The 72,089-nt window shown below is 44.1% G+C and overlaps 1 long non-coding RNA gene across 1 annotated transcript; it reads right to left on the reverse strand.

The window, feature by feature from the left end:
* Window positions 1-9,255: 9,255 nt before the first annotated feature.
* Window positions 9,256-45,751, reverse strand: LOC140190200 (uncharacterized). The gene is made up of 3 exons (XR_011883549.1): window positions 45,725-45,751; window positions 43,827-43,935; window positions 9,256-9,279 (listed from the first exon to the last, which is right to left on the reverse strand). It is a non-coding gene; the product is annotated as an uncharacterized lncRNA (long non-coding RNA).
* Window positions 45,752-72,089: the final 26,338 nt, after the last annotated feature.

Below are 72,089 nucleotides of genomic sequence, written 5' to 3' on the forward strand. Positions count from 1 at the left end.
TGGGACTTTCGAGAGACTTTGAGACTTTTACCTTGCCATGGCCTGTTCTTATCAAATTACAGTATTGCTTTGCACTGTTGTAACTATATGCTATAATTATGTGGTTCTTGTTAGTTTTTAAGTCGGTTTGTCATGTGTTTCCGTGATATCATTCTGGAAAATCATTGTATCATTTCTTAATGCATGCATTACTAAATGACAGTAAAAGACGACTGCGTGTCCTCATAATCTAAAATCCAAAATCTAAGGATCTATCCTGGACCCAACATATCGATGCAGCTACATAGAAGGCATGATGGCGGCTATATTCATTTAGGAAATTTAGCGTGTCACCAAAGACAGTCACAAATTTCTACAGATGTGCCATGGAGTGCATTCTAACTGGCTGCATCACCGTCTGGTCTGGAGTGGGAGGTGGGGGGGGGGAGGGCTACTGTACAGGATCAAAGGAAGCTTCAGAGAGCTGTAAGATTTGTCAACTCCATTGCGGGTACCAGCCTCCGTAGTATCCAAGACATCTTCAAAAAATGATATCTCAAAAGGGATCAAGGGAGGGGTGATGGGGGAAGGATTTCACCAGAGTGGACTTCTGTTCTAGTTGTATTCTTTCTCGTAAAAATTATGGATAATTTATGTTTAACTTACAGTACTGTGCAAAACTCCTAGACACTGTAGGGTGAATAATCAAGGGAGGGGTGTGGGACAGGTGGAATTGAAAGAGTGTCAGGGCTTGGCGGGGGGTGGGGGATGGTGCGGGTTTAGTCATACCCAGCCCTGAGATACCAGGCAAGGTCATTTGATTCCGAACAACTGGTTTATAGACCATTACAGAATGTCTCTTGGACTTTCCGCTCCCTCCACTCTCCCTTCCCCTTTTCCCAACCATGATTCCCCTCTCCCTGCCCCCTTCCCACTCTCAGTCCACAATAGAACCTCATGTCAGAATCAGGTTTATCATCACTCACATAGGTCATGAAATTTGTTCTTTATTTTGACATCAGTACAATACAATACATAAAATTAATACAGTACTGTGCAAAAGTCTTGGGCACCCTAAATATACGTATGTACCTAAGAGCTGTGCACAGTACTGTACCTGCAGTGTCACTTTTAAGGAATAATTGATCTGAATTCTCAAATCCCTCTATTCTCCTGCACTCGTCAGTGCCCTATCATTGGTCCATATCCCTCCAAATATTTCCTAACCATGTAGTTTTCTCTGGAGCAGTGGAGGCTGAGGGGAGATTTGATAGAGGTTTATAAGATTATGAGAGCCATAGATAGAGTAGACAGGGAGTATCTTTTTCCCAGGGAGCAGATGTCTAATACCAGAGGACATACATTGAAGGTGAGAGGGGTAGGTTCAAAGGGGTAAGTTTTTTACTCTTACCTGGTATGATGGTATGGCAAACATGTCTGAGGCTTTTAAGAGATGTTTGGATAAGCACATAGATGTGAAGAAGGTGGAGGGATATGGACATGGTGTAGGTAGAAGGCATTAGTGCTCTGGGTGTTTTTGATTTGCTTTTCAGCTGGTTCAGCACAACATTGTGGGCCGAATGGCCTGTTCCTGTGCTGTACTGTTCTATGTTCTGTGCTCCTCCAGCAACTCGGCCCATATTCAAACCACCCTCTGCATGAAATTGTCCCTCAAGTCCCTTTTAAGCCTACTGTCTCTCATCTTCAACCTTTGCCATACAATCAACAGTAGGGAGAGAAGCAGGTCAGAGTACACAGGCTAACATGTGACTAGACTACATAAATACTGTATATTATCCTATTGACTGAACCCTTCACACATTCTCCTGTTGAGATCAGAGCCCTTCAGAACTCGTGAAATTATTCAAAAACAAAAAAGCTGTAAATATCAAGTTTTTGGGGGCTCATCAGCTCTGAGGATCTATCTTGAGCAACATATTGATACAACTATGAATAAGGCATGTCAGTGTCTATGTTTCATTGGGAGCTTGAGGAGGTTTGGTATGTCACCTCTCTGGAAAATTTCTACAAATGTACCTTTCTGACTGGTTCCATCACAGTCTGGCATGGAAGGGCCAATGCACTGGATCAGGGGGAAAAATGCAGAGCATTGTAAACTCATCCTGGACATTACATTTCCAACCATCGAGGACATCTTCAAAAGGTGATGTCCCAAGGAGATAGCATCCATCATTGAAGTCCCTCACTATCCAGGACACACCCTCTTCTCATTACCACCATCAGGGAGGAGGTACAGGAGCCTGAAGACCCACTCTCAGTATTTTAAGAACAGCTTCTTTCCCTCTGCCATCAGGTTTCAGAATAGCCCATGGATACTAACTCCTTATTTTGCACTATTGATTCATTTTTTAAATATTCTTACTGTAATTTATGGGGTGTATGGAGTATTCAGGGAGGGTTATCACCTCTGGTGAAGGGGCTTGTCATGCCCGTTCTGGGGCAGATTACTCGTCTTTGGTCCCCACTGGACACTGAGCTCTCACCTGTGGCTACAAGTAGCTCTCTGCATGCGACACCCCGGTAAACCGCTTCGACAGGCAGGCTAAACCAGGCGAGGGTAGCCAGCTAGCTTCATATCCCAGTGAGATTAGATTAGATTATGAGGACACGCAGTCCTCTTTTATTGTCATTTCGTAATGCATGCAATAAGAAATGATACAATGTTCCTCCAGTATGATATCACAGAAACACAAGACAAACCAAGACTAAAAAAACTGACAAAAACCACATAATTATAACATATAGTTACAACAGTGCAAAGCAATACTGTAATTTGATAAGAGCAGACCATGGGCATGGTAAAAAAAAAGTCTCAAAGTCTCTCGAGAGTCCCATCACCTCACGCAGACGGTAGAAGGGAGAAACTCTCCCTGCCATGAGCTTCCAGCCCCGCAAATTTGCCGATGCAGCATCCTGGAAGCATCCGACCACAGCCGACTCTTGAGTCCGTCCAAAAACTTCGACCCTCCGACCAGCCCTCCAACACCGAGCACCGAGCACCATCTCTGGCGAGCGCTTCGACCCCGGCCTCGGCAACAGGCAATAGACAAAGCCAAGGATTCGGGGCTTTCCCCTCCGGAGATCCTCGATCGCACAGTAGCAGCGGCAGCGAAGCGGGCATTTCAGAAGTTTCTCCAGATGTTCTCCGTGCTTCTCACGTCCGTCTCCATCAAATCAGGATTGTGCACGGCCCCATTTAACAAATACGATATCATTTCGGAGCGGCCGCGCGCACTGCATCGCGCCGCCATCTTCTCCTCCCTCTGATCGGGACATGCCTGTCCTAGCATGTGAAGTCAGCTCTGGATGACTGGGCAGATGAGATCTACAGTGAGATCCAACAGCCAGGAAGGTGGTTCTGCAACACTCCATGGAAAGCAAAGGACACGACAGGGCACAGAAGACATTCTGGTTATCCATGGCAACCAAGGAAGACCCCAGTTTGTGATGTTTGTTCATACCACTGGACCCACACTTCTAAGGACAGAGGCTGGAACTGCCGCAGTACAACGGCTTTTCCTCTTTAAAAACTTTCCTGAATATATCTCCTGTCATTGTCGGACATGATAGACAACCACCACCACTGTAATTTATAGTAATTTTTATCCATTTCATGGTACTACTGTCACAAAGCAACAACTTTCACAACAAATGTCAGTGACATTAAACCTGATTTGGGTTCTGATTTCGATTCTGACAAGCATGTTTCATAGAAGTTGGTTTTAGGACCATAAGACCATAAGATCAGGAGCAGAATTGGGCCATTTGGCCCATTGAGTCTGCTCTGTCATTTCGTCATGGCTGATCCACTTTCCTTCTCATCCCCAGTCTCCTGCCTTCTCTTTGCACCCTTCAAGCCCTGACTAATCAAGAATCAATCAACCTCTGTCTAAAATACACCCAATGACTTGGCCTCCGCAGCTGCCTGTGGTAACAAATTCCACAGACTCACCACTCTCTGGCTAAAGAAATTCCTCCTCATCTCCATTCTAAAAGGCCACCCCTCTATTCTGAAGCTGTGTCCTCTGGTCCAAGACTCTCCCACCACAGGAAACATCCTCTCCACATCAGCTCTATTGAGAGATTTCAATATTCAATAGGTTTCAATTAGGTCACCCCTCATTCTTCTGAATTTCAGTGAGTAAGAGATCCAGAGCAATCAAACGCTCCTCGTAGGACACACCTTTCAATCCTGAAATCATTTTCATGAACCTCCTTTGAACCCTTTCCAATGTCAGCACACCCTTTCTTAGATAAGGGGCCCGAAACTGCTCACAATACTCTAAATGAGGCCTCACCAGTGCTTTATAAAGCCTCAACATTACATCCTTGCTTTTATATTCTAGTCCTTTCAAAATGAATGCTAACTTTGAATTTGCCTTTCTCACCAAGCTAATCTTTAGGGCATCCTGCAAGAGAACTCCCTTGTTTTGACCGAACCAGCCTCAGTGAGTTTTGGGATTTCTTTCTAAGTCAGCAGAGGATGAGGAAAAAGATTGATGCAGAAGCCAATCACATTTCAGCCAATGGCAGAAATATATATATCTTCCTATTTTCTACGTTCCTTGTTCTGATTGGTTGCCCTCCATTCCCCATTAATTCCCACCAACTTTCCCACCAAGGCTTGGAATCAACGACATCCAGGGGTCCGGAATTATATACTCACTCGATCCAAACCCACCTGGCTTCAGTGATTAAAGTTACCATGGTGATTCTATAGCAACAGTGTCTGCATCTCAAACATGGCAAAGTATGGGCAACTCTCTGGGGTTCCCAGCAAGAAGGCAAAGTATAAAATTAATGCCTTTGTCACTTTGTAAAAAGCACTCCCACAACTACAACTCCAGAAGGACACACGATTATTTATTTACCTGCAGCTAGTGTGGAGAAATTTAATTTTTGTTAATCTTTTTCTTTAAAATCAGTGAGCTACACCACTGGGGACACATTATTGAATCCTAATTTAAAAAGCAGAATTCCTAAAGTTACTGCCACAACAGAGCTCATGGCTGGAAGATTGGAGAAGTAAGCAATACCGCTTTTAATGAAAAGAAAATCTTTGTTCGGGCCACATTACACCATATGTCTCCACTAAGGCAAATATGCAATGTTGTTATGAGATTCTGGTTTGCAAGCCAACAATTCCCTGGACAGAAGCCCAGGTTGGAAGCCAATCCAACGTCTTGATGAATATCATAGATTTCAGCAATTTTGTTTTATAGAACTTTCACATGCAGGCCACATACCAATAAAAAAAATCATTCTAATATTTTGCCATCTTGGAATCATATCAAAGTCCAAAATAAAGAGCCTACCTGACTTGAAAGGTAAGGTTCAGTTTGTACCGGGCTACAATATTTGCACGGGATTCCAAATCCAACCATGTCCCCTCCCAACCGTATAATGTTCCTACTGATCAAATTGTAGCAGTCGTTATGCAAAGAATGTTTTTCCCAATGCCCTATGTGCCCTGAAAACATGCTGGAGAAATTCACTCATTTCTGTGCTGCATAAATACATCGGCAGCAGCATGTGGTGTTTGCTTCAAGTTGTCTAGTAAATCTTTAAATAAACTCCGCACTGCGTTTATAGAGTCGTAGGAAAGTACAACACAGAGACAGGCTCTTCAGGCCATCCAGTCTGTGCTGGACCATTTGAACTCCCCACCCCACATTGACCTGCACCGGAACCGCAGCCCTCCATACCCCTACTGTCCATGCACCTACCCAAATCCGGAACTTTGAAATCGAGTCCGCATGCTCCACTTGCACTGGCAGCTTGTTCAAACACTCTCACAACCCTCTGAGTGAAGAAGCTTCCCCTCATGTTCCCCTTAAACTTCTCACCTTTCACCCTTAACCCATGACCTCTGGTGTAGTCCCACCTAACCTCAGTGGAAAAAGCCTGCTTGCATTTACTCTATCTATATCCCTCATAATTTTGTACACCTCTATCCATTCTCCTCTCAGTCTTCTATGTTCCAAGGAATAAAGTCCTAACCTATTCTATCTTTCCTTATAATTCATGTCTTCCACCTGGCAACATCCTTGTAAATTTCCTCTGTACTCTCTCAACCTTATTTCTATATATATTTTGAGTTCATGGAATTTCTCGGGCAATACCCTTATTACATTAAGCAACGATAACTCTCATAAAAGACCAGAGTAACATTGTGGCCCAGTGGAAAGTGCAATTAGATCAAAGACAGTGGCTTAAGGGTTCAAATCCCACAAGACTCTCTGAAAACATTTGAAAGCTGTGTCTGCTGCTCCTCATTGCTTGTGAAGTTAAACAAAGGCTCTCTTTGCCCTATTAAGTAGATAGGAACTTGTGTGTTTGCTCCAGCTAGCAGTTATCTATCATCTACATTACTAAAAGCAGATTAATTGGCCGTTATTACACTTTTGACCCCAGTTAAAGTGAATTCCTTGCTTCCTGACCTTCAGTAGTGACCACTGTTTGAGAGTGATTGTATTGGGATGATTTGCTTCTCTGAATATAGGAAGATCATTAATGTGCCCACTAGATTACTGAATAATTACTGGGGTGGCACGGCAGCATAGTGGTTCGCATAACCAATGACCTGGGTTCAATTCCCGCCACTGCTTGTAAGGAGTTGGTACATTCTCCCCGTGACCACCTGGGTTTCCTCCGGGTGCTCCGGTTTCCTCACACATGGTCCCATCAGTTAATATCTAGGTTAACAATTAATAGTTGATATCTAGGGAGGAGAGAGAAGCAGTGCGCCGTGCGTGTGCAGCCCTCCACTGAAAAATGATATCGTATCTGTTAAATAGGGGCCGTGGACAATTCTGATTTGATGGAGATGAACGTGAGAGCACAGAAGAACATCTGGAAAAATTTCTGAAACGCTTGTTCACTGCTGTCGTTACTGCGCAGTCGGGAATCTTTCAGAGGGAAGGCCTCAAAATCCCCGGCTTTGCCTGCTGTTGGCAACTGAGATGGAGGTCGAATCATTCGGATAGAGATGGCGCTCAGTACTTGGTGTTGGAGAGCTGATTGGAGGCTCGAAGTTTTCGGATGACTCAGAGTCGGACCGTGGTCGGGTATGGCAGGGAGAGTTTTTCTTCCTTCTCCCATCTGCGTGAGATGTGGGACATTTGAGAGACTTTGAATTTTTACTGTGCTCATGGACTTCTTCATCAAGTTATGGTATTGTTGCACTGTTGTAACTATATGTTATAATTATGTGGTTTTGTCAGTTTTTTTCAGTCTTGGTCTGTCCTGTGTTTTGTGATATCACACCGGAGAAAATATTGTATCATTTCTTAATGCATGCATTACTAAATGACAATAAAAAGAGGACTGTGTGTCTTCATAATCTAATAGATTCATTGGTCACCTCTGATTAATACAACGCAGGTCGAAGAGCCGGAAAGGCAAATTCTGCACTGTATCTCAATAAATAAATAAAACAATAAATGCAAATTAAATCATTCACATAAACTGGGAACCAGAGGGTGACAAAATGTCCTGGTTAATGAGCGAAAGGAATAAACACAAAGGATTCTGCAGAAGCTGGAAATCCCGAGCAGCACACATACAATGCTGGACGGACTCAGTAGGTCAGGCAGCATCTGTGGAGGGAGAATAAACAGTCAGTGTTTCTGGAATGCTGCTACCTTAGACAGAAGTTTCAGATCCAAGGGGGATGCTATCCAAAACAGCACAGCTGTCCGGCACAGTTGCAGTGGAATAAACAGAACAATTTTGCTTTTTGCCTTTTCTACGAGCAACACGAACAATATTCTGGAGGAACTCAACAGGTCAGGCGGCACCTGTGGAGGGAAAGGAATAGCCAACATCAGGACTGGAACAAGAAGCCAGAATGGTGAAAGAACTTTATTTTTTCTTATCTACACTTCTTAATGGGAATTTTACAAATTTCCAAAGATAACTAAATTCTGAAAGTACGAGACACTACAGTTGTGAAAGTTCACTTTCCTGATATGAATGAAGTGCAGGGTTTGGGGACAGGTAAATTATAAATTACTAAATTCTATCTTAAAACCACTAATTCCATTTATTTTCTGTATTAAGAAGCGGCCTTACAGTTGGGTCAAGTGTCAGAAGTCATGATATCAGTAATATGCAACTGCAACTTACAAACTGCAGAGAGCTGTGGACACAGCTCAAAACTTCACAGAAACCAGCCTCCTCTCCATGGACTCTGTCTACACTTCTCACTGCCTCATTAATGCAGCCAGCTTTACCAAAGACCTCGGGAATTCCGTCTTCTCCCCTCTCCCAGCAGGCAGAAGATGCAAGAGCCTAAATACACATACCACCAGGCTCAGAACAGTTTTATCCTTCGTTTTTTCATAGAATAGTACAACAAAGTACAGGCCCTTCGGACCACAATGCTGTGCCGACCCTCAAACCCTGCCTCCCATATAAACCCCCACCTTACATTCCTCCATATACCTGTCTAGTAGTCTCTTAAACTTCACTAGTGTATCTGCCTCCACCACAGACTCAGGCAGTGCATTCCACACACCAACAACTCTCTGAGTAAAAAACCTTTCTCTAATATCCCCCTTGAACTTCCCACCCCTTACCTTAAAGCCATGTCCTCTTGTATTGAGCAGTGGTGCCCTGGGGAAGAGGTGCTGGCTATCCACTCTATCTATTCCTCTTATTATCTTGTACACCTCTATCATGTCTCCTCTCATCCTCCTTCTCTCCAAAGAGTAAAGCCCTCGCTCCCTTAATCTCTGGTCATAATGCATACTCTCTAAACCAGGCAGCATCCTGGTAAATCTCCTTGTAAATCTTCACATTGGTTGTTTGTCAATCTTTGTTTGGGTGTAGATTTTCACTGACTCTATTGTATTTCTCTGTTTTAATGTGAATGCCTGCAAGAGAATGAATTGCAGGGTAGGATATTGTTGTGTATTTCATATTTCAGTAATATTTGAGCAATATTGTAAATATACTCTTTGATTAAGCATTACTCATTGTTTACATAATTCATTACACGTTATATGTAATAGTATGTAAATGGCACATGTTATTATGTCACCATATGCATGCGCCCTGTTTAAAGTAAAATCAATAAGGATACAGAGGCCAGTTCTCCTGGGCTCTCATCTTTTTTCTGGCAATTAGTTTTATGTTTTGGTGTTACAAAACATAACAGTGATGACGAGGAAGTTTTAAACGAATCTGAGATGATTACCTACCTGTTGAAACACAGCGAGACATGGAGTTTTAAAAAAACAGTACAGTGTGTGCTTCTTCACAAGGAGACAGAGACAACTAAGTTTAAAAAAAAACAGAAAACAGAAGAATTCATGGGTTCATAAACAAATAAGTACCGAGTATCAATAATAAAAAAAGAAGAGAAATGGCTGACTACATTGGAAAAATAGACATGTTCGATTGCACAAAATATAACTGGAATATGTATACAGAGCAAATTGAACAGTATTTTGAAGCAAATTAAATAGTCAATGAGAAGCGAAAGCCAATTTTTCTGAATGGTGGGTCTGAAGGAGGTGCAACGGCTAACGGACTGGTGCAGAACCAACAACCTATCTCTGAATGTAAACAAAATAAAAGAGATGGTTGTTGACTTCAGAAGGACGCGAAGCGACCACTCTCCGCTGAACATCAATGAGTCCTCCGTAGAGATCGTAAAGAGCACCAAATTTCTTGGTGTTCACCTGGCGGAGAATCTCACCTGGTCCCTCATTCCCAGCTCCATAGTAAAGAAAGCCCAGGGATATGGAGGAATTTTCTGCAAAGGTTGAGAAAAGTCTATCTCCCCCCCTCCATCTTCACCACATTCTACAGAGGTTGTATTGAGAGCATCCTGAGCAGCTGTATCACTGCCTGGTTTGGAAATTGCACCATCTCGGATCGCAAGACACTGCAGCAGATAGTGAGGTCAGCTGAGAAGATCATCGGGGTCTTCCTTCCCGCCATTACAGACACTTACACCACACGCTGCATCCGCAAAGCAAACAGCATTATGAAGGACCTCACGCACCCCTCATACAAACTCTTCTCCCTCCTGCCATCTGGAAAAAGGCACCGAAGCATTCGGGCTCTCACGACCAGACTATGTAACAGTTTCTTCCCCGAAGCCATCAGACTCCTCAATACCCAGAGCCTGGACTGACACCAACCTACTGCCCTCTACTGTGCCTATTGTCTTGTTTATTATTTATTATTATTTATTGTAATGCCTGCACTGTTTTGTGCACTTTATGCAGTCCTGGATAGGTCTGTAGTCTAGTGTAGTTTTTGTGTTTTTTCTTACGTAGTTCAGTGTAGTTTTTGTATTGTTTCATGTAGCACCATGGTCCTGGAAAACACTGTCTCATTTTTACTATGTTCTGTACCAGCAGTTATGGTTGAAATGACAATAAAAAGTGACCTGACTTGACTTAATGGAAGTATAAACATCTATATCTATAGCTATATCAATAAAAACAGCAGACAGAGATGCAATCAGGAATGAAAGTGAGCACGAACAAAATTTGCGACATCTGAACAGAAACCTGCCTGGCCAAACAAATTATGTTACTGTTGTGGCAGGGGCTCGAATACACCAGACCAATGCAGGTTTAAATATGAAACTTGCAGAAAATGCATCAAAGTAGATCACATACAAAGAGCATGTCAGGCAGACAATAATAAGTGGACTCCACAAGCAAGTGAAAAAAAAGCCAAGTTTGCAGTTTCAAAAACAGACAATTTGCATGCTATTGACGAAAAATCTGATAATCTGCAGATATCCAACTAATAATTTATATGGAGCAACAAACAGTACTGTGGGAATAACATTTGTAATAGTGAAGTACAACAACCAATCAGCCACATTGGGCTTCTATCTGGTAAAAACTGGAGGGCCGGCGTTGTGGGGGAGGTGATTGGCTGAGACAACTACAGCTTAGTTGGAGATCCATCCACCATTTGCATGCTACATCCCCTACAATAGAGTCAACTGTAAGTGAATTAAGAAAGGTACTGGATAAGGCCACAGCAGTGTTCAAGGATGGCATTGGAAAACTCAAAACATATCAATGGTAAAATAGTGTTAAGTGAAAATGCCACACACAAGTTTGGCATTTGTCCAGTTCAGTCCAGTCCAAGCCCATCCAGTTCCATAAAAAAGTAGCCAGTGAACTAGACTGCATGGAGGCTGAAGAATTCTATCCAAGGTTGAGTGGAGCCCATGGGCAATGCCAGTGGTCCCAGTACCCAAGAAAAATGGGTCTGTCAGGATCTGTGGTGATTTTAAGGTCACCATCAACCCAGTACAGAAAGTAGATCAATACATTTTACCCAGGATAGAGGATATCTTTGCAAACATTTCTCAAGAAAAGCTCTTCAGCAAAGTGGATTTAGCTGAGGCCTAACTACTGATGGAGATGGAAGAAGACTCCAAAGTGTTTCTCATCATAAACACTCACACAGGGCTTTATTGCTATAATAGGCTTATTTTTGTACTAGCATCTTCATCTGCATTTAAGATTCATTTATAGTACAATGAGATAAACTCCTGTCTTCACAAACTACTTGCATCTCATCATCTGCCTACACTGCGATTTCTCTGTATCTGCTGAACTTTACTCTTTAGTGTCTTGACGAAGGGTCTCAGCCCGAAACGTTGACTGTACCTCTTCCTATAGATTCTGCCTGGCCTGTTGAGTTCACCAGCATTTATTATGTACGTTACTCTTCATTGTGTTATTGTTTTCCCTTGTACTACTTCAGTACAATGTGTAATGAAATGATGTCTGTGGATGTAAAACAAAGCAAAGTTTTTCACTGTACTTCAGTACATGTAGCAATAATACAATAATTTACTAGTTTATCAAGTATAAGTCACTCTGGTGTGGCAGCTGCTGGCACTGTTGTTAGCATAGCCAAACCTCCTCTGTAAAAGTTACTGGCAGAACGTAGAACATAGAAGATCAGAACAGTACAGTACAGGAACAGGCACTTTGGCCCACAATGTTGTGCTGAACCAAATAAATTAGTATCTGAATTGGATAACTAAACTAATCTCTTCTGCCTACACAATGTAAAGACGGTAAAGAAAGCTTTTGGCACATTGACCTTTGTAAATCAAAGTATTGTGTGCAGGAGATAGGAACTCATGTTGAAGTTGAAAAAGACATTGGTGGGGCCTAATTTGGAGTATCGTGTGCAGTTTTGGTCACCTACTTACAGGAAAGATGTACTTAAGGTTGAAAGAGTGCAGAGATAATTTACAAAGATGTTGCTGGGACTGGAGGACCTGAGTTATAAAGAAAGACTGAATAGGGTAGGACTTTATTCCTTGGAATATAGAAGATTGAAGTGAGATTTGATAGAGGTACATAAAATTATGAGGGGTATCAATAGGGTATATACGAGCAGGGATTTTCCATTGAGGTCAGGTGAGACTACAACTAGAGATTATGGGTTAAAGGTGAAAGGTGAAAAGTTTAAGGGGAACATAAGGGAAAACTTTTTCACTTAGAGGGTGGTGAGAGTGTGGAATGAGCTTCCAGTGAAAATGGTGTATGCAAGCTTGATTTCAACACTTGAGGGGAGTTTGGATAGGTACAGTACATGGTTGGTAGGGGTATGGATGGTTATGGTCCCAGTGCAGGTCAATGGGGACTAGGCAGTTTAAATGGTTTGGCATGAACTAGATGGGCTGAATGGACAGTTACTGAGCTGTACTTTTCTAAGACTATGATTCTAATGTCCGTGTCCTTCAACGTTGCTCACATTTGTGTGCCTCTAAATGTCAATTAAAAATCTCGAATAAACCTTCTCCAACACCATCTCAGGCTGCAAGTTCCAGGCACCCACCACACTCTGGAAAAAACTTGGCACTCACACCTCTTTTGAAATTACCCCCCTCTCACCTTAAATGAGTGTTAATATGATTCATGTCTACACCATGTGCCAGAGCAAAACTTTGGTTACTGCTTTGCATTTCCCCTAAATATACTGGCCTCAGTGTGGTAGACCACAGACTCGTACATCTGCCATCTTACTCTTACATGACCTTCAATGTTAATTATTGTCTCATTGACTGTACTCCATTTATTGCAGACAGCTGGAGGCACTTGGTGGGTCAGGCAACAACCAGAACATAGGACATTACAGCACAGAATCAGATTTAATATCACTGGCATTTTCCGTAAAATTCCTTAACTTTACAGCTGCAATAAAATTAAATGCATGATAAGTAAATATAGAGAAAAAACTGAACTTTATGCATATATATTTCTATTAAATAGTTATGTTAAAATAAAGTGCAAAAAACCCCAGAAATAATAAAGTAGAGAGGTAATGTTCATGGGTTCAATGTCCACTTAAAAATTGGTTTGCGGAGGGGAAGAAGCTGTTCCTGAATCGTTGAGTGTGTGCCTTCAGGCTTTTCCTGACAGTAACAACGAGAAGGTGATGGGGGTCCTTAACGATGGACACACCCTTCCTAAGGCGCCGCTCCTTGAAGGTGTCTGGGATACTGCGGAGGCTAGTACCCATGATGGAGCTGACTAATTTTACAAGTTTCTGCAACTTACTTTGATCTTGTGCAGTAGCACCGACCCTCCCAGCCTCCCATACCAGACCGTAATGTAGCTGGTACAGTACAAGCCCATGATGTTGTGCCAACCTTTTAACCTGATACAAAGATCCATCTAACACCATCCCTGGCAGAGTGTTCCATGCACCCGCTGTTCTCCGTGTAAAAACCTTGATTCTGACATTCACCCTTTATACTTTCCACCACCACCATCATTATGTGCCGAGTCGTATGACGTGATCACGGCCTTTGGCCACGATTGTTCTTAACATATTTTTCTACAGAAGTGTCTTGCCATTGCCTTCTTCTGGGCAGTGTCTTTACAAGATGGGTGACCCCACAGCCATTATCAATGCTCTTCAGAGATTGTCTACCTGGCATCAGTGGTGGCATAACCAGGACTTGTGATGTGCACCAGCTGCTCATACGCCCATCCACCACCTGCTCCCATGACTTCACGTGAGCCCGCTTGGGGGGCTAAGCAGGCGCAACACCTTGCCCATGGGTGACCTGCAAGCTAGCAGAGGGAAGGAGCACCTTACACTTCCTTCCAGTTACATAAGGCGCAGTTCAGAAACACTTAGATGGGTACATGGATGATAGAAAAATGGAAGGCAATGTAGAAGGGATGGATGGCAGGGTGAAGATATATCTCTACCAATGGAAGTGTAATGATGTATCTCTACCTTGTCATCCATCCCTTCCATGATGCCTTCTATTTTTCTATCATCCTTGTGCCCGTCTAAGAGTTTCTTACATGTCCCTAATGTATCTGCCTCTACCACCACCCTCGGCAGGGCTTTCCACCTACCCACCAATCTTTGTGTAAATATCTTACCTCTGATATACCCCCCTATACTTTCCTCTTGTCACCTTAAATTGATGCCTCCTCATGTTAGCCATGTCCACCCTAGGAACAAATCCCTGGCAGTCCTCTCTACCAATGTCTTTTATTATCTTGTATGTCAATTCTCATCGTCCTTCGTTCCAAAGAGAAAGCCCTTAGCTCTCCCAACGTTCTCTGCTTTTGTGGTTGCAATTCTGATTAATCAGCATTGACGCTGAGCTGCTGTGCAAGGAGGTCAAGGCTGATTTGGAGAAGTGACTTTTCTATGAGGACAAACTGACTCATCTGGAAATACAGAGAGTCATAGAAATTAGTCTGAGTTATTGGATCACAGAATGCGCTAAGAGTGGAATAAATGAAGGACCACTCTCCTGTTAATGAGAAGAACTGACTCATTAATGGATCCCTTATGATTACATAAGCACAGTCCAATGACTCTCTGAGAATAGATTTTAAGATAAACACATTGATGCAATTATAAAGAAGGCACGCCAACGGCTAAATTTCATTAGGAGTTTGAGGAGATTTGGTATATCACCAAAGACCCTGGCAAATTTCTACAGACGTCCCATGAAGAGTATTTTGACTGGTTGTAACGTCAACTGGTCTAGAGGTTCCAATGCACAGGATTGCGAACAGCTTCAATACAAGAGGAACTGCAGATGCTAGAAAGCTAGAGCAATACACACAATGTGCTGGAGGAGCTCAGCAGGTCAGGCAGCATCTATGGATGGGAAAAAACAGTCAATGTTTCAGGACGAGACTCTTCATCAGAAGGCTGTCGACTCATACAACCCCATCTTGGCCACTAGCCGCTCCAACATTAAAGACATCTTCAAAAGGTGTTGCCTCAAGAAGGCAGCATCCATCTTGAAGGACGCCACCCAGGACACGTCCTCCTCTCTTCGCTACCACCAGGGAATTGTTGAAGCTTGAAGACACACACTCAACTTCCTCCCCACCATCAGATTTCTGAATGGACCATTAACTCGTAATCACAGCCATAATATTTTATTCTCTTTTTGTACTATTTACTTATCTTTTAAAATTTTTATCCTTATTGTAACTTGTAGGCATTTTTATGTGTTGCATTGAATTGCTGCTGCAAAACAACAAATTTCATGACAAATGTCAGTGAGCAGAGACGTCCTTGTGTTTGTAATAAACCTGATACTAATTTTAATTCTGATTCTGAAGTACAGATACAATGAAAATCAGATTATAAATGGAGCAGAATAAATCGTTGATGTTTCAGGCCAAGATCCCTTATTGGTCACGACAGCATAGCAGTTAGCATGACACTATTACATCTCAGGGTGTTCTGGAGCTCACAGTTCAATTCCGCCATCATTCCGTAAGGAATCTTTGTATGTCCAACCCATGGAATACATGGGTTTTTCCCTGGTGCTCGAGCTTCCTCACACAGTCCATAAAAGTAGTGGGTGGATAGATGGATAGATGGACAGATGGATAGGTGGATAGATGAATGGATGGATGGATGGATGGATGGATGGAAAGATGGATAGATAGTTGGATCGATGGATAAATAGACAGATGGATGGATGGAGAGATGGATAGATGGATGGATGGATGGATGGATGTATGGATGGATGGATGGATAGTTGGATGGACAGTTCGATAGATGGATGGATAGATGGATGATTGGGTGGAGAGATGGATGGATGGATGGATAGATGGATAATTGGATGGATATATAGATGGATAGATAGATAGATATTTAGACAGATAGATAGATAGATAGGTAGATAAGCAATAAGTTACAAAAACTTGAATTGCAGAAGACCACTTAAAAGTAAGTCCAGAGAAAGAAGAATCAGTTCAATGTTGGGGGTGAGTGAGTTATCCATTCTGGTTCAAGAGCCTGATGGTTGAGGGGTAATAACTGTTTCATCAGCTTGAGGGGTGATACCCATGCTGCATGCCTCTTTGTATGGCTCATGTGCATCCTTGTTGAGTGTCTCAGAACGACAGAGACTATAAACACGCTGCTCTTCAGGATAACACACACCAAATGCCAGAGGAGCTCAGGCAGCATCTATGGAGGAGAGGTAAACATTCAACGTTTCAGGCAGAAATGCTTCATCAAGAGTGGAAAGGAAGGGGGCAGAAGCCAGAATAAGAAGTGTCTCGGCCCGAAACATCGACTGTACTCTTTTCCAGAGATGCTGCCTAGTCTGCTGAGTTCCTCCAGCATTTTGTGTGCGTTGATAAGGAAGTGAGAGGAAGGCGAGGAGTGCAAGCTGGCAGGTGGTAGGTGAGACCAGCTGAGATTGTAGGGGGTGGGTGAGGGAGGGCGTAGGAAGTAAGATGTTGGAACAGGGTAGATGATAGAGGGAAAAGGCTGAAGAAGAAGGAATCTGAAAGGAAAGGACAGTGGACCGTGGGAGAAAAGGAAGGAGGAGGAGAATTAGAGGGATGAGATGGACAGGTGAGGAGAAGAGAAGGGATGAGAGGAGAATCAGAATGAGAAAAGGAAGATGGGGGAGAAATTACCAGCTGTTAGAGATTGGAAACTACCCAAATGGATTACGAAGTGTTGCTCCTAAGACCTGAGAGAGGCTTCATTGTGGCAGCATGTGGTACTTCTGAAGACCAAGTTCTTCACACGCGTTCTTCATCTTGCTCCTAAACCGGAGAGGGTATAATATCTTAACGGGACGGTTTGCTGGTACTGCATGGGGGAGGTTTAAACTAGAGATGGAGGAGGATGGGAAGCAATGGAGAGGTTGTGGAGGCAGGTATCATTAAGACCTCAGACAGAGTCAGGAACCAAAAGGCAGAGCATGGTGCATCTAATGCCCTGAGTTGCGTATATTTCAGTGCAAGAAGTATTGTAGGAAAGGCAGATGAGATCAGGGCATGGGTCAATTCCTGGAATTATGATATTAGTGAGACTTGTTTACAGGAGAGACAAGACAGGCAGCTCAATATTCCAGGATTCCATTGTTTTAGATGTGACAGAGCTGCAGAGATTAAAGGGAGCAGGGAGGCATTACCAGTTGAGGAAAGTGTCTCGTCAGGACAAATTGGAGAGTTTGAGTGGTGAAGTGTTATGGGTGGAATTGAGAAATAAGAAAGGAATACCTATGTTAATGGGGCTATATTAAAGACCATCCAATAGTCTGTGGGATTCCATGACTTCCAGCAATACTAGTCCTGTGGCCAAAATGAACAAGTATCTCATCAGCCTGAAGGGCACTCTGAATTAGTTGTATCACACTCTAAAGGGTGCTTCATCAGTCTGTGATGACTTATCATGCTGCCTGTCATTGGACCAAATGTCCGTCATATGTGTCTTTAAATGGACATAAATAGAATAAACTAATACACAGCGAATGATTCAGAACAGTCATATGTCGCATCATTTCACTGTGTCAGGAAACAATGAGGTGTTGTGCAAATGGTGATGTCATTCCACGTGTAAAGGACTTAAGGTCAAGATGCATAACTGTGCATCATGACAGAAATTCCTGTCAGTGCCTGTAAGGAGTTTGTACGTTCTCCCATGACCGTGTGGGTTTCCTCCGGGTGCTCCGGTTTCCCTCCTATGGTCCAAAGACGTACTGGTTGGTAGGTTAATTGGTCGTTGTAAATTGTCCCATGATTAGGCAGCAATTAAATCGGTGGTTGCTAGGCGACACAGCTTGAAGGGCCAGAAGGGCCTACTCCATGCTGTATCTCAATAAAATAAATAAATATGTAAATGGTTAGCTGAATTTCATATAGGGAAGTGTATGGTCACGCACTTTAGTAGAAGGAATAGAGATGTAGATTTTTTTCTGAAGAGGAAGAGAAAATTCAGAAGTCAGAGGTGCAAAGGAACTTGGGAGTCCTTTCACAGGATTCTCTAAAGCAGGGGTTCCCACCTTAAGCTCTGTGGACCCCTCATTTAACGGACCCCTGCCCTAAAGATTACTTTACAGGGTGAGTTGGTGGTAAGGAAGGCAAATGCAATGTTATCATTCATTTCCAGAGAATTAGAATATAAAAGATGTAATGTTGAGGCTTTATAAGGTGTTGGTCAGACTGTACTCGGAGGCTTTATAAGGTGTTGGTCAGACTGTACTCGGAATATTATACTTTATACTTTATTGTCGCCAAACAATTGATACTAGAACGTACAATCATCACAGCGATATTTGATTCTGCGCTTCCCGCTCCCTGGAGTACAAATCGATAGTAAATATTAAAAATTTAAATTATAAATCATAAATAGAAAATAGAAAATGGAAAGTAAGGTAGTGCAAAAAAACCGAGAGGCAGGTCCGGATATTTGGAGGGTACGGCCCAGATCCGGGTCAGGATCCGTTCAGCAGTCTTATCACAGTTGGAAAGAAGCTGTTCCCAAATCTGGCCATACGAGTCTTCAAGCTATTGTGAGCAGTTTTGGGCCCCTTATCTAAGAAAGGATGTGCTGGCATTGGAGAGGGTCCAGAGGAGATTTCACGAGAATGATTCCCGGAATTAAAGGGTTAACATATGAGAAGTGTTTGATGGTCCTGTATTCACAGGAGTTTAGAAGAATCAGGGAGGTTCTCATTGAAAACTACTGACTATTGAAACGCCTAGATAGAGTGGACATGGAGAGGATGTTTCCAGTAGTGTGTGAGCCTAGGACCAGAGGGCACAGCCTCAGAATACAGGGATGTCCCTTTAGAACAGAGATGAGGAGGAATTTCTTTAGCCACAGGGTGGTGAATCTGTGGAATTCATTGCCACGGATGGCTGTGGAGACCGAATCATTGAATATATTTAAAGCAGAGGTTGATAGGGTCTTGGTTAGTCAGGGCGTCAAAGGTTACAGAGAGAAAGCAGGAGAATGGGGTTGAGAGGGACAATAAGTCTGCCATGACGGAATTACGGAGCAAACTTGATGGGCCGAAATCTGCTCTTGTGTCTTATGGTCTTAATAGGGACATCTCATGGTACATAGAACAGTACAGCACAGTACAGGCCTTTTGGCCTATGATGTTGTGCTGATCTTTTAACCTACTTGAAGATCAGTCTAACACTTCCTTCCCACACAGCCCTCCAATTTCTCATTCATCTTTGTACCGATCTAGGAGTCTCTTAAATTTATTTATTTATTGAGATACAGCGCGCAGCCGCGACACTCAGGAATCGCTCCGATTTAACCCTAGTTACGGGGCAATTTACAATAACCAATTAACCTACCAACTGGCACGTCTTTGGACTGTGGGAGGAAACTGGAGCACACGGAGGAAACCTACGCGGTCATGGGGAGAACGTACAAACTCCTTACAGGCGGCGGCGAGAATTGAACCCGGGTCTCCTGTACCATAAAGCGTTGTGCTAACCACTATGCTACTGCGCTGCCCAATGTATCAGCCTCTACCACCAACCCTGTCAATGGTCACCCACCACTTTCTGTGTCTAAAGCATACCCTTGACATCTCCCCTATATGTTCTTCCAATCACTTCAAAATTATCCCCCCGCGTATTCATCATCATAATTATGTGCTATGTCGTATGGCGTGGGCAATCATGGTCCTTCCAAAACCATAATTGTTCTTGGCAAAATTTTTCTACAGAAGTGGTTTGCCATTGCCTTCTTCTGGGCTGTATCTTCACAAGACGGGTGACCCCAGCCGGTATCAATACTCTTCTGAGATTGTCTGCCTGGCGTCAGTGGCCGCATAGCCAGGTTTGTGATATCCAGCAGCTGCTCATAACCATATAACCACGGAAACAGGCCACCTCAGCCCTTCTAGTCCATGCCGAACTCTTACCCTATCCTAGTCCCACCGACCTGCACTCAGCCCATAACCCTCCATTCCTTTCCTGTCCATATATCTATCCAATTTAACTTTAAACAACAACATCGAACCTGCCTCAACCACTTCTGCTGGAAGCTCGTTCCACACAGCTACCACTCTCTGAGTAAAGAAGTTCCCCCTCATGTTACCCCTAAACTTTTGTCCTCTAATTCTCAACCCATGTCCTCTTGTTTGAATCTTCCCCACTCTCAATGGAAAAAGTCTAACCACGCCAACTCTATCAATCCCCCTCATAATTTTAAACACCTTTATCAAGTCCCCCCTCAACCTTCTACGCTCCAAAGAATAAAGACCTAACTTGTTCAACCTTTCTCTGTAACTTAGGAGATGAAACCCAGGCAACATTTTAGTAAACCTCCTCTGTACTCTCTCAATTTTATTGACATCTTTCCTATGATTCAGTGACCAGAACTGTACATAATACTCCAGATTTGGCCTCACCAATGCCTTATACAAATTCAACATTACATCCTGACTCCTATACCCAATGCTCTGATTAATAAAGGCCAGCAAACCAAAAGCTTTCTTCACCACCCTATCCACATGAGATTCCATCTTCAGGGAACTATGCACCATTATTCCTACATCCCTCTGTCCTAAAGCATTCTTTAATGCCCTACCATTTACCATGTATGTCCTATTTTGCCCTATTTTCATAGGTCCTCATATGACCATCCATCACCTGCTCCAATGGCTTCACTTGACCCTGATCAGGGGGCGAAGCAGGAGCCACACCTTGCCCAAGGGTGACCTGCAGGCCAGCAGAGGGAAGGAGCATCTGGAGTTTTGCATCCCATTCTGGTCACCCATTATAGGAAGGATTGCGAGGCTTTGGAGAGCATGCAGAAGAGGCTTACTAGGCTTACTGGGATTCTGCCTGGATTAGAGAGCATGTACTACACCAGAGGTTGGATAAATCTGGATTGTTTTCTCTGGAGCACTTTACATCTCCTTTGGTAGAAATGTATCTCCATCCCGCCCTCTCCTATAAGCCTTCCTTTTACCTTTGCCCAGATGTCACAAAGCCCTTTACAGATAGTGTTCAGCACAGAATAAATGGGCCAAAGGGCCTGTTTCTCTGCTGTAGTCTTCTATAATTATAACTCCATCTTCTATAATAAATAGCCATTTCCTCGAGAAATGGGTCATAAAGTTTGCAGTTGCCGAATTGAGCTATAGCATGATAAATATTCTAATTTAGCTGTTCTTTGCCTCATTATGGAAGATAATTAGCCTGACTGATTCTTTTCCGACTCACCAGGGATATCCTTCACTCAAACAAAATGGGTTGATGAGTTTCTTCAAAGAATAACTCTCTGCAAAAACATTCTGAAAGACCCATCAAACTTAGATTGGCACAAATCTTTCTAAATACTTGCAGCTTCGCTGAACAACTTGGCCATCTGTCCCCAATATGAGCTATAAGCTAAGCGGTGGAACTCAATAAGATTTCTGCCTAGGTTAAGCCAAATTATAGCTGCGATGACTGTGCTGTTGTGTGAATAAAGTCACCAGAGAGAAGTACTGGTAGATAGGAAACAGTCTCTTTATTCGACAAAGTGAGATCAATTGGAGACCCTTTCGGAGGAAGAAGGTCTGCCTGACCCAACACTTCACGACATTTTAAATGCTAAAAATCAAAGGACAATTCCATATCTACAATGCTTCCTTTGAACTGCACACAACCTTCACACCTCCTTCTTCACACCCACACCACAGACACACAAATGACACCCAAATAAAGAATTTAAATCGGCATTGTCAGGTCTTCCAACTAACTTGGTTCATGGCTCTTAGGAACCCATTGTTCAGAGTTGCAGTTTAGATTTAATCCAGAGTTCATAGTCGAATCTGGAGACCAGCGACTGAAGTAAGTTGCTGAAGTTATTTATATATTTGCTAACCCCCAAAAATGCTGGAATAGACTGAACAAAATACCCTTTACCCTATGTTTGATGTTGCTGCGTTCGGCGAGCTTGGCAATTAGCCTGCAGACATTTCATCGCCAGTCGAGGTGACATCTTCAGTTCGCAGTTGATGGTGTTTCTCTCTGGGAAGACGTGTGTTTATATAGCTCCCCTCATTCTCGCAAGCCAATAGAATTCAAAGGTCAACTGAAGGAGTAGCCAATTGGAACCAAGGCAAGTGAATAGGGGGGCGCTATATAAATGCGAGCACTCCCAGAGAGAAACACCAATAACTGCACGCTGAGGATGCCACTTCGACCGGTGATAAAATGTCTCCAAGCTAATTGCCAAGCTCAGCAAACACCTCAACCCAAGCTACCAATATTCACCACCATCCTAAATCCTGTACCCTCCTTTTAACATGGTTAATGAAAATTAACGCCAGCCGGCCGGGACTGGAGAGCGATTCCACTTGCTCTTCTGCGACGCTTACTCCTACTCCGCGGCGCTGAGGCTGTGAGAGTGCTCCAGCTTTATGTCTGCGAGCTTTGCGGTGATTTGCCCCGCTGTGTGATGAACTGAGACAGAGAAGCAATGGGCTTACTCATTCTGCCCAAGGCTTCAGTTTTATAGACTTGATTTGGTTCTGAATGCTGTTGCTTGCTTTTACTGTTTGCACGATTTGTGTTTTTCTTTTTCTCCCTGTGCATTGGGGGTTGGTCTTTTTTTCAATTGGGTCCTTTTGAGTTTCATGCTTCGTGGCTGCCTGTAAGCTGATGAGTTGTATAATTTATACACACTTTGATAATAAAGGTTATTGAACTTTGAGCAGCTACCTACTAAATTTTGGCGATAAAAAAAAGGCAGAGATTTAGATTCAAACGTGTTTGTTATTGAGTAAGACAAACTTGAAAACCACTCAGGCCACTAATGTTGTTAAATTAAATAGTAAAAATGTCAAAATTGTCAAAGAAATGTGGATTACATCTTCTCATAATGGATTCAATATCATAAGGCATTGGCTTATTAAGTTAACAACCAAGAAAGTCAAGATGAAGTTGCTTCGTGCCAAGTTCTGGAGTCACTGCAGTTATAGTCGCGGCATCCCAAATGCAGTTTCTAACTGACAAAAAGATGATAAATACTTGGTTGTCAAGCGCTTCACTTATGATGACAGTTGCCAAACTGTAGTTTGTTAATGAAGCATGGGATCCAAATAGCTTTAAATCACTTATAATCCAAAACACACACTGTACATGCTAAAGTTGAGATGACCCAGAAAATATTCAGCAAACTCCTTCAATATATTTCTTATTGTAATTTATAGTTAGAGTCATAGAAATGTACAGCACAGAAACAGGCCCTTTGGCCCATCTACTCCATGCTGAACCATTTAAACTGCCTACTCTCGTTGACCTGTACCAGGCCCACAGCCCTCCTGACCTCTACTGTCCATATACCTATCCAGACTTCTCTTAAACATTGAAATCGAGCTCACATGCACCACTTGCACTGACAGCTCATTCCTCACTCTCACCAGCCTCTGAGTGAAGCAGTTTCCCCTCATGTTCCCCTTGAACTTTTCACCTTTCACCCTTAACCCATAACCTCTTTTTGTAATCCTGTCCAACCTCAGTGGAAAAGCCTGCTTGTATTGGCCCTATCTATACCTCTCATAATTACTTTGTTTTATCTTTATTCATCGTGGCATGTTAGTGTAGTTGTTAGCACAACGCTTTACAGTACAGGATAACTGGGTTCAATTCCTGCCACTGCCTGTAAGGAGTTTGTACGTTCTCCCCATGACCGTGTGGGTTTCCTCCTACATTTCAAAGACACAGCGGCTGGTAGGTTAATTGGTCATTGTAAATTGTCCCGTGATTAGGTGGGTTAAATCGGGGGTTTGCTGGGTGGCCTGGCTCAAAGGACCGGAAGAGCCTGTTCCACTCTGTTGTTGTTCCTCTCGGTGCCTTGTTGCTTTGCCGTTTCCTCAGCATTTGCCTACTTTTTTGTGAGGCCGGGTTGCTAGCTTGACACTCAACCCAGCATGGATGTACTGCGTGCCTGGACCCAGCTGGATCCAAACCAGGGACCATTCACCTCAAAGTCTGGTGTGGGCGCCACTACACCACCAGCCATATTATCCACGTGGCCTCTTTATAAATAAATAAAAGGTACCCTGTGGAACAGGCCCTTCCTGCCCTTCAAGTCGCATTGCCTGGCAATCCACCGATTTAACCCTCCCCGAATCACGGAATGATTTACAATGACCAATTAATCTACTAACCAGTAAGTTTTTGGACCGTGGGAGGAAACCAGAAAGCCCAGAGGAAATCCACGCACACACATTTAAGGACGTACAAAGGTGCCTAGAGAGGATGCCAGAATTGAACTCTGAACTCCTGGAACCTGAGCTGCTTTTGTAACGATAACACCAAGGTGTCCTGGCCAGTTATGGTTCAACCAACGTGAGTTCCATCGTTGGACATATCATTCATCTCCAAACCGTATCTAATTGAAAGTGAAAGTCTCACCCACATGGGCAATCATTCTGTGAACTTATGTGATTAGTAATATCAAACAGTTCAAATAACAATTAATTCTGACTAAAGAGGTGGTCAATGCAATACTTAAGGGGCTTAAATATCTATTCACTGAAGTTTTCTTTACCAGATGTGAAACTCCTGCAGTCTAAAAGGAATCTTTGTGTATTCCATGAAATAGCTTCTGAGAGCATTTATAATTTTAGCAACAGAGCTCATGATTAAGTAGGGCTTGGCAAACTGTTCCACATATTATCACAATCGCACTCAAGTGCTAGAAAGCTGCAAGTTATTCTGCTTTAGGAGTTTGATAGGAGAAGAAACACTAACAGAAATGCATACTTTTTGATGATGCACACATTCGGACGAGAGGTGTGCCTTCAAGCTTCACGTTCTTGGGTGACAACATCTCGGAGGATCTATCCTCAGACCAAATAATGACGTGACCAAGAACGACGTCCTACAGACGGTTCATGAAGCTACTTCTTTCACTTCTTTTACATCTTCTTTTTCCTTCAGAAGTGTTTCTGCTACCTTTGTGGCCTGTGATCTACATTTTGGCGGCGTGTTTTCGGGCCAATTGAGCGATCTGGCACTTTACACGAGGAATTCTGCGGATGCTGGAAATTCAATCAACACACATCAAAGTTGCTGGTGAACGCAGCAGGCCAGGCAGCATCTATAGGGAGGGGTACAGTCGACGTTTCGGGCCGAGACCCTTCGTCAGGACTAACTGAAGGAAGAGCTAGTAAGAGATTTGAAATCTCTTACAAACTTTCAAATCTCTTACTAGCTCTTCCTTCAGTTAGTCCTGACGAAGGGTCTCGGCCCGAAACGTCGACTGTACCCCTCCCTATAGATGCTGCCTGGCCTGCTGCGTTCACCAGCAACTTTGATCTGGCACTTTGTTGTCTCCGAGGGGATTCTGTGAGGCCTGCAGCCTCTAGGCCAAGAAGCCTGGAGACTGGGAGCAAGCCCATGATTGACTCCGCTTCTCGCCGATATCGCCGATTAAAGCATCGAGGAAGATTGAAATCATCAAAGCGGTAGCAGGCACAGGTGCTCAGAGTCACCTTCCAGCCTCTCGCTCATTGCTCCTGGAGGGCAGGGTCTGCATATGAAGGGGTCTCTCCCTCCCTCTTGCTCATTGCTCCCAGAGAAAGGGGTCTGTGTGTGAAAGGTTCTCTCTCTCTCCCTCACTCAAAGGTGCCAGAGTTCTAGTTCTTGGGCAAAGTTTAATCCACGTGGTTTGTGGATTGGACTCTGTAGGTCATTCCTTTTTTGTTGCTATTTTGGGCGATTTTGAATTGAAGGTGACCTGTATGTAACATGCTGTAATGGTTTCTCTGCTTGGGTTAGTCTCATCTCCAGCCATCTCGACTCTGTCTTGCCACTGGATCCAGATGGGAATTGGGAAGAGAGAGCGAGGCTGATGCTGCGCAACTCTCCCTCACTTAAATTCAAATCAAGCGCTCGTCTAGACACCATCAGAAGTATCCGGCTGTTGGCGTAGTGGCATCAGCGCTGGACTTCGGGGTGAGAGGTCCCGAGTTCGAATCCAGCCAGCTCCCTTGCACTCTCTCCATCCATGCTGGGTTGAGCGTTGAGCTAGCAACTCGACCTCGTAAGAAGTACTAATGGTCTCGAGGTCTTCATTGACGACGATGGACGAACCTTACATAATGTTTGGGTTATGACTAGAGATAACAGGGTTCGGAATGCTGGTGTTCTTTCTTGTGAGTGTGGAAGAGAGATTTTCGTGGTCTTTTGCCGGGGAGAGACGAGGAGAGATGACACGAATGGAAAGAGTTGGTAGACCACCAGATGGAGTGGACTTGGAGCGAGGGTCCGAAGGGCAGCGACGATCGGGGGAGGTCGATGGTGGAAGACCAGCTTATCAGTGAGCTTCAACTTTGCACAATAGACTGTTTCATAAGAGTGGGCCCTTTTTCTTTTTTTTCATTTTCTTTACTAATCATAGTCAAAGTAAGAATTATAAAGCTTAATCGTTTAATCGCATATTGTGTACTGATTTGTAACAGGTGACACATCGCACAGCATCCACCCAAATGAGATTTTTTAAGTTTGGCTGGGCCGGGGGCTATCACCCCCTAATTTAAGCTGCTAGCTGAAGTGAGAGTTAAATGTAAATAATGAGAACTGAGCTGAATTGAATATGCCTGGACCTTTCAATATTGTGTTTTATACTCTGAGTTCTTTGATCATCTTTTCATTGCCCTTTGAGTGGTTTGTTTTTATGTGCACATTGGGGGTGGGTGTTGATGTTTTTCTTTGACCAGGTCTATGGTTTTCTTCATTTCATGGCTGACTGTGGGGAAGATGAATCTTGGGGTTGTATACTGCATTCATACTTTGTTAATAATTTGTACTTTGAACTTTGATGCTATCACAATGAAGGCACACTAGTGGATCTAATATGTTAGAAATCTGAGTTTCCAGAGACTCGTGCAATGTTCAAGAGATGTACAGCATCACCACCCAGTATAGGATCTCTAACGCAGAAGATCTCTACAGGATCTCTAACACAGAGGACCTCTATAGGATCTCTAATGCAGAGGATCACAAGAGGCCGCTGCAGGTTGCAGACCCAGCCAGCTCCATCAAGAGAACCACCCTCCCCATCATCGAGGACATCTTCGAGAAGAAGTGCCACAAGAAGGCAGCATCCATCATAATGGTCCCTCACCATCCGGGGCATACCCTCTTCTCATTGTTACTATCAGGGGAGGAGGTACAGGAGCCTGAAGACCCCTCTTCTCATCACTACCATCAAGGAGGAGGTACAGGAGCCTGAAGACCCCTCTTCTCATCACTACCATCAGGGAGGAGGTACAGGAGCCTGAAGACCCCTCTTCTCATCACTACCATCAGGGAGGAGGTACAGGAGCCTGAAGACCCCTCTTCTCATCACTATCATCAGGGAGGAGGTACAGGAGCCTGAAGACCCCTCTTCTCATTACTACCATCAGGGAGGAGGTACAGGAGTCTGAAGACCAACACTCAATGATCTCAGGATTCAAGATTCAAGATAGTTTATTGTCATTCTTCAGCACACAAGTGTAAAGGAGAACAAAATGATTGCTACTCTGGACCTGATGCAGCATAAAAAAACACAATAAATAGAAATACAAATTAAATTCCTTAAAATTGTATAATTAACCTACAGTGGCAATGCATGGGGGGGGGAAGTGTGCTAAGGGGCTGTGGAGAGGAGTGGCTAATGTGGAGGCAGAGCAACACACACAAAATGCTGGAGGAACTCAGCAGGTCAGGCAGCATCTAAGGAAATGAATAAACAGTCGACATGTGGGTGGGGGGTTGGTGGTGGTTAATGAGTGAAGGTGTCAACCAGCCTGTTAGCTTGGAGGAAGTATTTGTTTTTGAGTCTAGTGGTCCTGATGTGGATGCTGCTGTTGGATCTCTGTTTGATTTCTGATCCTTAGGGTTGTTCCAGCAGTCAAGAATGAAGAACGTTCTTCTCTTGCAGCTTTGGCCATTGTGTTTGTTCCAATCTTAAAGAGTACTCTTTACTTTAAGATGTCAGAAATCTCACAAAACTCACAACCTCAAACTATAATGTCAGAAATCTCACAAAACTCACAACCTCAAACTATAATGTCAGAAATCTCACAAAACTCACAACCTCAAACTATAATGTCAGAAATCTCACAAAACTCACAACCTCAAACTATAATTTCAGGTTACATCCAAACAAACATGCATCTGGTATCTTAAAACTCTTGTCAGCATCTTGTGCGACAACTCACACAACTCCATTGTGAATACAATAATAGACGCTGAGTTTCCGATAATTCATACCGGCCCCACACAGGTTGTACCATGGCTCTGCTCATTCTTAAACTCCCTCTAAATGATGTACTGAAGATATTTATTCTCAGATAGTTAAAGAACAGAGGAATATCTACCTCCCAGATGCTTGCTTTAAACTTTGATTTCCTTTTTTAGTCTAGTCTTCAAGTAATTGCCCCACGTTGGGTGCCAAATTGATGGATCTCTGTTTAGTTTCTGATTCTTAGGTTTCTTCCAGAAGTCAAGAATGGAGGGCAATCTTAATTCCAATATTTCACAAAATGCTAGTGTAACGCAGCATCCATAGGAAGAAGCACAGTCGACGTTTTGGGCGGAGACCCTTTGTCAGGACTAACTGAAAGAAGAGCTAGTAAGAGATTTGAAAGTGGGAGGGGGAGGTGGAGATCCAAAATGATAGGAGAGGACAGGGGAGGGAGGGATAAAGCTAAGAGCTGGAAAATTGATTGGCAAAAGGGATACGAGGCTGGAGAAGGGAGAGGATCATGGGACAGGAGGCCTAGGGAGAAAGAAAGAGGGAGGGGAGCACCAGAGGAAGATGGAGAGCAGGCAAGGAGTTATTGTGAGAGGGACAGAGAGAGAAAAAAGAAAACATAATAAATAAACAAACAAACAAACAAGCAAATAAATAAATAAATTAGGGATGTGGTAAGAAGGGGAGGAGGGGCATTAACAGAAGTTTGAGAAGTCAATGTTCATGCCATCAGGTTGGAGGCTACCCAGACGGAATATAAGGTGTTGTTCCTCCAACCTGAGTGTGGCTTCATCTTGACAGTAGAGGAGGCCATGGATGGACATATCAGAATGGGAATGGGACAACCATGGGAATGACCATTATGCGGGACAAGCTTTTCACTGTACTTTGGTACATGTGACAATAATAAACCAGTTGTAATACTTTTATGTGTGGGTGAATGGTAGCATCTAAAGGAAGTTTATGGAGACATGGAAAGCACAGTGAGATTAGAGCATAGAACATTAAAGCACAGTACATGTGGACCTTTTGGCCCTTGTGGCTAAAGGGAGCAGGGGTTATGGAGAGAAGGCAGGTACAGGATTCTGAGTTGGATGATCAGCCACGATCATACTGAATGGCGGTGCAGGCTCGAAGGGCCGAATGGCCTACTCCTGCACCTATTTTCTGTGTTTCTATGTTTTTAACCTATTCTAAGATCAATCTAACCCTTCCCTTCTACATAACCCTTCATTTTTCTATCATCCAAATGCCCATCTAAAAGTTTCTTAAAACGCTTCTAATGTATCTGTTGCCAACACCACCCTGTTAGGGCAATCTATGCTCTCACCACTCTCTCACTATAAACAGAATAGGATAGAGCTTTATTGTCATAGCTCAGGACAATGAGATTGTGATGCCACTCCATGCAAAACAGATATTTACAATGCATGCTGTAACTAGCTTACCTCTGATATTCCTCCCCTGTACTTACCTTAAATTTTTGCCTCATGGTTTCCCTGGGGAAAAAGTCCCTGGCTGTTACTCGATCTATGCCTCCTATCATTGTGTACTCCTCAATCAAATCACCTCTCATCCTCCTTTGCTCCAAAGAGAAAAACCAACCCTCAAAAAAAAACGCTCTCTAATCGAGGCAGCATCCTGGTAAATCTCCTCTGACACCCTCTCTAAAGCTTCCTGGACTTTTGCGCTCAAGTATCTCAGAATGGGAATCTAAGAATTTAAGGAATTTGAAGTGAGAGTAAAAGGATCAAGAAGAAAGCGTGTGCAAATGGAATGAGTAAATAAACAGCAACTGTTATTATTCCCAAGTGGAGCCCATATGACCCACTGGAGGAGAGCTTCCCAACCTGGGGGTCTACCGACCCCTCGGTGAACGGTTTTAAAACGTTTAGGAACACTTGATTTGATTTTTGCACAGAAGGGGAATTAAACGTTATGGGGAAAAGGCAGATAGGTAGAAACAAGTCCATGGTCAGATCAGCCATGATCTTATTGAATGGTGGAGCAGGCTCGACGGGCCAGATGGCCGACTCCTGCTCCTATTTTTTTATGTTATGTTCTTATGCCTGCACTAGAAAAACAATTGCAGCATCGTTTTTGCTGAATAAAAAATTTCTTGAGAGTGTTTTTCCTTTAAGTCTGCTTTTGTTTTGCTATTCAGAATCAGAATCATGTTTAATATCACCGGCATATGTTGTGAAGTTTGTTAAGTTTGTAGCAGCAATACAATGTAATATGCAATAACAGAGAAAAAAAACTGTGAACAGTTTGAATATATATTAAATGGGTAAACTAAACAAGCAGTGCAAAAAAATACAGAAATAAAAAGTAGTGAGGTAGTGTTCATGGATTCAATGTCCATTCAGAAATCAGATGGCAAAGGGGAAGAAGCTGTTCCTGATTTATGAACACATCTTACATACTTTTTAATACATTTAATATTCTTTCACTGAAGGCGAATCAAAAGCCTGAACATACTGGGTGCTCTTGTTAATTTGTATAATTTGTTAATGCTGATTATGTTTTGTTTTTTACTAATAGTTGCAATTTGTAAGTAATAATAATTGCCTTTATTTCCTCACTGACATTAGACTCTCACTTCTTCACATTTTCGGGATATTATTTGTATCCGCTTCCTTAAAGCAGCTTCTATCCCACTGTTATCAGACTCTTACCGCAAGCAGTAAGGCTGATCGACACCTCCACCCGTTAACCCACCCCAACCACCACTACTTTATCATTTCCTGTACCTAGCACCATTTTATGGGCACATAATTGATCTAATTTATTGTGTTTTTATTATTATTGTTTTCTTTATCTTATTGTGTTTGTATTTTTTTGGGCTGCATTGGATCCGGAGCAGCAACTTTGTCATTCTCCTTTACACTTGTGTACTGGAAATAAGATATAGGAGAAAAGTGAAAGGAGGATTAGGCCATTTAGCCCATCGAGTCTGCTCTGCCATCTCATTACAGCTGATCCATTACCACCTCAGGCCCAATCTTCTGCCTTCTCCCCGCGAGGTGAGCGGGCAGGAGCCCATGTCAGGAAAAAAGCAAGCCCTAGCCGGCCGACTCTCCTGCCCATTCTGCTCTCCAATGCCGGCTTGCTGAGGGAATCGGGCCCGCAGTCCTCGGAGTTGCCTGATGCTGGTGGCCGGAGGTGGGGACATTGTAGGCGGTGTGCGAGGAAGCGGAAGCGAGGCGAGCGGGCAGGAGTCCGTGCCAGGAAAAAAGCAAGCCCTAGTCAGCCGGTTCCCCCGTCCATTCTGCTCTCCAATGACATTAAATTGGACTGCATCCGACTCCAACGAAATACTCAGCGGGAGCACAGAAACGGACGGAATCCCAGACTCAGCTGTTTATTTATGTAGTAGTTTTTTTCCCCCAAGCCATCGGACTACCAACCCACTGCCCTCTGCTGTGCCTATTGTCTTGTTTATTATTTATTATAATGACTGCGCTGTTCTGTGTACTTTATGCAGTCCTGGGTAGGTCTGTAGTCTGGTGTAGTTTCTGTAGTTTTGTATTGTTTCATGTAGCACCATGGTCCTGAAAAATGTTGTCTCATTTTTACTGTGTACTGTACCAGCAGTTATGATCGAAATGACAATAAAAAGTGACTTGATTTTACTTGACTTGACTTCTCCTGGTAATTTAAATGGTTCAGCATGGACTAGATGGACCAGAGGGCTTGTTTCTGTGCTGTACTTTTCTATGACTCTTCGCCTCTATCCCTTCATGCCCTGACTAATCTCTGCCTTTAACGTGCCCAATGACTTTGCTGCCACAGTCACCTGTGGCAACAAATTCCACAGATTCACCACTCTCTGGATGAAGAAATTCTTCCTCATCTCCGTTCTAAATGGACGTCCCTCTATTCTGAGGCTGTGTCCTCTAGTCTTAGACACCCCCACCCCAGGAAACATCTTTAAATGACATTAAGCAATCTTGAATATTGAACAGACCTCTTGTATGTTAAGAAGGACTCTGGTCTACCTTGTTTTAATACTGCATATTATTGTCTACCTGCTCTGCACTTTCTGGTAGCTGTTACACTTTATCCTGCATTGTTATTGTTGTACCTAATTCTCCCTCAATGGACTATGTAATGATCTGATCTGTATAAACTGTATGCAAGACAACTTTTCACTGTATCTTGATACATGTAACTATAATTAACCAATACTAATACCAATATTTACCTTCAGATGGAGCAGTGCTGTCCTGAAGTGGACAATGTTCATCATTTTAATCAATCTGTTTGCTATCTTGAACAATATAGAAACAATTAATAAGTCCATAAGAGTTGGTGCGTGGCCGAGTGGTTAAGGTGTTTGTCTAGTGATCTGAAGGTCGCTAATTCGAGCCTTGGCTGAGGCAGCGTGTTCTGTCCTTGAGCAAGGCACTTAACCACACATTGCTCTGCGACGTGCCACACAGTGCCAAGCTGTATGGGTCCTAATGCCCTTCCCTTGGACAACATTGGTGGCGTGAAGAGGAGAGACTTTCAACATGGGCAACCGCTGGTCTTCCATACAACCTTGCCCAGACCTGTGCCCTGGAAACCTTCCAAGGTGCAAATCCATAGTCTCATGAGACTAACGGATGCCTATATAAAAAAAAAGATATAGGAGCAGGATTAGGCCATTTGGCCAATTGAGTTGGTTCTGCCATTTCATCATGGCTGATCCATCTCCCCTCTCTGCCCTAATCTGCTACTTTCTCCCTGTATCCCTTCATGCCCTGACCAATCAAGAATCTATCAACCTCTGCCTTAAATATACCCAATGTCTTGGCCTCCACAGCTGCCTGTGACAATGAATTCCACAGATTCACCACTCTCTGGCTAAAGAAATTCCTCCTCATCTCCATTCTAAATGGACACCCCTCTATTCTAAGGTTATGTACTTTAGTCTGAGACTCCCCTACTATAGGAAACATCACCTCCACATCCACTCTATCAAGGCCTTTCAATAATCGGTAGGTTTCAATGCGATTGACTCACTAAAGAAAATACTTTTAGCTTATCCGATTAGTCTGGCTTGTGGAAATAGGAATTGGCAAAGAATGTTGAACATCTCTTGCAGACATATGCAAGCATTGCCCTTTCAAAATGAACCACTGCCAGAAAGAATCCATTTCAATGAAAAAAAAGAATTTGAAACAGTTATTTCCCTAGAGACACTGAAGACTGCAGATGCTACAATCTAAAACAACACACAAAAAGCTGATGGAAATCAACATTTAACTAACATTTTAGTTAGACCCCACTTGGAGTACTGTGTTCAGTTCTGGTCACCTCATCACAGGAAGGATGTGGATACAATAGAGAGAGTGCGGAGGAGATTTACGACGATGTTGCCTGGATTAGGGAGCATGCCTTATGAGAATAGGTTGAGTGTACTTGGCCTTTTCTCCTTGGAGCGACAGAGGATGAGAGCTGACCTGATAGAGGTGTATAAGATGATGAGAGGCATTGATCATCCGGATAGTCAGAGGCTCTTTTCCTAGGGCTGAAATGGCTAACATGGGGTGGGGGGGGGCATAGTTTTAAGGTGTTTGGAATAAAGTACAAACGGGATGTCAGAAGTAAGTTTTTCACATGGAGAGTGGAGAGTGCGTAGAATGCACTGTCAGTGAAGGTGGTAGAGGTGGATATAATAGGGTCTTTTAAGAGACTCCTGGATAGGTACGTAGCGCTTAGAAAAATAGAGGGCTATGCAGTGGGGAAATTCTAGACAATTCCTAGAGTGCGTTACATGGTCAGCACAGCATTGTGGGCCGAAGGGCCTGTAATGTGCTGTAGATTTTTTTATGGTTCTATGTTTTGATGTTTCAACAGGTTGGCAGCATCTATGTGAGGGAAGTGGAAAGTCACATTTCAGCTTGAGGCTGAAAGACAGAGGGGAGATAGCCAGTACAGTACAAAAGGTGAAGGGAGGGATGGAGCAAGAGCTGAAAGGTGACAGGTGGATAAACATAGGGACCTTCTCTGAGGATCATCACCTTCTCATGGTGAAGAGGCTTGTGCGTTTCTGAGATCCTGAGCGTGACACCAACTGGATCTTAGCTTCTGGTAGGGTCATCACTGGTGGGAAGGTCAAGGGGAAGGTTCCAGAGGAACAGCAATCCAACCAAGTCTTTAACGGTGGAGACTGGAGGATGATGACAACACAGCACAATGGCAGTGAAGATGGAAAATGATCACACATCATAACAGCAGTGAAGGTGGAGGAAAGCTGAAGCAGTGGAGGGTCCCCAGTCACCTTCCACTCCACGTCACTGGATCTTGACCCCGATCTATCAAGAATTGTGTGATGGTTGCACGTGCATCAGCCTCCCCACGTTAAACAAGGTCACACACAGGCATCCTCCAATAAGGGAATAACCCTCTAGAAGAGCATCATTCTTGACCTGAGTGATCATATTACTACTGCAAAGCCTAGGGACAAGTAATTAATGAAGTGAAGGAAGCTGTTCCTAAAACTTTGCAACATACGGAATGACTGACATCAGTTGTGGGAAAACTATTGGAAGTTATTCTATGGAAACTCAACCTTGTCGTAGGGTTTGGTCTCTCGCTTGGCTCAATAACTCAGAGCTACATTGGCTAGAGTCAGGGCTTTGTGCTATGGCTCTTGGTAGGATCACCCATGCCAATCAGGCCAAAGGATAGAGGCCAGACTAAGTGTGGTCCACCAGTCCTCCAAGTTTGGGGGTTCAGATCAAGGCTGGTAAAACGAAGTAGTTACAGAAACAACAGTGAGGAACCCTTCTACATCTGAGTGCGATGGTATTGCTGAGCCTCCATCTGAGATTTGCGTGACTGACGGTAGTGTAAACTGAGAGGAAGCTCGAAGCACCGCCAGAGATGAAGGACCTTCATTGCTGCCCTAAACACCAGCGGCGTAACAAACAGTAAGTAAATACTCTATGAGTATTAGGATAGACAGGGACTGATTAGGGATAGTCAACATAGTTTTGTGCATAGTAGGTCATGTCTAACCAATTTTATAGAGTTCTTGAGGAAGTTATCAGGAAAGTTAATGAAGCCAAGGAAGTGGATGTTGCCTACATGGACTTTAGCAAGGCATTTGATAAGGTCCTGCATGGGAGGTTGGTCAAGTAGGTTCAGTCGCTTGGCATTCAAAATCAGATAGTAAATTGGATTAGACATTGGTTTTGTGGGAGAAGTCAGAGAGTGATATTGGATGGTTACCTCTCTGACGGAAGGCTGGTGACTAGTGGTGTGCTGCACGGTCGTTGTTTGTCATTCACGAAAATGATTCCGGATTGTATTCCAGTTTTGGGCCCCTTATCTAAGAAAGGATGTGCTGACATTGGGGAGGGTTCAAAGGAGGTTCATGAAAATGATTCCAGGTTTGAAAGGCTTGTTCTATGAAGAGTGTTTGACGGCTCTGGGCCTGTACTCACTGGAATTCAGAAGAAAGAGAGGTGACCTCATTGAAACCTATTGAATGGTGAAAGGCCTTGATAGAGTGGATGTGGAGAGGATGTTTACTATGGAGAGAGAATCTAAAGCAAGAGGACACAACCTCACAATAGAGGGTTATCCTTTTAGAACAGAGATGAGGAGGAATTTCTTTAGCCAGACAGTGGTGAATCTGTGGAATTCTTTGCCACAGGCAGCTGTGGAGGCCTAATCTTTATGTGTATTTAAGATAGAGGATGATAGATTCTTGACTGGTCTGGGCATGAAGGAATATGAGGAGAAGTCAGGAGACTGGGGCTGAGAGGGAGATAGGATCTGCCATAATGAAATGGTGGAGCAGACACAATGGGCCAAATGACCTAATTTTGCTCCTGTATCTTATGGTCTTATGAACTATATCAATCATTTGGATGATAACGTGATTCACTGGATCAACAAATTTGTGGATGACACCAAGATTAGGAGTTTAGTGGACTGTGAGGAGGGTATCAGATCTTGCAGTAGGATCTTGAGCAGCTGGAAAAATGGGCTGAAAAATGGCAGATGGGATTTAACGCGGACAAGTGCGAGGTGTTGTATTTTGTTAGGACCAACAAGGGTAGGTCTTGCACAGCGAATGGTAGGGCACTGAAAAGTGTGGTGGAACAAAGGGATGCTTTATACTTTATTGTCGCCAAACAATTGATACTAGAACGTACAATCACCACAGCGATATTTGATTCTGCGCTTCCCGCTCCCTGGAGTACAAATCGATAGTAAATATTAAAAATTTAAGTTATAAATCATAAATAGAAAATAGAAAATGGAAAGTAAGGTAGTGCAAAAAAAACGAGAGGCAGGTCCAGATATTTGGAGGGTAGGGCCCAGATATACAAGCCCATAATTCATTGAAAGTGAAGGAACAAGTGGATAGGGTCATAAAGAAAGCTTTTGGCACATTGGCCTTGTGCAGAGTACAGGAGACGGGATGTTATGTTGAAGTTGTGTAAGACATTGGTGAGGCCTAATTTGGAGTATTGTGTGCAGTCAACCAATTTCCCCTGGGATCAATAAAGTATGACTATGACTATGAGTTTTGGTCACCCACCTACAGGAAAGAGGTAAATAAGGTTGTAAGAGTTCAGAGAAAATTTACAGGACGTTGCCGAGTCTGGAGGGCCCGAGTCATAAGGAAAGACTGAATAAGTTCGGACTTCATTTCTTGGCGCATAGGAGATTGAGGGGTGACCTGATAGTGGTAGAAATAATACAAAATTATGAGGGGTATAGATAGGGTAAAAGCAAGCAGTTTTGCCACTGAGGTTGGGTGGGATGTCATGGGTTAAGGGTGAAAGGTGAAAAGTTTAAGGGGCACATGAGGGGAAATTTCTTTACTCAGAGGGTGATGAGAGTGTGGAAGGAGCTGCCAATTTCAATGTTTAAGAGAAGTTTGGATAGGTATCCGGATTGTAGGGGTATGAGGGCTATGGTCCATGTGCAGGTTGATGGCAGTAGGTAGTTTTAATGATTTGGCATGAACTAGATAGGCTGAAGGACCTGTTTCTGTGCTGTATTTTTCGTTGACACTATGACTGAAAGTTGCAGATGTTGGAAGAGTACATCTTTAGAAGCTGTTGACACATTGTACACCACATGATCAAAGAAACACTAGCGAATGCAAATCCAGCTACCGTACGCCCCTTCTTCCTCTCAAGGTTGGCAACAGTTGTCACTTTATAGTCAAATATATTAAATAATTAACAAGCATTTTCTTTGTCTCAAGCTAGATAGCGTATCCTCTGCAGTTACTTCCTGGGCTGAAACCATTGACTAATTCTTGTGTTAATGTGGCCGCACTACAACACCTGGTTTTGTTTCATGTCTCAAAGCAACTGGGTTCATGTGGAAGAGCTGTTTATTTGTTTGATATTATTAATTCCCAAGGCTTATATGCAGATACTCAGCACTGTATTACTGTCATCGGGAAGAAATGGCATTCTTTAGTAGTATGCTAATGGCATTCGGGCAGGTGGGGCTTGTCAGCCTGGGACGCAGCCCGCCTAGGAGATGGAAAGCTCTGATTTTAAACCTCTGCTGCCTTGTGGCCATACCCACCCAAGGGAAAGGCTTCGGGAGCAAACCCCGAGGAAGAAATCCAGAGCCGGGGTCCCTAAAACAGTTTGATGTTGTTTACAACTTCACTCTGGCAACCTCTGCGACAACATTGGTGTCAAGCTGTATCAGCACTTGCCCTTCCCTTTTACTACATCAGTGACATGGAGAGGGGGAGCCCATGCATGGGCAACAGCCAGTTCTTCAAATCTTCCTGCCCAGGCTTGCACCCTGGAGAGGACACAGTCTACTAGAGGCACAAACCAACGATCCCCTGGGGTTCAACGGCTGTCTACTATGCTAATGACATTGATATAGTTCAGGATCAATGGGTAAAGTTACAGAATCATAGAACTCTATAGTACAGAAACAGGCCCTTCAGCCCATCTAGTCCCTACCAAACTATTAACCTGCCTTGTACCATTAACCTGCACCCGGACCACAACCCTCCATACCCCTCCCATTTATGTGTCTGTCCAAATTTCTCTTAAATGTTGAAATCAAACCCACATCCGCTACTTCAGCTGGTCGCTCATACCACACTCTCACCACCCTCTGAGTGAAGAAGTTCCCTTTAAATATTTTGCCTTTCACCCTTAACCCATGACCTCTAGCTCCAGCCTCACCCAATCTTGGTGGAAAAGGCCTGCTTGCATTTACCCTATCTAAACCCCTCAAAATTATGCATGCCTCTATCGAATCCCTCCTCGTTCTTCTGCACTCCAGGGAATAAAGTCCAATCCTACTCAACTGGATGATTTATGGGTGAAAGAAAAATGGAGGGCTCGGTGGGAGGGAGGGGGTTAGATTGACCTTGGAGTCGGTGAAAATGTCAGTACAGCATCATGGGCAAAAGGACCTGCACAGAGCTTCACCTTTCTGTTCAGTGTTTGAGAGGACTTATTTGCAACTGTACGCGCAAAGTTAAAGAAAGGGTAAATTTTATCATATCATGGACATTTATGATTCTGTAAAAGTCAATTAAGCCCATCATGTCCAAACCAAAACAAAACTGGAGCTATTTCAGCTAGAGTTGTCTCTGGGTAGCCTCCAACGTGGCGGCATGAACGCTGATTCTTCTAACCTCCGGTAATTGACATCCCACCCACCTCCTTCACCATTTCCCATTCCCCATTCCTGCTTCCCTGCCTCACCTTATTTCCTTAACTGCCCATCACCTCTCCCTGGTGCTCCTCCTCCTTCCCGTTCTTCCACGGTCTTCTGTGATCTCCTATCAGATTCCCCCTTCTCCAGCTCTTTTACCTCTTTCACCCATCAACTTCCCAGCTCTTGAATTCAAAACCTCCCCCTCTCCCAGTTCCACCTATCACCTGCCACCTTGTACTTCTTCCTCGCCTCCCCCCACCTTCTTACTCTGACTTCTCCTCCTCCTTTCCAGTCCCGAAGAAGGGCCTCGGCCCGAAACATCAATTGTTTACTCTTCTCCATAGATGCTGCCTGGCCTGATGAGCTCTTCCAGCATTTTGTGTCTGTTGCTACTTAGGTTAATCCCATTTCCCAACTCTCAATCCATTGTCCTGTAGTGTCTGGGTCTTGAAGTCTTCATCTATGTAATTTGCAGATGAGAAATGTTTCAGAACAGATCAAAATCAAAATTGGCTTTAATTGCACCAGCATATGCTGTTGTCTTTGCGGCAGCAGTACATTCCAATATGTAATAATAGAGAAAAGAAACTGAATTACAATAAGTATATATATATTAAATAGTTAAATTAAATCAGTAGTGCAAAAATAGAAACTAAAAAAAGTATTGAGGTAGTGTTCATGAGTTCAATGACGATTCAGGAATCAGATCTATATCAGATTTGTACTCCAGGGAGCGCGAAGCGCAGAATCAAATATCGCTGTGATGATTGCACGTTCTAGTATCAATTGTTTGGTGACAATAAGTATAAAGTATAAAGATGGCAGAGGGGAAGACGCTGTTCCTGAATCATTGGGTGTGTGCCTTCATTCTTCAGAGAGTGGTGTGGGCAGTCCAGTGCAGCTGTAGATGTGAACGACCCACTGTCCAGGACATTTACAGAGACAGGTGCATGCAAAGGGCCTGAAGGATCATTGGGTCACCCTAACCACAAACTGTTCCAGCTGCTACCATCCGGGAAACAGTACCGCAGCCTTAAAACCTTGCGCAATGATTAAACTCGGATTAAACTGGGGGATTGCTGGGCGACATGACTGGATAGGCTTTTTCTAATAATAATAGCTATTGAGATCTCTGGCAAGGGAAGTGGGTTTTTCCTCCTAACTGAGTGCACTTCTGTTTGATATCACCTCAGTCTCCCTTGATCCAATGAAAAGAAGCCCAGCCTGGAGAGGTTCACCTCATAGCTATGAATCTGCAGTCCTGGTAACATCCTCAAATTTCCAAAGTACCTCTGCAATTTTATCACATTCTCACGGTATAGAAGTGACCGCAGCTGCAGCTTGATTCCTGTTTTATCACACAGGTTCAGAGAGACCTCCCTGAGGAACTCTATAGTTTAGCCAATAAATGTGCTTGGAGGCAGAAACCCTTCACTACATCTAAAAAAGGACGTGGATGAGAACGAGATGCCATTACCCGTGGGGTGAGGACCTGAGAAATGGTGTTATATAATATAGGAAGCTCTACTTAAGAGTTTGAGGAGATCCTATAGGTCACCAAAAACTCTTACAAAATATAGATGTGGTGGAGAGGGTTCTGACTGGTTGTATCACAACTACTGACATGAAGGAGGGAGGAGAGGAGAGAGGACAATGGGAGAAAAGGAAGAAGAAAGGGCACCATGGGAAGGTGATAGGCAGGTGAGGGGAAAGATTAAGAGGTCAGAGTGGGGAATAGAAGTATTGAATTGAATTGAATTGACTTTATTACCTAGATCTTTCATATACACGAGAAGTAAAAATCTTTACGTTACATCTCCATCTAAATGTGCAATGTGCAATTACAGTAATTTATAATAAATAGTATGTACAACAGGATTATAACATAGAAATATAGTTGTGTCAGCATGAATTAATCAGTCTGATGGCCTGCTGGGAGAAGCTGCCCTGGAGCCTGTTGGTCCTGGCTTTTATGCTGTAGTACCGTTTCCCAGATGACAGCAGCTGGAACAGATTGTGGTTGGGGTGATTCGGGTCTCCAATGATCCTTCGGGCCCTTTTTACACACCTGTCTCTGTAAGTGTCCTGAATAGTGGGAAGTTCACAATTACAGATGCGCTGGGCTGTCCGCACCACTCTCTGCAGAGTCCTGCGATTTGAGGGAAGTACAGTTCCCATACCAGGCAGTAACGCAGCCAGTCTGGGTGCTCTCAGTTGTGCCCCTATAGAAAGTTCTTAGAATTTGGGTGGCCACACCAAACTTCTTCAACCACCTGAGGTGAAAGGTGAGAAGAGGGAACGGTGAGGGGAAAAAATTACCAGAATGCTCATGCCATCAGGTTGGCTGAGACCCTTCATCAGAACACCACACGATTAACATAGGTGGAACCTTGAACTGTGTTGGGGTCCAGGGATATGGAGTGGCAGTTTTAACCTGTCCTGCCAGTGGAAGATAGCTTAATTGTACACCCATAAACACACGAGATCCTGTAGATGGTGGAAGTCTTGAGCAACGCACTCAAAATGCTGGAGGAACTCTGCAGGTCAGGCAGCATCTACGGAGAGGGATTAACAATCGATGTTTCAGGCTGAGATCCCTGAAAACCTGTTTGGAACTATCACCTTTTCTCTTGAGTGCTGGTTCATGATCAAATGAATGTGCACGATAAATCTCAGTCTGGCAAGATTTAGAACTGTTCGACAAAAGCTTGCGCTTCAATCTAAGTTTTATGGCAACATCACATATTTACTTAATTGTAAAGTAACATTCTTGTTGTGACCCTTACGTTCCCCGGTACATCTCACTCCAAAAGGAGAAATGTAGGTCAGCGCAAGGTTGTGTGAGAACTTATCAGCAGATGGAAGTTCTTAAGGTGACGCAAGTTTACCAGGACAGGTGGAGAAGGACAGCTGCTACATCTGTCCCACACCGGGCAGATAGACGACAGCTCCTACATCTGTTCTAGTACTGGACATGTAGAAGAAGGCAGCTCCCAGTCCTGATCTGGACTTGTAGAAGAAGGCAGCTCCCATGCCTGTTCTAGAACTAAGCAGATAGAAGAAGGGTGTGTGCACATCCATTCCAGAACTGCGCAGGTGAAGAATAGTGACCATGGCTGTTCTGGAAGTGGGCGGGTAAAAGAAGGATGCTGCCCCCATTTGTTCTAGAACCGGACCCATGGGGAAAGCCAGCTCCCACGTCCGTTCTAGATTGGTTCAAAAGTTCAAAGTGCATTTATTATCAAAGTGCGTGTACATTACACAACCTTGAGATGTTGCATCGATATGCCCTGGGCTTTGATCCTGCCGCCATGTTTCGTCCCATGCCTGACCTTTCCAGATCAACCAAATGCTTAGACTGAACAAACTTCACTCTCAGTTTAGGTGAACAGGCCTTGAATTTGCCTTTCCTTCGCCCTGACTCTGCCTCAAACGTGCCTTGACCTCACCTCAACTTTGCCTCGCACACACACACCTACTCCAACCCTCGACTCAGCCTCTCGACTGTCTGCAGTGACCATTTACCATAAATTTTACATGAAAAGGTGTTATCAATAAAGTATTTAATTGTATTCTTTATTTTGTTTGCCACCAGTAAGTATTTGCTGGGCTTCACCAACGCCAACTTAAACCGGAAGAACCGGGCTTGTGGAAAAAGGCAGCTCCCATATCCATTTCAGAATTGGGCAGGTAAAGGAAGGCTTCCACATCTGTTCTAGAACTGGGTAAATTACAGGTAGACGACATATTCCACATCTCCCATGGTAAATTCCGCTCCTGCTTTCTCCTTTGAACAACTTGTTGCAACAGCGGCCAAACGATTAGGAACATCATTCATTATTTAATCCTGGTGACATCAGAACTTATTGTGAAAAATGGAATTAGTACAATCAGATTTCAGTGAATTATGCTGTAAATCAATAACCTGCTCCAGCAGCCAATCAGTAGCGTAGTGACATCCATGCTGGACTTCGAGGCGAGTGGTCCTGGGTTCAAATCCTGGCGGCTCCTTTGCATACTTTCCATCCGCACTGGGTTGAGCGTCAAGCTAGCAACGCGGCCTCGTTAAAAACAGACTAAAGAGAACGAAGAGTTGAGGTTGCTGTCCAATGTGCCTCAAGGCGCAGAGAGGATTAGCAACAACTCACTCCAGTGTGGGGTCTAAAAATAACATCAGGAGCTATTACAACATCATTAAAGCAGTTTACATTCACTATTTAAAGTGCAACTGGGTGAGCAGTGTTCATTATTAAGTGTAACCTCGATATTGTATTCTTTTGAAATCTGCTTTTTACAGTTAATATTTCATTCTCATTGGGATTCAGTGCTGATTTGACTGCACTAAGGATGTATTGATTTTTCTTTTTATCTGGACTAAAAAGCGAATTGGATTTGTGACAAAGAACTTGAAGGTATTTTGAGCATTATTGAGTTCTATATTGCAGAGACTTACAGAAAATTCACACTTTCCGTCATTAGTGAGAAGACTGTTCATGCAGTAGTCCTGTCCCTTCGGAAATAGCAGCTCAAATCAATTCTATTTAAAGAGATCTCTAGCCACAACATTTAAATCACTTACTTGACTTTCAACTTACTAGGAGCTCAGTGTTAAAACATTCATTTGAATGTTCTGCTGGTCCCTAATAGCTTATTCAATAAAGAGCCACACCTACCAGAAATGGGCTGAGGGTCATTCCTGAAGGGTGCAGGATTAATCAATCTTTGCTAATTCCACGACATTCCTGCCCCGGATCAGCGGTTCAAATCCTTCCAGAACACGACCTAAAATCAATTCAACGAACAATTTCTTGTCAAAAGCACAAATAAACTTTCAGATTAAGATGGCGCTGCGGAGGACGGGCGACAACTTACTGGTGGTTCACAAAACAAGAAATGCAATAAAATCTTTACTAATAACACTTTTTCTGTAATAAGTTATGGCAAGCGATCACAGAAAACAATAAAGAGGCGAGGCTGAGTCAAGGGGCAAAGCATGTGGATGTGAGGCAAGGTCAGGGCCATGTCGAGGCATATTCGAGACTAATTTGACAAGGATGTTGCCTGGATTGGGGAGCATTCCTTACAAGAATAGGGTGAGTGAACTCGGCCTTTTCTCCTTGGAGCGACGGAGGATGAGAGGTGACCTGATAGAGGTGTATAAGATGATGAGAGGCATTGGTCATGTGGAGAGTCAGAGGCTTTTTCCCAGGGCTGAAATGATTAGCACAAGAGGACACAGGTTTAAGGTGCTTGGAAGTAGGTGCAGAGGAGATGTCAGGGATAAGTTTTTTATGCAGAGAGTGGTGAATGCGTGGAATGGGCTGCCGGCAATGGTGGTGAGGCGGATACGAAAGGGTCTTTTAAGAGACTCCTGGATAGGTATATGGAGCTTAGAAAAATGGAGGGCTCTGGGTAACCCTTAGTAATTTCTAAAGTAAGTACATATTCGGCACAGCATTGTGGGCCGAAGGGCCTGTATTGTGCTGTAGGTTTTCCATGTTTCTATGTTTCTAAGATCAGGAAGAGCAGACTGGAGAAAAGTTGGAATGGAGGAGAGGCAGATTCAAGGCTCGTTCACTTAAACCGAGAGCAAGCTTTGACTGATCTAAGTGCCAGGTTGATTCAGGAAGGTCAGGTACGGGCTGAAACGTGGCGGCAGGGTCCAAGCCCAGAGAGTATCAATCTGACAGGGCCCGGGTCCGAGAGTGAGGAATGACCCAATGTTTGGATAATTTATATACCGGGCCAGATGGATTGATAAGGCAGGGTGTCAGAATCAGAGGCGAGAGTCAGACCGGTTCTGCCTGCCACTCTGCAATGTCTACTCATCTCTTCACTGAACTGAGGCTAAGGCTGTGGGCCCGCTAGGCTGCTCCAGGCTCTGTGTCTGTGGGCCTGCTAGGCTGCTCCAGGCTCCATGTCTGTGGGCCCAAAGACGTTTACTCCCCTATGTGCTGAACTGAGGCTAAGGCTCTGGGCCTGCTAAGGCTGCTCCAGGCTCCGTGTCTGTGGGCCCAAAGATGTTTACTCCCCTATATGCTGAACTGAGGTTGAGGCTATGGCCTGCATTAGGCTTTGTACCTGAGAACTCACTGTCATTCTAAATGCTATTTCCTTACTTTTATTGTTTGCACAATTTGTTCTTCTTTTCCTCTCTGCACATTGGATGTTTGTCAGAATTCATTCTTTTTTAATGGGTACTTTTGGGTTTCTTGTTTTGTGGCTGCGTGTAAGGAGATGAATCCCAAGGTTGTATAATGTATACGTACTTTGTTAATAAACGTGCTTTAAACTTTGAGAGTGTCTGAACTGGCTGCTCCACTGCCTGGTATGGAAACACCAATGCCCAGGAATGGTGAAGTCTACAGAAAGTGGTGGAAACAGCTCAGTCCATCACAGTTCATCACCTTTGAATGCAGATGCATGCTACCATCAAAGACCCCCACCATCTAGGCCATGCCCTCTTGTTGCTACTACAGTGGGGCAGGAAGTACAGGAGCCTTGGGTCTCACACTACCAGATTCAGGAGCAACCATCAGCCTCCTGAACGGGCATAGATAACGTCACTCACCACTACTCAGAACTCATTCTTCAACCTACAGACTCATTTTCCAAGGAACCTTGACAACTCCGGATTATTTTTCATTCGCAAGCTTGTCTTCTTTTTTAGTTCTTTGTCTTGAACTTTGCACACGCGTGCAAAGTGTACGGAAAGATTATTTTCAGCAGCATCGCAGGCATATAGCGTCATACGAGCAGCGTCTGCAAGGTAAACAAATTAATCGTAAATTATAGACAATTTTAACAAGAAATGACAAGTAGACCCACCAAAAAACAAGTCTATTTTGGTGCAAAGTGATCAAAGTGGTCATAGTGTTGCCTTAATGAGGTAATGATTAAGGTTGTTGCAGCTGGGAGGGTTAACTAATAGGTTGACTTCTCAGTGGGTTGAACCTTGTCGTGGTGGAGAAGCTTGTGTGGTCCTGTGATCCCCAGAGCAATGCCGTCTGGAGCTATGCTCCGGGTAGGGTCACCCATGGTGGTATGGTCAAGGGTGAGGTCCCTGACAAAGAACAATCCAACCAAGACCTCAACGGTGGAACAGGCGGACGAAGTTACTTCGAACTCAATGGCTGTGAAGGCGGATGAAGGCTGCAACAAATCCATCAGCTCCAATCGTTGTGGTTTCCATGCCACTGGAATCAGTTGGCTGATTTGTGAAGTATCGTGTGCTTCTTGGAGTGCAACATCAAGTACACGTTAAACAAATACACGCACAGGCGTCTTCGCTCTGTGGGCCACTTCTTCAGAATGAAGGCCTTCATCCTCGACCTCGAGGGATAGCCACGACGATGACGAATAGGTTGAAGGGAAGCAGTGAGGGACTTCAGACTTCTGTACCTCCTGCCCCATGGTACTAGCAAGAAGGTATCATGGCTCAGATAGTGGGGATCTTTGATGATGGACGTTGCCTTCTCGAGGCAGTACCTCCTATAGATACCACCGATGGTGCGGAAGGATGTGCCAGTAATGTATTGGGCTGAGTCCATGATTCTCCGTAGCTCCGTACATTCCCGTGCATCAAAATTGCCACACCAGCCCAGGATACTTTCAACAGTATAGCTGCAGAAGTTTGCTAGTGCTACAAAGAAAGCACAGCAGCACCTCTACTTCTTTTGGAGTTTGCAGAGATTCGGTCTGACATCTAAAACTTTGATAAACTTCTATAGATTTTTTTTCTTTGCGTGTCAGCCGTTCTTGTCTGGCGCGTGGTGTCAGAATTGGTCTCCTTTTGGATTAACCGGGTCACGATATGAACGTTCCTGACTCGACCCTTGTTTTTTTTTACAAGGCCCAGCGGCTAGCTCGATTGCTCAACCCAGCACAGATGGAAAGTGTGCTCGGGAGGTGCCCCGACTTGGATTCGAACTCAGGAGCCTTCTCTCCGGAGTCCGACACTGATGCCATTGCGCCACCAGCCGGCCACTTCTATAGACGAGTAGCGGAGAGTAAATTGACAGGCTGGTAGGGAAACAAAAAATCCTACAAAAAGTATTGGACATGGTCCAGTCCATCATGGATAAAACCCTCCCCACCATTGCGCACATCTGAATGAAATTCTATTGTAGGAAAGCAGCATCCCTCATCAGGGACCCCCACCACTCAGGACATGCTCCCTGCTCACTGCTGCCATCAGGAAGATGGTACAGGAGTCTCAGGACCCACACCTCCAGGTTCAGGAACAGTTACTACCCGTCATTCATCAGGCTCCTGAAGCAAAGAGAACAACTTTCACTCAACTCCATCACTGGAGCTAGGGCTTTACTCTTTGGAGAGAAAGAGGATGAGAGGAGAAATGATAGAGGTGTACAAGATAATAAGAGGAATAGATAGAGTGGATAGCCAGCGCCTCTTCCCCAGGGCACCACTGCTCAATACAAGAGGACATGGCTTTAAGGTAAGGGGTGGGAAGTTCAAGGGGGATATTAGAGGAAGGTTTTTTACTCAGAGAGTGGTTGGTGCGTGGAATGCACTGCCTGAGTCAGATACACTAGTGAAGTTTGAGAGAGTACTAGACAGGTATATGGAGGAATCTAAGGTGGGGGCTTATCTGGGAGGCAGGGTTTGAGGGTCGGCACAGCATTGTGGGCCGAAGGGCCTGTACTGTGCTGTACTATTCTATGTTCTATGTTCTATGAAATGTTCCCACAAACTATGGACTCATTTTCAGGGACTCTTCGTGTCATGTTCTCAATATTAATTGCTTATTTATTTATTATTATTTCTTCTTTTTGTATTTGCACAGTTTGTTGTCTTCCGCACTCAGGTTGAATTCCCAAGCTGGGTGTTTTTTCATTGATTCTGTTATAAGATAACAGAGGATAGAGCTTTGTTTATCCCAAAGGAAATTATTGCTGCAAGGTTGCTCAGTCAGAAATATATACTTCAAAATACAAAGTGTAAGCACTGAGGTACAAAAAATATACAAAATGTGTGCTAAAAGGGAATAGTGCAAAATACAGATATACAATGAAACCATACACTTATGTACTTAAGGAGGAGGAGTTGTCCAGTTATATAGCCACAGGGAGAAAGAATCTCCTGTGGCATTCAGTGGTGCAGCTCAATGGAATCAGCCTGTTACTAAAGCTGCTCCTCTGTTTGTCCAGTGTGTCATGGAGTGGGTGAGAGGGGTTGTCCAGAATACTCCATAGCTTCTGCATCCTCCTCCTCTCAGACACAACCACCAGGGGATCCAATTCCACCCTCAGAACAGAACCAGCCTTCCTGATGAGCTTATCGATCTTCCTGGCATCAGCTGCTCTCACCCTGCTGCCCCAGCAGACCACAGCGCAGAACAGAATGCTGGCCTCCATTGAGTCATAGAACGTATGCTTCTTATTCTATAAATTTATTAAGTATGCCCACATGAAAATGAATTTCAGGGTTGTCTGTGGTGACATATATGTACTTTGCTAAGAAAATTCACTTTGAATTTTGAACTTTATATGTCACCATATACAGCCCTGAGATTCATTTTCTTGCAGGCATTCACTGTATTATGCTTTTTTAAAAAATAACAATATTAAAAAATAAGCAATAAATATCAAGATCAGGCGGCATTGTCCTCGGGAGCACAGGACCACACAAGTTTCTCCACCATGACAAGGTGACAATCCACAGAGAAGTCAACCTATTAGTTAACCCCCCAACTGCAACAATCCTAATTATTAACACGAGGAATTCTGCAGATGCTGGAAATTCAAGCAACACACATCAAAGTTGCTGGTGAACGCAGCAGGCCAGGCAGCATCTCTAAGAAGAGGTACAGTCGACGTTTCGGGCCGAGACCCTTCGTCAGGACTAACTGAAAAAAGAGCTAGTAAGAGATTTGAAAGTGGGAGGGGGAGGGGGAGATCCGAAATGATGGGAGAAGACAGGAGGGGGAGGGATGGAACCAAGAGCTGGACAGGTGATTGGCAAAAGGGATACAAGAGGATCATGGGACAGGAGACCCAGGGAGAAAGAAAGGGGGGGAACCCAGAGGATGGGCAAGGGGTATAGTCAAAGGGACAGAGGGAGAAAAAGGAAAGAGAGAGAGAGAAAAAGAATATGTGTATATAAATAAATAACAGATGGGGTACAAGGGGGAGGTGGGGCATTAGCAGAAGTTAGAGAAGTCAATGTTCATGCCATCAGGTTGGAGGCTACCCAGACAGAATATAAGGTGTTGTTCCTCCAACATGAGTGTGGCTTCATCTTGACAGTAGAGGAGGCCGTGGATAGACATATCAGAATGGGAATGGGACGTGGAATTAAAATGTGTGGCCACTAGGAGATCCTGCTTTCTCTGGCGGACAGAGCGTAGGTGCCCGCTTAGCCTTGTCTTCTTTCCACTTCCCCAAACTTCTTATTCTGGCATCTTCCCCCTTCCTTTCCAGTCCTATTGAAGGGTGTTGTCCTGAAGCTGTCACTGTCTATTCCTCAGTCAATGCTGCCTGGCCTGCTGAGTTCAGAATCAGGCTTAATATCATTGGCTTATGTCGTGAAATTTGTTGTTATGTGGCAGCAGTACAGTCAACTGCATAATAACAATAAAATCCATTAATTACAATCAGATGTACATATATATAGTCTCAGGCACAAATATATAGCTAGGGTGCCTAAGACGTCTGCACGGTACTGTACTGGTCGATGTGAGGCAGAGAGCAAATTTGTAAATCTGGGAGGAATAAAGGATTTTATGAATTGTGAGGGGGTGGAGTGCCACGAGAGGGGGGAGTGAGAGGTGGCGGAGAAGGAGTGCCGGGGTCGAGAGGGGCCACGGGTGCAGACACATCCAGCCCTGAGACACCAGGCAAGGTCACTTGATTCCAAACAATTGGTTTATTGATCATTACAGAATGTCTCTCTGGTGCTTCCCTCTCCCTCCCCTCTTCCTTCCTCTTTTCCCAACCATGATTCCCCTCTCCCTGCCTCCTTCCCACTCTCAGTCCACAACAGAGACCATATCAGAATTAGGTTTATCATCACTCATATTTATCATAAAATTTGTTTTTTTTTTGTTGCAGCAGCACAGTGCAATACATAAAATTACTATAGTACTGTGCTAAAGTCTTGGGGCACCTTAGCTATATCCATGTGCCTCACACTTTTCCACTTTATATTTAAAAACTTAAATTAAAAAGTAATACAAGAAGAGAGTAGGAAAAGAAAGAAATGGTGAGGTGGTGTTCATGGATTCAATGTCCATTCAGAAATCAGACGGTAGAGGGGAAAAGCTGTTCCTAAAATGCTGAGTGTGTGACTTCAGGCTCCTGTACCTCCTCCCTGATGGTAGCGATGAGAAGAGGGGTCTTCAGGCTCCTGTACCTCCTCCCTGATGGTAGCGATGAGAAGAGGGGTCTTCAGGCTCCTGTACCTCCTCCCTGATGGTAGCGATGAGAAGAGGGGTCTTCAGGCTCCTGTACCTCCTCTCTGATGGTAGCGATGAGAAGAGGGGTCTTCAGGCTCCTGTACCTCCTCCCTGATGGTAGTGATGAGAAGAGGGGTCTTCAGGCTCCTGTACCTCCTCCCTGATGGTAGTGATGAGAAGAGGGGTCTTCAGGCTCCTGTACCTCCTCTCTGATGGTAGTGATGAGAAGAGGGGTCTTCAGGCTCCTGTACCTCCTCCCTGATGGTAGTGATGAGAAGAGGGGTCTTCAGGCTCCTGTACCTCCTCTCTGATGGTAGTGATGAGAAGAGGGGTCTTCAGGCTCCTGTACCTCCTCCCTGATGGTAGTGATGAGAAGAGGGGTCTTCAGGCTCCTGTACCTCCTCCCTGATGGTAGTAATGAGAAGAGGGGTCTTCAAGCTCCTGTACCTCCTCTCTGATGGTAGTGATGAGAAGAGGGGTCTTCAGGCTCCTGTACCTCCTCCCTGATGGTAGTGATGAGAAGAGGGGTCTTCAGGCTCCTGTACCTCCTCCCTGATGGTAGTAATGAGAAGAGGGCACGCCCAGCATATTTGTGCCTGAAACTGTGGAACTAAGTGTTATGTTGAGAAGGCTGGAAGATGAAGAGACACTGTTTCTTTAGGTTACGTTGCTGTTAGTTGGAAGTGTCAGAGGTCAAGGGGCCGAGAGGTCTGAATGGGAAGTGGGATGGAGAATCAAAGTGACATCTTACTTCACCAGAAAAGATGCAGTAATGAGATTTATTCAGGGAGTTGTATAAGGCCATTATGCAAATATATTATAAGAGATCATTTACAAAACCCAAACAATACTAAGCTGTTTTTAACTGCTGTTCATCAATTTTAAAAAAGAACCCATATCAATATTTATTTATTTATTTATTGAGATACAGCGTGGAGTAGGCCCTTTGAGCCTCACTGTCCAGCAACCCTCATCTTAATCCTAGCCTAATCACAGGCCAATTAACCTACTAACTGGCAGGTCTTTGGGTTATGGGAGGAAACTGGAGCACCCGGAGAAAACCCAGGTGCTCATGGGGGAGATCGTACAAACTCCTTACAGGCAGTGGCGGGATTTGAACCCTGGTCGCCTGGTACTGTGAAGTGTTGTGCTAACCGCTACACTACTGTGCTGCCCCTCAAATGCAAACTAAAAATTGCAGCCAATCTGAAACCACGATGCAACCCCGTGACAGAGCAGATAAAGAACTTGTTGATGGTTTAACACAGCAAGAATAAACAGATGGCTTCTGGTTTTTTAAATTATTATTTATGAGATTAAAAATTGCATTTTTCTCTGCAGTTTGAGTAAAATCTGCTCAAAGTAATAAACAAATTGAGTAAACCTTAAAAGGTGATTCTGCCAAAGTCTGTAACAGGAGGCATTGCTTGGGACCAGGCTCTGAATGAACGCAATGCTGAACAGCTGTAGCCCACTGCGTGAGAATGTGCATTCGATGTATGCAGAAAGTAAATATATTCTTCACTTACGTGAGGTCTGAAACCAAGCACTCTACACCTTCTCCGCTTACATCTTGATACTAAACTCTTCGAAATTCAGTCACAAGTCACAGGCCACAGAGGCACGGCAGTTGCCTTGTCTCACAGCTGTGTAAAGTCTTTGTAGTTTGCACCTGCAAAGTGTACCGCTCATGCAAGATAAATCATCGATGCCATACCTAACACTCCCTAACCACCCCCGAACTTGGCAGATTGATGGACCGTGTGGTGCTCATAAACTACACAACTATGACCTCAATACAAGTGCATGTAGCGATGATACCTAACCCCCTTGAAAAGCCTTCAGCCTCCTGCAATAGGCAAGGATTGAACAGGAAAACAGCTTGCATTGCACATTCTGAGCTATCTTTAAACAGCTCCAGAAATAGCTTTCGGTTATCTGTCCAGTACGTATCTACACACCATAAAAATCTTTGTTTTCATTTCTATTCCTGTCGCCGGAGGCTATTTTCATTTGGTTGCACAAGCCCAGTGGAAAGATGAAAGATTACTTGCCACGCGTATATCGAGACGCACCGTGATGTGCGCCATTTGCGTCAATGACCAATACAGTTCGAGGATGAGCTGGGGGCAGCCCACAGGGTTGACGTGCTTCCACCACCAACATACCATGTCCACAGCTTACTGACACTCATTGGAGGATTAGGAGTGGACAAGAGCAGCATCCTTTGGTGTCATTATTTTGGGCAACCCCTGTCCTGGGCCCAGCAAGTACAGGAAGTGAAATTACACAGAGAGCGCGGCCTCTACTTTCTTAGGAGTTTGCGAAGAGTCAGCATGACATCTAAAACTTTGTCAAACTTCTGTAGGTGAGTAGGAGAGTATATTCACTGGCTGGTAAAGAAATACCAATGACTTTGAATGGAAAATCCTACCAAAAGTAGTAGATATGGTCCAGTCCATCATGCGTAAGGTCCTCCCTGCCATTAAGCACATCAATATGACATTCTGTTGTAGGAACCCTCACCACCCAGAACGTGCTCTCTGCTCACTGCTCCCATCAGGGAAGAAGGTACAAGAGCCTTAGGACCCACACCTCCAGGTTCAGGAAAAGTTATTGCCCCTCAACCATCATGCTCCTGAAGCAAAGGGGATAACTTTTACTCAGCTTCACCTGGCTCATCATTGAAATGTTTCCACAACCTATGGACTCATTTTCAAGGATTCTTCATCTCATGATCTCAATATTTATTGTTTATTTATTTATTTCTTTTTTTTTGTATTTGTCTCCAGTACAAGTTCAAGTTTATTGTCATCTGCCTGTAGATATATACAACCAAATGAAACAGCATTCCTCTGGACCATGGTACACCCATACAAACATACTCTACATTACGCACAGCACATAAAGAGAAATATTACCTTAAGTAAATTAATAAAATATAGTTCAAAGAGCATGTAATGCACCACACATGTAAACTCTCTCTCTCTCTCTCTCTCTCTCTACTGCCCGTTACACCACTGACATCTAGGGCAGCAATGAATGTCCTCCATCTCTAGTGGTGCTCAGGGATCCTTCATTGTATCAGGAGCTCGGTTTTCACTACTGTCAATCATGCAAGTCCTGGGTGGAGACTCAGGAATACCGTCACACTAAGATGTAGAAGGATTCTTCATTGCTGTTTCCATAACAGTTTTGTTTGACCGGTCAGGGTTGTTACCCTGAGCTGAACCCCCGAACCTGGAGGACTGGTGGACCACTCTTGGTCTGTCCTCTACCCTTTGACCTGTTTGGCATGGGTGACCCTAGCAGGAGCCAAAGCGTAAAGCCCTGACTCCAGTCAGCATAGCTCTCCGGGTTATTGAGGCACGCAAGCCGCCAAACCCAACGTCAAGGTTGTGGTCCTCTTGGAGGACATGCAAACAGTAAACAGTAAATATCTCACTGCCCCAGTAATCAGCCCTTGGGGGGTGACAGAGTATTCATGAGTCTCACAGCCTGAGGGAAGAAGCCGTTGCCTAGTCCTGATGTTTCTGTATGTCCTTGCTGATGGTAGTGGGTCAAAGAGATTGTGGGACGGGTGGTAGGGATCCTCAATGATGCTTCAGGCCCTTCGTCTAATAGATTGTTCATTCAGAAGCAAGTTTTTAATCACACTTTCAGTTACATCTCAATTTTATTCCCATGATTAATTCCAGATTCCTTCAGTGAATTATAGTCATTCAGCATCAAAAGAGACCCTTCACCCCAGCTGGAGCTGAATGAACTAACATCCCATCTATTCTAGACCCATTTGCCCCTGCTCGACCCATAATCCCTGTAAGCTTATCCTTTCCATGTATCTATCCAATACGGAAGGGGTGGTGAGGTAAGTGAGGGGGCAGGGGTTGGGGTAGAGAGTTGTAGAGTCGGGTGGGCTTATGGGGGTAGGGTTGGGGTTTGGATGGTAGGGAGTGGCATGGGTTGGTGGGGTGATGGGATTTAAAGAGTTGGGGTTGGGTTTGTGCTTGGGGGTTGGGCTGAGGTTGTACTTTGGGGCTTGGTGCTTGGGGTTGCGTTTGCCGTTTTGGTCTGGGATTGGGGCTTAGTTTTGTTATTTGGGGTTGGAGGAGTGGAGGGTGGAGTGGGTGAGTGGAATGTCGGGGTTTAGGAGGTTAGGTTTGGGGTTTGGGGTTTTTGCTCGAGTTGTGTTTTGGGGTTTGGGTTTAAGGTTATGGTGTGGGTTTTGTGCTAGGGATGTGTTTCGGGGTGATGGCTTTAGGGTTGGGCTTGAGGTTGTGGTTGGACTGGGTTTTCAATTTAGAGTTGAGGTTTAAGGTTTGAGTTTGGGTTTGTATTTGGGGTTAGGGATTTGGGTTTGGTTTTGGGGTTTAGGTTTTGGCTTGGGGTTTGGGGTTTGGGGTTGGGATTTGGGGTTGGATTTTGGGGTTGGATTTTGAGCTTGGGAGTTGGTATTGCAAAAGATCCTTAGGGATGTATTGCTAAGTAAAAGAGCCATACAAATGCAGGTGTTGACTGAATTCTATTGGCCCGTAATCTAGGATCAATTAATTGGTCTCTGCACAAAATCTGATATCAAGTGGGAGAAACAAGTTACTAGTAAAAGGACAACAAAGCCAAAGCAAACAGAAAGATAAACAACAGTTTTTATCTAATTTACAAGTCCTGCCAAGTCCTGAGCTCATTTTCTAAAAAATTGTTCAACTCTTGTCAAGTTTTCCATTAAAATAACACAAGTTTGGAGTTATAGATTGAGATGGTCTTGGCCCAAGTTTAACCCAGTCCTCACTCACTCCTTAAGAGTTACAACCATTCCTTGTTTGCCATAGAAAGTGAAGATGATGGGGAAGATATGTTGGGGATAATGAGATATAGGAGCTGAAGGAAGTGATGGAATTTTGTGAGAAATGGAGAGAGGGTGGTGGGGTGGAGATAATCCCCTGCCAAAGGAGGTGGAAGGTGCTCTTTCTCTCCACTAGCCCGCAGGTCACTCTAGGGTAAAGTATAGCACCTGCCTAGCCCCAGCCCCAATCAGGGTAATGTAAAGTCAGGGGAGCAGGTGGTAGATGGTCGAATGAGCAGATGGTGCATATCACAAGTCCTGGTTATGTGACCATTGATGCCAGGCAGACAATCTCGAAAAGTATAGATAATGGCTGGGGTCACCTGTCTTGTAAAGACACTGCCCAGAAGAAGGCAATGACAAACCCCTTCTGTAGAAAAATTTACCAAGAACAATCATGATCATGGTGACCATGATTGCCCACGTCATATGATATGACTCATAATAATGGTGATTATGAGGGACGAGCAGAAGACCATTGGCTTGGAGCACTGAACTGGAAAGACTGAGTCAACCTTCTGACTGGGATGACATTTTCGCCAGGGAGGCCAGCTGTTTGTGGAAACAGATTTTAGTTTTTTTTTAACGTCAAAGTCACACAGAAAACATGCTGTATTGTTAATGATGCCATCTTTCTGAGAAATGTTAATCTCAAGGTGGCCTCCAGTGGATAGGAAGCAACTTCTGGCATTGTTCAAAGAAGAACTGTCTTGTGGGTTCTTCTCTTGCATCACCAATAGAAATCACGAATTCATGCTTTTTTTTAAGGGATTATGCTAGGTATGGGGGGGTAAGGGGTTTCGAGGGATGGGAAGCGCTTCTGGTGAAGGGGCTTATTGTGTCTATCTTCAGGAAAGCTCACTCTCCTTTGGTCTCCACCGGATACTCAACCATCACCTGAGGTTCAAAGTAGCTATGAATGTGTGACCACAACCGCAGCCCAGTACATCGCTTCGACTGACGGGCTAAACCAGGGAAAGGGAAGTCGGTGGGCTTCATATCCCAGTGAGATAGGGACTTGCCTGTCCTAACATGCAAAGTCGGCTCAGCAGACTTGGCAGATGAGATCTACAGTGAGATCCAACAGCTCAGAAGGTGGTTCTGCAATACTTTGTGGAGAACGAAGAGCATGATGAGGCACAGAAGTCATTGTCATCCATTGCAACCAAGGAAGACCCCAGTTGCGATCACTGTACCACTGCGCCTGGGCTTCCAAGGCTGAGAGTGTGGAGCTGTCCCAGTTCAAAGTCTTTTCCACTTTAAAAATTCCCTCACATGGATTTCTTGTCACAGTTGGATACAACGGACAACATAATGCTCTGAATAAATCTACATAATAGCTGTGATGACAAGTTTTGGGAGTTGCTATATGTAAACAATAGCAACAACATAAGAACATAAGAAATAGGAGCAGGAGTAGGCCATCCGGCCCATCGAGCCTGCCTCGCCATTCAATAAGATCATGACTGATCTGTCCATAAACTCAGCTCCATCTACCTGCCTTTTCCTCATAACCCTTAATTCCCCTATTAAGTAAAAATCTATCTAACTGTATCTTAAATGTATTTATTGAAGACGCCTCAACTGCCTCCCTGGGCAGAGAATTCCACAGATTCACCACTCTCTGGGAAAAACAGTTTCTCTTCATCTCCGTCCTAAATCTTCTCCCCTGAATCTTGAGGCAAAGTCCCCTAGTTCTAGTCTCACCTACTAATGGAAACAACTTTCCTACTTCTACCTTATCTATTCCTTTCAAAATTTTGTATGTTTCTATAAGATCCCCTCTCATTCTTCTGAATTCCAGAGAGTACAGTCCCAGGTGACTCAATCTCTCCTCAAAGGTTAACCCCTTCATCTCTGGAATCAACCTGGTGAACCTCCTCTGCACTGCTTCCAAAGCCAGTATATCCTTCCTCAGATATGGAACTGCACACAGTACTCCAGGTGCGGCCTCACCAGTACGATATCCACCTGTTCCCCTCTTTCCATTGCACTTATTATGTCCTCAAAGAACTCCAGTAAGTTTGTCAAACAGAACCTGCCCTTTCTGAATCCATGCTGCATCTGTCTAATGGAACCACTCCTTTCTAAATGTTTCGCTATTTCTTCCTTAATGACAGCTTCAAGCATTTTCCTGACTACAGATGTAAGCTAACTGGCTTATAGTTGCCCATCTTTTGCCTACATCCTTTTTTAAAAAGTATTGTGACATTTGCTGTCTTCCAATCCACTGGGACCTGCCCAGACTCTAGAGAATTTTGGTAAATGATTACCAATGCAGCTACTATAACCTCCATCAATTCCCTCAGCACCCTGGGATGCAACCCATCAGGACCAGAGGACTTATCTACTTTCAGGTCCTCTAGTTTGCTCATCACTATCTCTTTAGTGACAGTGATTTTATCAAGGTCCTCATCTCCCATTTTGTCCATAACATCATTCTTTGGCATATTAAATGTATCCTCCACCATGAAGACCGACACAAAATAGTTGTTCAATGCCTCAGCCATTTCCTTATCACCCAATATCAATTTCCCCTTCTCATCTTCCAAGGGACCTAACATTTTCTAATTTACATATAGCCTGTAACTGCTCATAAACATCTCAACGTGCTTCACGGGAACAGTGAGAAAACAAGAGGAAATTGGTTCCAAGCCTTTAAACGAAGACAAACAGTTTAAAACTTGAGCAAAGATTGGGGTTTAAGGAATTTAAAAATGTAGAAAGAGAGAAAGAGATGCTTGAGGGTTGAAATCCAAAGCTTTGGACCCTAACCCTCTACCATTCCATCATGGCTGATTTATTATCCCTCTCAAACCATTTTCTTGCTTTCTCCCCATAACCTTTGATGATTTTGCTAATATGGAACCTATCAGTCTCTGCTTTAAATATACCCAATGACTTCACCTCCTCCATCTGTGGCAATTAATTCCACCCATTCACCACCCTTTAAGCTAAAGAAATTCCTCCTCAGCTCTGTTCTAAAGTGATGTCTTTCTATTCTGAGCCTCTGCCCTCTGGTCCTAGTCTCACCCACTAAAGGAAGAGAGTCCTCCCCACATCCACTCTATCTAGACCTTTCAATATTCAATAGGTTTCAATGAGTACCCTGTTAATTCTTCTAAACTCCAGCAAAAACAGGCAGAGCCATCAAATGCTGCTCAGAAATTAACCATTTCCTTCCCAGGGTCATTCTTGTGAACCTCCTCTGGAACCTCTCTAATGCCAGCGCGTCCCTTCTTAGATAAGGGACTCAAAACTGTTAACAATACTCCAAGTCATAGACACAGGAGGTACTGCAGATGCTGAAAATCTAGAGCAATACACACAATGCGCAGGAGGAGCTCATCAGGTCCCGATGAAGAGTCTCGGTCCAAAACGTCAACAATTTCTTCCCATCCAGAGATGTTGCCTGACCTGTTGAGTTCCTCCAGCACATTGTGCGTATTACAATACCCCACGTGTGGTCTGATCAATGCCTTATGAAGCCTCAGTATTACATCCTTTCTTTTATATTCTAGTCCACTGGAAATGAATTCTAACATTGCATTTGTCTTCCTTCCCTCCGACTCGACCTGAAAGTTAACTGCAAGAGGTCTCCAAAGTCCCTTTGCATCTCTGATTCTGAATTTTCTACCCATTTAGATAATAGTTTGTGTCTTTATTCCTACAGCAAAGGACATGACCATACACTTTCCGACACTGTATTCCACTTCATTGGCATCCGTCTGTCTCGAAGGACAATAGGTTATGATCATCATCATCACAAGCCTGGGTGGTAGGTATGGAGATCCTGTGATGCCCAGTCATCAAAATCTCCCTCTTGGACTTGCCAGTGTAGTCCAAAGGAAAGCTTACAAAGCAGCTTCAATAATTTGTCCATTGTGGGTCCATCTCTGACTTTCTGCTGGACTTGAAGAATGGCCTTATTTCTCTCTACAGCGTTCAAAGTAAATTTATTATCAAAGCACATACATGCCACCATATACTACGCTGAGATTCATTTGAGATTTATTTTCTTCCGGGTATTCACAGTAAATACAACAAACACGAGAGAATCAATGAAAAACCGCACCCAACAGGATGAAATATTAACCAGTTCTAAATGGATATTCTGAGGCTGTGTCCTCTGGTCTTAGACTGCCCACCATAGGAAACATCCCCTCCACAGAGGCTCTATCTAGGCCTTTCAATATTTAATAGGTTTCAATGTGATCTCTCCTCATTCTTCCAAACTCCAACGAGTACAGGCCCAGAGACATCAAATGTTCCTCATATGTTAACCCTTTCACTCCCTGAATCATTCTCATTAACCTACTCTGGGCTCTCTCCAATGCCAGCGCATCTTTTCTTTGATAAGAGACCCAAAACTGCTCACAATACTCCAAATGAGGACTGACAAAGGCCTTATAAATTTCAATGTTACATTCTTGCTGTAGAATGTAACATATTCTAGTCCTCTCGAAATGGATGCTAACATTGCATTTGCCTTCCTTACCACTGAATCAATCTGCAAGTTAACCTTCTGGTACTGCTGCGTAAGGTTTCCCAAGTCCGTTTGCATCTCTGATTTTTGAAATTTCTGTCCAATTAGAAAATAATCTACACTTTTATCCCTTCAAACAAAATGCATGACAATACACAATATCCCATCTGCCACTTCTTTGCCCTTTTCCCCAATCTGTCTAAGTCGTTCTGCAGACTCTCTGCTTCCTCAACACTACCTGCCCCTCCACCTAACTTTGTATCATCTACAAACTTGGCCAAAAAGCTATCAATTCCATAATTCTAATCATTGAAATATAATGTAGAAAAAGGCAGTCCCAACACCGACTCCTGCAAAACACCACTAGTCACCAGCAGCCAACCAGAAAATGCCCCCTTTATAACTACCCTTTGCCTCCTGCCAGTCAGCCAATCTTCCATCCATACTAGTATCTTGCTTCTGATACCATGGGCTCTTGTATTGTTAAAGGCCTTCGGAAAATCCAAGTAAACAACAACCACTGACTCTCCTTTGTCTATCCTGCCTGTTATTTCCTCAAAGAATTCCAATAGATTTGTCAGGCAGGATTTCCCCGTAAAGAAACCATGCTAACTTCAGCCTATTTTATCGTGGCCTCCAAGTACCTTGAAACCTCATCCTCAATTATGGACTCCAACATCTTCAGAGTCAGAATTAGGTTTAGTATCACTGACATCGAGTGGCAGGTTGGAGATACATCTCTACCAAAGGGACCGTAAGGTACTCCGTCCTTTTTATAAAAAGATAAACTTCCCTACACCTTTCATCACCTCTGTATGACCCACAGGACATCATCAAGTATTTGTTGTGCGCCAGGAAACAGAAAATCTAGTTTGAACACAGAAATGTGTTGATAACAAGTTAATCTTTTCTTCTCGAAATATTACTTGAGGGATAAGCATTGGCTGGAACATCTGCTTGCACCAGCAATTCTAAATTAGGACTGAACAGATGGAGATTAGGTGTATTAGAACTCGACTTGGATCAGAGTCACCTGTCTACACCTGACTGTGTAGATTACACCGGACAACAAAGATTTTGATTCCTGAATACTTTTGGGTGTATCTTATGGACTTAAGCTGCTGATCATGAAAATCACCATGAAATTTCCCTATCACACATCATTTATTTGAAATGGCCTATATTTGTTATTTCAATTCATAATTCAAGCCAGAATCAAGCCAGGAAAGCGGCCAGAGCATGAGTGGGCCAGTGAAGGAGTGGAGCTTTGAGGCTTTGACTCGAAAGATTCGACAAGAAGAGGCGGAGGACAAGCTAGCTCGCAGTTAGTTTTTACAATGTCCCCTGAGACGGTGATGTGCCTCTCATGTGAGATGCGGCAGTCTTAGGGGAACGCCCCTCTCCCGCAGAGTTACTTCTGCCAGAAGTGCATGCGGCTGGGCGATCTGGAAGACCGTGTAAGGAATCTGCAGCAGCAGTTGGATGACCTTCGACTCATAAGGGAGAATGAGGCAGTCATAGATGAGAGCTACAGGGAGGTAGTCATACCTAGGCTGTCGGAAGCAGGTCGTTGGGTGACAGTCAGAGGGGGGAAAGTGAAGGTGAGCAGACAGGTAGTGCAGAGCACCCCTGTAGCCATTCCCCTGAATAATAAGTTTACCGTCCTGGATACTGTTGGCGGGGACGACCGACCAGGTGTGAGCCATGGTGGCAGGGCCTCCGGCACTGAGTCTGACCCGGTGGTGCAGAAGGGTGGGACGGAGAAGAGGAGAGCTGTCGTCGTTGGAGACTCTATAGTCGGGAGCAGACAGGAGATTTTGTGGACGTGAGAAGGACACCCGCATGGTTTGTTGCCTCCCGGATGCCAGGGTCCGGGATGTCTCTGACCGGGTGCACGACATCCTGGTACGAGAAGGAAAGCAACCAGAAGTTGTGATACATGTTGGGACCAATGACATAGGCAGGAAGAGGGATGAGGTCCTGAAGTGTGAGTTTCGGGAATTAGGCAGAAGGCTGAAGAACAGGACCTCAAGGGTGACGTTCTCAGGATTGCTGCCAGTGCTACGTGACAGAGATGGTAAGAATTGGAGGAGATGGCAGTTGAATGCATGGCTGAGGAGTTGGTGCAGGGAGCAGGGTTTTAGATTTTTAGATCATTGGGATCTCTTCTGGGGAAGGTGGGACCTGTACAGATTGGATGGGTTGCACCTGAACTCAAGGGGGAGCAATATCCTTGCAGGTAGGTTTGCTAGCATGGTTCAGGAGGGTTTAAACTAATTTGCGAGGGGGATGGGACCCAGAGCGATAGAGCAGTGAAAGAAGTGCATGGAGTAAAGCCAGATCTAACATACAGAGAGGCTTTGAGGAAAGAGAAGCAGAATAAACGGTCTAAAGACAGTAAGGTAGAAGGGCTGAAATGTGTGTACCTCAATGCAAGAAGCATCAGGAACAAAGGTGATGAACTGAGAGCTTGGATACATACATGGAATTATGATGTAGTGGCCATTACAGAGACTTGGCTGGCACCAGGGCAGGAATGGATTCTCAATATTCCTGGATTTCAGTGCTTTAAAAGGGATAGAGAGGGCAGAAAAAGGGGAGGAGGGGTGGCATTACTGGTCAGGGATACTATTACAGCTACAGAAAGGGTGAGTAATGTAGCAGGATCCTCTTTTGAGTCAATATGGGTGGAAGTCAGGAACAAGAAGGGAGCAGTTACTCTACTGGGGGTATTCTATAGGCCCCCTGGTAGCAGCAGAGATACAGAGGAGCAGATTGGGAGGCAGATTTTGGAAAGGTGCAAAAATAACAGGGTTGTTATCATGGGTGACTTTAACTTCCCTAATATTGATTGGCACCTGATTAGTTCCAAGGGTTTAAATGGGGCAGAATTTGTTAAGTGTATCCAGGATGGATTCCTGTCACAGTATGTGGACAGGCCGACCAGGGGGAATGCCATACTAGATCTAGTACTAGGTAATGAACCGGGTCAGGTCACAGATCTCTCAGTGGGTGAGCATCTGGGGGACAGTGACCACCGCTCCCTGGCCTTTATAATTATCATGGAAAAGGATAGAATCAAAGAGGACAGGAAAACTTTTAATTGCGGAAAGGCAAATTATGAGGCTATAAGGCTAGAACTTGCGGGTGTGAATTGGGATGATGTTTTTGCAGGGAAATGTACTATGGACATGTGGTCGATGTTTAGAGATCTCTTGCAGGATGTAAGGCATAAATTTGTCCCGGTGAGGAAGATAAAGAATGGTAGGGTGAAGGAACCATGGGTGACAAGTGAGGTGGAAAATCTAGTCAGGAGGAAGAAGGCAGCATGCATGAGGTTTAGGAAGCAAGGATCAGATGGGTCTATTGAGGAATATAGGGAAGCAAGAAAGGAGCTTAAGAAGGGGCTAAGAAGAGCAAGAAGGGGGCATGAGAAGGCCTTGGCGAATAGGGTAAAGGAAAACCCCAAGGCATTCTTCAATTATGTGAAGAAAAAAAGGATGACAGGAGTGAAGGTAGGACCGATTAGAGATAAAGGTGGGAAGATGTGCCTGGAGGCTGTGGAAGTGAGTGAGGTCCTCAATGAATACTTCTCTTCGGTATTCACCAATGAGAGGGAACTTGATGATGGTGAGGACAATATGAGTGACGTTGATGTTCTGGAGCATGCTGATATTAAGGGAGAGGAGGTTTTGGAGTTGTTAAAATACATTAGGACAGATAAGTCCCCGGGGCCTGACGGAATATTCCCCAGGCTGCTCCACGAGGCGAGAGAAGAGATTGCTGAGCCTCTGGCTAGGATCTTTATGTCCTCGTTGTCCACGGGAATGGTACCGGAGAATTGGAGGGAGGCGAATGTTGTTCCCTTGTTCAAAAAAGGTAGTAGGGATAGTCCGGGTAATTATAGACCAGTGAGCCTTACGTCTGTGTTGTGAAAGCTGTTGGAAAAGATTCTTAGAGATAGGATCTATAGGCATTTAGAGAATCATGGTCTGATCAGGGACAGTCAGCATGGCTTTGTGAAGGGCAGATCGTGTCTAACAAGCCTGATAGAGTTCTTTGAGGAGGTGACCAGGCATATAGATGAGGGTAGTGCAGTGGATGTGATCTGTATGGATTTTAGTAAGGCATTTGACAAGGTTCCACACGGTAGGCTTATTCAGAAGGTTAGAAGGCATGGGATCCAGGGAAGTTTGGCCAGGTGGATTCAGAATTGGCTTGCCTGTAGAAGGCAGAGGGTGGTGGTGGAGGGAGTACATTCAGATTGGATGATTGTGACTAGTGGTGTCCCACAAGGATCTGTTCTGAGACCTCTATTTTTCGTGATTTTTATTAACGACCTGGATGTGGGGGTAGAAGGGTGGGTTGGCAAGTTTGCAGACGACACAAAGGTTGGTGGTGTTGTAGATAGTGTAGAGGATTGTCAAAGATTGCAGAGAGACATTGATAGGATGCAGAAGTGGGTTGAGAAGTGGCAGATGGAGTTCAACCCGGAGAAGTGTGAGGTGGTACGCTTTGGAAGGACAAACTGCAAGGCAGAGTACAAAGTAAATGGCAGGATACTTGGTAGTGTGGAGGAGCAGAGGGATCTGGGGGTACATGTCCACATATCCCTGAAAGTTGCCTCACAGGTGGATAGGGTAGTTAAGAAAGCTTATGGGGTGTTAGCTTTCATAAGTCGAGGGATAGAGTTTAAGAGTCGCAATGTAATGATGCAGCTCTATAAAACTCTGGTTAGGCCACACTTGGAGTATTGTGTTCAGTTCTGGTCACCTCACTATAGGAGGGATGTGGAAGCATTGGAAAGGGTACAGAGGAGATTTACCAGGATGCTGCCTGGTTTAGAAAGTATGCATTATGATCAGAGATTAAGGGAGCTAGGGCTTTACTCTTTGGAGAGAAGGAGGATGAGAGAAGACATGATAGAGGTGTACAAGATAATAAGAGGAATAGATAGAGTGGATAGCCAGCACCTCTTCCCCAGGGTACCACTGCTCAATACAAGAGGACATGGCTTTAAGGTAAGGGGTGGGAAGTTCAAGGGGGATATTAGAGGAAGGTTTTTTACTCAGAGAGTGGTTGGTGCGTGGAATGCACTGCCTGAGTCAGTGGTGGAGGCAGATACACTAGTGAAGTTTAAGAGACTACTAGACAGGTATATGGAGGAATGTAAGGTGGGGGCTTATATGGGAGGCAGGGTTTGAGGGTCGGCACAACATTGTGGGCCGAAGGGCCTGTACTGTGCTGTACTATTCTATGTTCTAACTGATGCCAAGATTAAGGAAGGCATTTTTGTTGGTCCACAAATCAAACAGGTCATCAATGACCAGCAAGTTGAAGAACTTCTAGTGGGACCAGAGAAAATTGCACGGAAGGCATTCAAGAATGTGTTGAAACTTTTCTTTGCAACTACAGGGCACCAGTCTACATGCAGCTGGTTGACAACATGCTTCAAGCGTACAAAACCGTGAAGTGCAACTTTTCAATAAACATCTATTTTCTGCAACCCCATTTAGACTTCTTCTCTACAAGTCTTGGCGCTGTCAGCGACGAGCACGATGAAAGGTTTCACCAAGGCATCGCAGTCATGGAGAAACTTTATCAGGGCAACTGGAATCCATCAGTGCCGGCGGATTATTGTTGGACACATAAGCGAGAAGCCTCAAGCACTGAGTACAAACAAAATTCATCAACAAAATATTTTTAGCTTAGTTGAACTATTGCAAAACATCAGCACCATGATGCAATTAAACACATTGTATTCAATAAAAGTTAATTTCTTGTTTCTCCAAATTCTTATGTGATACAAGTAGTCTGAAATCATATTTTATGTTCAGCTTTAAGTGGTCTATCATAAACAAGAAAAATCTGAGGAAGCAACACTTTTGAAAAAAAAATTATTGTTCAGAGTTATCTCCTTACCATTTTAGCCCATAATTTTAATATGCTGAAATCAACTTACAACCCTTACCATTCTAATGGGGAATATGGCGTGTCCAGGAAAGGGGCAGCACCTCTGGTAAAGGACCTTGTCATATCCATTCTGGGGCGGCTCACTCATCTTTGGTCCCCACCGGACACTAAGCTCTCACCTGTGGCTCCACGTAGCGGCCACACCCCACTACACTGCTTCAACAAGCGAGCTAAATCAGGTGAGGGTAGCTGATGGGTCTCAATCCAGTGAGACAGGGACATGCCTGCGATAGCATTTGGAATTAGCTCTAGCAGACCGGACGATGAGATCTACAGTGAGCTCCAGGGTTCAAGGAGGCGGGTCTGCAACGCTCCGTGGAGAGTGAAGGGCATGACAAGGCACAGAAGACGTCATGGTCATCCACTGCAGCCAAGGAAGACCCCAGTCTGTGACGCTTGTCTGTACCACTGGACTCAGACTTCTGAGGTTGAGAGAGTGGAACAGCCCCAGGACAACGGCTTTTCCACCTTAAAACTCTTCCGCCCAGGTTTCAAACTGTCATCTTTGGATACAACGGACGCTCAGCTCTCACCAGTGGCTCCAAGTAGCTGTTAGCACATGACAGTGAGCACAGTCCAGTACACGGCTTCGACAGGTGGGCTAAACCAGGTGAGGGTAGCCGGCAGGCTTCGTACCCCAGTGAGGTAGGGACATGCCTGTCCTGGCATGCAAAACCAGCTCTGGCAGTCTGGGTGATGAGATCTACAGTGAGATCCAACGGCCAGGAAGGCGGGTCTGCAACGCTCCGTGGAGAGCGAAGGGCACGACAAGGCACAGAAGGCATCACGGTCATCCACTGCAACCAAGGAAGACCCCAGTTTGTGAAGCTTGTTCGTACCACTGGACCCAGACTTCTAAGATCAAGAGAGTGGAACTGCCCCAGTACAATGGTTTTTAAAAACTCTCCCACACGGTTTTCCTGTCATCGTTGGACATGACAGACAACCACCACCATCTTAAGACTGAAGTCAGAACCTAGCAAAAAGAATGAAGAGTGAGTGTTGTGATCTGGGTCTATGTATGGATGGACTTGCTTTATAAGGCCACAAAAGGATAGAAGACTCAGGCCATTTTGCCTATCACTTCGTCTCTGGGTCATTCAAGGAGTGATTCAGACATTTCTTTTTCTTCTATTTATGGAAATCAACTATAATGAAGTTTTGACATAGATTTGTACAGCATGGAAACAGGCCCTTCGGCCCATCGTAACTGTGCTGACCATAAAGTTTATCTGTTTTCCACCCACTTAACTGCATTAATTCCCTATCCTTCTGTGTTCTGTTTATCCAGTCTCAGAGTTCATTGCCTAACCTGTCTTGAAACAAAGGGATAAAAGAAACACGCCCAGAATAGTCTTACTAATGTTGAGTTGCAAATGATTCAGCTTGCACCATTTGACAAAGTCCTCCACCAGGGCCCTGTATTCATCCTCCCATCCTCTCTTTATGCACCCAACTATTGCCGAGTCATCAAAAAATTTCTGCAGATGACATGACTCAGTCCAAGGTACACAGGACCTTGGCACGACATCTATGACTTGTACTGGAGAGTATATTGACTGGCTGCATCACAGCCTGATACAGAAACTCCAATGCCCACGAAAGGAAAATGATCGAAAAAGTATTGAATTCGGCCCAGTCCATCATGGGTAAAGCCCTCCGCACCAGTGAGCACATCTACATGAAAGGCTGTCACAGGAAAACAGCATCCATCGTCAGGGAGCCCCACCATCCAGGACAAGCTCTCTTCACACTGCTGTCATCAGGAAGAAGGTATAAGAGCCTTAGGACTTACACCACAGCATTCAGGAACAATTACTACCCCTCAACCATTAGGCTCTTGAACCAAGGGCGATAACTCCACTTGCCCCATCAATGAAATATTCCAATAACCATTAGGTTCACTTTGAAGGACTCTTCATCTCAAGTTCTCGATATTGATTGCTTATTTATTAATATTATTGTTTCTTCTTTTTGCATATGCACAGTTTGTTGCCTTCTGCACTCCAATTGAAAGCTCTAGTTTGGAGGTTGTTCATTGATTCTGTTATAGTTACAATTCTATAGATTTGCTGAGTATGTCCTCAAGAAAATGAATCTCAGGGTTGTATATGGTGACATATACAATAAGTACTTTGATAATAACATTTACTCTGTACGTTGTACCCTCCTTCCCAACTCTACCCCTCAACTAGACATTGGGAATCATGCAGCCAATTAGCTGGCCAACAGACATATATAACCATATAACCATATAACAATTACAGCACGGAAACCGGCCATCTCAGCCCTTCTAGTCCATGCCAAACTCTTACTCTCACCTAGTCCCACCGACCTGTACTCAGCCCATAACCCTCCATTCCTTTCCTGTCCATATAGCTGTCCAATTTAACTTTAAACAACAACATTGAACTTGCCTCAACCACTTCTGCTGGAAGCTCGTTCCACACAGCTACCACTCTCTGAATAAAGAAGTTCCCCTTCATGTTACCCCTAAACTTTTGCCCTTTAACTCTCAACTCATGTCCTCTTGTTTGAATCTCCCCCACTCTCAATGGAAAAAGCCTATCCATGTTAACTCTATCTATCCCCCTCATAATTTTAACTCCCTCTATCAAGCCCCCCCTCAACCTTCTACGTTCCAAAGAATAAAGACCCAACTTGTTCAACCTTTCTGTGTAACTTAGGTGATGAAACGCAGGTAACATTCTAGTAAATCTTCTCTGTACTCTCTCTAATTTGTTGACATCTTTCCTATAATTCGGTGACCAGAACTGTACACAGTACTCCAAATTTGGCCTCACTAATGCCTTGTACAATTTCAACATTACATCCCAACTCCTATACTCAATGCTCTGATTTATAAAGGCCAGCATACCAAAAGCTTTCTTCACCACCCTATCCACATGAGATTCCACCTTCAGGGATGTATGTACCATTATTCTAGATCCCTCTGTTCTACTGCATTCTTCAATGCCCTACCATTTACCATGTATGTCCTATTTTGATTAGTCCTACCAAAATGTAGCACCTCACATCTATCAGCATTAAACTCCATCTGCCATCTTTCACCCACTCTTCTAACTGGCCTAAATCTCTCTGCAAGCTTTGAAAACCTACTTCATTATCCACAGCTCCACCTATCTTAGTATCATCTGCATACTTACTCATCCAATTTACCACCCCGTGATCCAGATCATTAATGTGTATGACAAATAACTTTGGACCCAGTACAGATCCCTGAGGCACACCACTAGTCACCGGATTCTAATCTGACAAACAGTTATCCACCACCACTCCCTGGTGTCTCCCATCACAGAGTGGTGGTGGATAACTGTTTTTGGGATGTGTATGGAAACAGAACACCCAGAGGAGACCCATACAGTCACAGGCTCCACATGGACAGTGCCCTTGCTAAGGATGGAACCCAGGTCTCTGGCACCGTGAGGCAGTGGCTCTACCAGCTGTGCCACTCTGCCATCCCTACCCTTTGCTGCCACATCACAGGTATGTTCAGTCATTCCAGTGTGAACCTGGTACCTCAATCTTCTCAGCAAAGCAAATATTTATCTGTAGCAAGTATCTCTTATACTTACTTACTCGCTGCCCATTATGCTACTGGCGTTTAGAGCAGTAACGAAGGTCCTCCATCTCTGACGGTGGTCAAGGCTTCCTTCGACATGTCAGTAGCTTCCTCTTGGTTTTCACTACAGTCACTCATGTAAATCCTGGATGGAGACTCAGGAATACCATCACACACAGGTGTAGATGGATTTTCATTGATATTTCTGTAACAATTTGTTTTCTGACTGATCAAGATGATTAGTCCTGAGCTGAACCCCTGGACCTGGATGACCGGTGGACCACTCCTAGTCTGGCCTCTACCCTTTGATCTGTTTGGCATGGGTGACCCTACCAAGAGCCAAAGCATGAAGCCCTGACTCCAGCCAGCATAGCTCTCAGGCGACATTGAGACACGCAAGCCTCCAAACCCTGCAACAAGTTTGTAGTCCTCTTGGAGGCAAGTAACTCTCATGCTGAAGAGAATTCAGTTGTTCTCTCATTCAAAGCTCAAAGTACATTTATTAACAAAGTATGCATGCATTATACGACCTTGAGATTCATCCCCTATCCGACAGCCACGAGAAAAGAAACCCAAAACAACCCATAAAAAAAGACCGTCAAACACGCAATGTGCAGAAAAAAGCAAATCATGCAAACAATTAACACAAGCAAATAGCATTCTGAATTGAAATCCTTAGAGAGTCTATCCGCAGGCCCTTAGTTCATTCCCTTTCCTTGGGCCCCAATATCCTGATCTTTTCAATTTGGCCTGGCACCTAAATCATCCAATCATCTGGTTCAGTTGCTTCAGTATTCTCTGGCTGTGTGTCCTGGACTCTACGGCCACAATCTGGCCTGTACCCGACCTTTCCAATTAGACCTGGCATCTAAATCGTCCTCCAAATATTAAGCTCCATCGCTTCAATATGCTCTGGGCCTCAATTCAGCCTGTACCCAACCTTTCTGATTTTGGCCTGGCGCCTAAATTAGTCGAACCTCGGGTCTTCCTCACTCTTACTGACGAGCCTGCTGCCTCACCTCTCCTTGGCTTCGCCACAGTGAATTGCTTACAAATTCTCCTCTGCCGCTGGATTTCAGAAGGAATTCATCACCAAATACTCATGGTGAATAAAATCCTTATTGGCTCATTTAGCAGCTTCAAGGCTCACATGGAACATTATGTTAAATACTATGTTTCAAGCCTGCAGGAATGTAAAGGAAATTAGTTCTCCTTTTAAAATTTATTGATCATGCACTTGACAGGAAGATCAGGGTACTGTGATTTCTTGTTTATGTTAACTAAACTGACATTTCAAATTCTTCAACAAATAAGTCAAGATTCTCCAAGGCGTGAGTGATTAAGCAAAAACCATACAAAACTGACCTTGAAATTCTCTGCTGAACCATGCAGAATTAATTAAAAATTTTGTAAGCAAATTCTAGCCTCCTTAGGACTCAGTCCTGGATACACAAATGCGAAAATAATGCCTGACATTCCCCGTGATGGGATGGGAGATAAACAAAGCATTTCCAGCAGGAGGAAAAAGCTGCATTCCCGCATCACGAAGACGTTGGCTTAGGCAAATCCATGGTAAGCTTAGCAGAGCTGTGGGGTCCTCTTCATGAAGAAGAGTTGGCGAAGATTCAGCATGACATCTAAAACATTGACAAATATTGATAGGTGTGTACTGGAGAGTATATTCACTGGCTGCATCATGGCCTGGTATGGAAACACTAATGCCCTTGAATGGAAAATCCTGCAAAAGTATTGGGTTTGGCCCAGTCCTTCAAGGGTAAAGCCCTCCCCACAAATTGAGCACATCTCCAGGACGTAGATGATGAGTCTAGGGCCAGACTCAGAATAAAGGGATGTCCATTTAGAAAGGAGATGATGAGGAATTTCTTTAGCCAGAGAGTGGTTATCGGTTGAATTTGTTGCCACAGGCAGCTGTGGAGGCCACATCATTGGGTATTTTTAAGGCAGAAGTCATTAGATTCTTAATTAGTCAGGCCATGAAGGGATACGGGGAAAGGGCAGGAGATTGGGGCTGAGCGGGAAATGGATCAGCCATGATGAAATGGCTGAGCAGGCTCGATGGGCCAAATGGCTTCATCCTAGTCCTATATCTTATGGTCTTATGGACATCTTATGGGTTATGGTATTCATAGTAGAACCATGATCAGGAGAAATTTCTTTATCCAGAGGGTGAATTTTCAACCACAAAAGACAGTAGGTCAAGTTGTTAATTATATTCCAGATGATAGATATATTTCTTAATACTAAGGAGATCAAGAACTCCACCATGAATGGTCCCAAGCCTGGCTGTTGAAGAAGGAGAGTTGGCCACAGGGCTAGCAATCGAATCCCATAAAAACACAATGCTACACAAATGCCAACATTAGCTCCACAGACCTCAATGATACAACTTTGAACATTGGTCCAGGACAGAGGACACAGAAAAGCTGCTGTCGGTGGCCAATACCCCAGCAAGGGTGAAGGGAATAAGAGATCAAGGCATGTCAGGAGAAGGGAAGGATAAGGTACTGAATTATTGAATGGGTCAATAGCTCCTAAAGAGGCAAGTAGCCCTCGCATGCTCCATTTTTCTACGTTTCTCTGAAACATTGTTTGTTAAAGCACCAATGACCGCGCC

This window comes from Mobula birostris, chromosome 29, assembly GCF_030028105.1.
Source record: "Mobula birostris isolate sMobBir1 chromosome 29, sMobBir1.hap1, whole genome shotgun sequence".
Classification (NCBI taxonomy): domain Eukaryota; kingdom Metazoa; phylum Chordata; class Chondrichthyes; order Myliobatiformes; family Myliobatidae; genus Mobula; species Mobula birostris.